At 43.8% G+C, this 72,089-nt stretch overlaps 1 protein-coding gene and 1 long non-coding RNA gene across 2 annotated transcripts; both read right to left on the reverse strand.

Moving 5' to 3' along the window:
• Positions 1 to 13,319: 13,319 nt before the first annotated feature.
• On the reverse strand, positions 13,320 to 15,087 carry LOC143775032 (uncharacterized). The gene is made up of 2 exons (XR_013215579.1): positions 14,900 to 15,087; positions 13,320 to 14,866 (listed from the first exon to the last, which is right to left on the reverse strand). It is a non-coding gene; the product is annotated as an uncharacterized LOC143775032 (long non-coding RNA).
• A 2,950-nt stretch (positions 15,088 to 18,037) lies between these two features.
• VAMP8 (vesicle associated membrane protein 8) lies at positions 18,038 to 45,367 on the reverse strand. The gene is made up of 3 exons (XM_077262855.1): positions 45,212 to 45,367; positions 22,348 to 22,512; positions 18,038 to 20,255 (listed from the first exon to the last, which is right to left on the reverse strand). The coding sequence occupies exons 1-3, from the start codon at positions 45,224 to 45,226 to the stop codon at positions 20,112 to 20,114; spliced, it is 324 nt and encodes a 107-aa protein (XP_077118970.1). The 5' UTR covers positions 45,227 to 45,367; the 3' UTR covers positions 18,038 to 20,111.
• Positions 45,368 to 72,089: the final 26,722 nt, after the last annotated feature.

Below are 72,089 nucleotides of genomic sequence, written 5' to 3' on the forward strand. Positions count from 1 at the left end.
GGGTTCTTGAATTTCCAGTGTGGATTTTGACAGGGTTTTTGTTGACCATATAAGTTACCTTTCTTTATTCTGCTATCAGTAAGCGGGCCTCTCTGTGCTAAACCTGGTTCATTTCTGTGTTTGTCATTTCCTCTTACCTCACCGTTATTATTTGTGGGGGGCTTCTATCCAGCTTTGGGGTCCCCTTCTCTGGAGGCAAGAAAGGTCTTTTATTTTCCTCTACTAGGGGTAGCTAGATTCTCCGGCTGGAGCGTGTCATCTAGAACCAACGTAGGAATGATCCCCGGCTACTTCTAGTGTTGGCGTTAGGAGTAGATATATGGTCAACCCAGTTACCACTGCCCTATGAGCTGGATTTTTGTATTCTGCAGACTTCCACGTTCCTCTGAGACCCTCGCCATTGGGGTCATAACAGAGCCCCCTCCCTGTGCGATGCTTCCCTATACCGCCGGCACATCGCGATCATGTTTGATCGCGGTGTGCCGGGGGTTAATGTGCCGGGGGCGGTCCGTGACCGCTCCTGGCACATAGTGCCGGATGTCAGCTGCGATAGGTAGCTGACACCCGGCCGCGATCGGCCGCGCTCCCCCCGTGAGCGCGGCCGATCGCGTATGACGTACTATCCCGTCACCGGGAATTAAGTCCCAGGTCACCTTGACGGGATAGTATGTCATACGGGATTAAGGGGTTAAAGCTATGTGCACACAGTGCGTTTTTGATACATTTTAGCAGCGTTTTTTCTGCACGGAAATGGGCCAAAAACGCTATGGAATTCTTATGAAAGCTAATTCAATGACAATCCTGAAGTGTTGTGCACATGATCAGTAAAATTTATTTGCAGTGTATTTTTTTTTAGCAGCATGTCAATTATTTGTGCATTTCTGCAGCGTTTTTCACCCATTGATTTCAATTGAGTCAAATCCGCAGCAAAAACGCAGGTATAAAAATGTTTGCGGATTTGCTGAGTTTCTGTTTCCATTTTACCAGCTTCCTATGGTGTTTCCCATGCTGTCATCTGTGTGACAGCATGGGAAACACTAGCACGGTGGTTCTTATCGGTGGTAACGCTACCGCTGGTAAGACCACCGGTATTCTGTCCCCGGGGCCTGTGGCTGCAAATATGGCTCTGTGAGATGCTGAATCTCTTCACCTTACTTACAATTGGCGACGGTCGCAGATAGCTTAACTCAGCTGCAGGCACCCATGTTATGAAGAATCCAGAAGAGACTTTGATTTCTTTAAGAATTCTTGTTGAATGCATACAAACAGCAGCAGGTAAAAAAGAGTTTCTTCAGACAAGCTGAAAGCACATGTGCCTCTAATGAAGCCAAGATGGAGACTGAGACATAGGGAGAAGAAGAAGGAAGTGACACGACACCCAGCTGAGGGAGACAGAAGGGACAAACTTCATGGAAAGGAAAGAAATCAGCTATGCAAAACACAGGAACACATAGCAACAATAAACAATATGAGAGACTGCAATACAGCATGTAAAATGTACAGGACAGTCTGGAAATAACAGTCAGTCATGCTGTTAGATATCAGCGTGACCCTGCAGCTGTGACTGTGACCCACAGCTATGACCCGCAGTAAAAAGCTTACCACAGGTAAGAAGGCGTGGGCTGATGAGACTACTGCTCCCAATGGGCTACGTCTGCTGTCCCTGATAACAGTGACAGCAAGTGCCGCTGATGGGAGACGTAGTCTCATCTGCCGGCGCCTATGCTCACAGTTAAAAAAATAAAAGAAATAATTACATACACACTCAAATAAAAATAAAAACCCATTATACTCACCTAACACCAAATCCCCGATGCCTTTGTCTCCTAGAAAAAATATAAAATAATAAACCAATATATACTCACCTGTACACCATAGTACATGTAATCCCAAGTGTCCCACAGTGATCTCATCAGGAGATGTGACTATACCTGGCCCCGGTGATATACTGACAGGAGGTAATCGCTCCCGCATTGTATCACTGAGCTGCCGTGAGGGAGTTCACCACTGGTGTTCGTCAGCTGATCAGCTCCGGTACTGTTACTTATGGCTCAGCTGCGTGAGAACTTTCTTATGCAGCAGTGGTGCCGTAAGGGAGATCACCTGATGAACTCCAGTGAACTCTCTCAAATGAGCACAGTGCTATACACTGCAGTAGCGTTTCCCTCCTGTCAGTGTATCGCCGACTGCCTTTGAGAGCGGTCACATCAGTGAATACTCTCAAAGTAATCAGGATCATCATGGGACATTAAGGATTATCTTCGTGGTAGACAGGTGAGGAATATTGTGGTTTATTATTTTATTTTTGTTGCAGATGTTGGTTTTGGTGGATTAGGCATTCGGTGAGTATGGTTTAACTAGATGGGTATTTCCTGAAGGAACTACAGTTAGTGCTTTGGAATGGTCCGATTTGGTGGGCGGTGGGTGGTACTTTTGCACACACGGGGGTGGGGGTGCACTTACTTTTGCATACACGGGGGCGGGGGTGCACTTACTTTTGCACACACGGGGCTCACTTACTTTTGCACACCCGGGGCGCACTTACTTTTACACACCCGGGGCGCACTTACTTTTACACACCCGGGGCGCACTTACTTTTGCACACCCGGGGCGCACTTACTTTTGCACACCTGGGGCGCACTTACTTTTACACACCCGGGGCGCACTTACTTTTACACACCCGGGGCGCACTTACTTTTGCACACCCGGGGCGCACTTACTTTTGCACACCTGGGGCGCACTTACTTTTGCACACCCGGGGCGCACTTGCTTTTGCACACCCGGGGCCCACTTACCTTTGCACACCCGGGGCCGGGGGTGCACTTACTTTTTCACACCCGGGGCCGGGGGCGCACTTACTTTTGCACACCCGGGACCGGGGATGCACTTACTTTTCACACACGGGAGCGGGGGTGCACTTACATTTCACACACGGGACCGGGGCTGCACTTATTTTTCACACACGGGACCGGGGTGCACTTACTTTTCACCCACGGGACCGGGGGTGCACTTACTTTTCACCCACGGGACCGGGGGTGCACTTACTTTTCACCCACGGGACCGGGGGTGCACTTTTCACCCACGGGACCGGGGATGCACTTACTTTTCACCCACGGGGCCGGGGTGCACTTACTTTTCACACACGGGACCGGGGGTGCACTTACTTTTCACACACGGGATCGGGGGTGCACTTACTTTTCACACACGGGGCCGGGGGCACACTTACTTTTGCACACATGAGGCGCACTTACTTTTGCACACACGGGGCCGGGGGCGCACTTGCTTTTGCACACCCGGTGCCGGGGGTGCACTTACTTTTCACACCCGGGGCCAGGGGCGCACTTACTTTTCACACACAGGACGAGAGGGTGTCATAGTCACTTTATTCTGATGTTTGACTTTGATAAATGATCATGTCCTAAAATGGACACCGTACATTTGCATAGCTGCCATCTTTGGAAGGTCAAGTTGGGGGTAATGGAAAGTTCGCCATTATTTCCTATGGGAAATTTTTTTAAAATTTTTTCTCGTGGACGCTGGCTTTGAAATGACGCCTCACTGGAGTCTGTGCGTGCAGCGGTTCGGGCCGCATTAATTGCGGGAAAAAGCCTAATAATAATAAGAATAAGAAGAAGTTTACCACGTTCGGATTACAATATAGTGCTTTGTTCCAAAGCACTATAATTAAGATTCATTAAAGGAGTCTGTGTCATTATTTTTTTTAAAAATAAGGACTTTATTCTGGGTGTCTGTGTTTTTATACAATATCACTATGGGGTTACTAATGGAAAGGTGTCTTATAGATGCCTATCCATTACTAATCTGTGGGATTGATGTCACATGATAATACAAAGATGACATCAACCCTACAAATATGAACCCAACATGCCACCGCTACATGGCAAGTGGGAACATGCGCCTTTTCTGGGGGGGCTGAGAGCTAATGTTTTTAGTCTGGGAAGGGCAAATTTCGATGGCCCATTCCTAAGCTATTAATATCAGCCCACAGCTGTCTGCCTAGCCTTTGCTGGTTAGATGTTATAGGGGGATTGTATTTCAATTTTTTCTAGGGTCCCCCTGTAATCTAACCAGTAAAGGCTAAGCAAACAGCTGTAAGCTGATATTAATAGCCTGTGAATCTTTAAGGCTATTGGCTCCTTCCCAGAATATTAACACCAGCTCTCAGCGTTCTGCTTTCCCTGCTGGTTATTAAAATTACGCTGGAGCCCACACAATTTTTTTTTTTTTAAATTGACAGTTTCTGTCTGGTTACAGCCTATGCATGTTCATTCTGTTAACGCTCCTACATTGGCTGGTGACAATGTGTGTGTGTGTGTGTGTGTGTGTGTGTGTGTGTTTGTGTGCATTTGTGTCTACTTAGTGGCTTAGTAATGAGGGTGTCGGGCTGACACCTTTTCATTACTAAGCCTAGAGCTAGGTGTCAATGACAGCTGCTGACACCAAGCCCTAATCCCATCACCCTGATGCCACACTGCATCAGGATGAAAAAGGTGGCATTAAACCAAGAAATTACATCCAAAACTTCAAAAAAAAAATCTTTATTTAGCTCAAAAAAAGCCTTTATTGCTGTACACAAATGAATGCAAAAATGCAAACAAAAATGCAGCAAAAATGCACCAAATATGTGGCAAAAAAGCGCGTTTTTTGCCATAGCATTTTTCATGCCAAGAGATGCAGAAACCTTGCAGAAATTTCTGAAAGCAAATACATGACGTGTGCACATAGCCTAAAGGAGTTTTCTTTGAGAAGTTAAAAATCTCTTCCCACCAGACTATGGCAATTGCTGCAAGTGACGTGAGAATTTAGTCCCCATTGGGGCATCTTCTGTTTGTAAATGTAAAATATTATCAAAGAAAAAAAATTACAAGAAAGTAAATTTTGAATACTTCTAAGAATAAGTTTTTGTACACCTTCATGGTATGAAATATATTTCTGATAAAGTTTCCATTGAGAAAAAGTTTGCGGCACTAGACCTCACTATAGATCACATTGAGAAGAGTGCATACCCCTGTTGAAGAGCTTCAGCAGCTAAGCAAATGGTTCACGGTGCTCGGCATTAAAATTAAACAGATTTCAGAGTATATAAAAGAACATACGCGACACTCACCATTGAGTAAATTGTGCTAGTCCTTTATTCCAACATGTGGGATCTGGACATAAGAAATGACGTGCAGGTTACAGAGGCATGCAGGGAGAGGCAGAGTGGACAATGGCCGTTTCGCGTACCAGCGCTTCAACAGGTCCAGGACGTCCATCTACGTCTATTGTCCTCAAGGTTACCCATTTCTTGGTACTTCTTCAAAAGAGCCTGAACATCTTGGTACCCCAGTCTGCTTTGAAAACTTTTCGTGGGAGAGACTTTGCTGATGCAGTATAACCTTGTATCTTGCTACTGTGCTCAGTATTGCCATGGTGTATGACCTGTGACATGACCCTGTTGTCCACAACCTCACCATTGTAACACAGTTTGGCTGTTTCTAACCCACTTGTAAGCCTCCTACACAGCTGTTTCTGTTTTAGTTATTGACTATGTTTCAACCTACATTTGAAAATGATGATCATTACCATCTGTTTGACTATATTTCTACAAAACCGCTGACTTTGTACAATTGTACCTAGAAGAATTGATGCGGTTTTGATGTTTGGAAGGCGAAAGGCGGTCATATCAAATACTAATCTGATTTACATTTATTTTTTCTTCATTCACTTTGCATTTTGTTAACTGATAAAAAATAAATTATTAACACTTCTATTTGAACACGATCTTACTTTTCAGCATTTTTACACACCTGCCTAAAACTTTTGCACCGTACTGTAAATGCCAACTCTGATGCTAAACAGATGTCACATTTTAATGCCTGGAAATACCAACCCAGAGAATAGCCTTCCTGGTGAAAAGTCAGCAATTCTGCTTAGACTTCACTCCCACATAGAGCGGCAATGAAAACACCATAGGAAGATAATGGACATAGAAGCAGGAATACTGGAGAATTCTACTTTACAGCATTCTACAGAAAGAATTAACTCGTTATGCTTTATTTCTCCTGATTTTAAGTGGCCATGATGTTTTTTCTCCATTCACATCCAAACTGAAACTCTGCAGGCTTCCTGATACCGTGGCTCCTGATACCGTGGCTCCTGATACCGTGGCTCCTGATACCGTGGCTCCTGATACTGTGGCTCCTGATACCGTGGCACAAAGTTTGTTGGCTCAGGCAGAATTCACACATCCGAGTGTAACAGATGGCACATGGGTGCAACATGTCAGGGCCAGGGCTTGACGTAACTAGGTCAGCCAGGGTGCCATCAGGGCAGTAATGCCCTAACTGGTGTATGGGTCCCGATGAGCAGAGGGGTCCCCATCAGGCCACGTCTCTCCTGCTCATCGGGCCCCAGCAGCAGGCTTTTGCCGGTGCAGAAACTGAACCTGCGTCCAAGACGCAGGTTCAGTTAAACTCTATTGCCATGCGGGCCCGCACAATAATAGTTAAAAGCCACCAACCTATCGGAGGCTGGTAGCTGACATCAGCATGCATGTGGCTGGCGTATGATGTCATAGTCATTCGCTGTCGAGTCCGCACTTGAAATGCCTGGGGGGAACATTGCCGCTGGAGCACTGCCAGGTAAGGAGAAAGTTTTTGTTTTTATTTTTATTGAAAGCGGCAAGCTGGCGGCAGAATGGAGGCATGGGGCAGGATGGAGACACAAGGTCAGGATGGAGATAAATGGGGCAGGATTGGGACAGGTGGGGCATTAATATGGGGCAGGATGGAGACAGATGGGGCAGGGTCATGGGGCATTATGGAGACATATGGGGCAGTGTCATGGTGCAGGATGGAGACCCATAGGGAAGGATCATGGTGCAGGATGGAGACCCATAGGGAAGGATCATGGTGCAGGATGGAGACACATGGTGCAGGATCATGGGGCAAGATAAATACGATGGAGACAGATGGTGCAGGATCGTGGGACAGATGAGGCAGGATCATGGGACAGATGGGGCAGGATCATGGGACAGATGGGGCAGGATGGGGAAATCATATGGGGGCAGAATGGATACTTGTGAGGGCAGGATGGAAGAACATATGGCTGGAGCCAGGAATGAGATACACAGGACCAGGATGGGGGATATTATTACCATAGGTGCTAATTAAGGGATATTATTACTGCAGTGATGTATTTATTTTATTTTTTGAGGATACAGTTTTAAATGGGGGCGGTCCTGTTACTGTGCAGAGTGACACTGTCACCTTTTTGTCTTCATCTGGTGTAGTGTAAAAGTTAAAAAAAAAAAAGTAATGTGTTTTGCAAGTGGAGCTATACATAACTGTCCAGCCCTGGCTGGAAGAAGTGACGGCAGTCTGTGCTGACTGAAGATGAAGGATTTTACCTAGAGACGTCACTGGTGAGTCAGTGTGTTACCTGTACACTGACGCTATACACTGTATACTATATACAGAGGTCCTGTGTACAATGTCACCAGTGATCACTGTATTATCTGTACACTAACACTATATACAGAGCTCCTGTGTATAATGGCATCGGTGATCACTGTATTACCTTTACACTGACACTATATACAGAGCTTCTGTGTATATTGTCACTGGTGATCCCTGTATTACCTGTACACAGACACTGCATAATAAGTACAGATCTCTTGTGTATAATGGCACTTATAGTGATAGTTTGTGTTTTTTTTTTATTAATGATCAGTATTGTAGTATTCAGTTACTATGTGGTGGTAATATGTTGTCCGGCCATGGTGTGACGGTATTTTTTCCTTGTATGTGCTATTATTTGGTTACTATGTGGTGGTAATATGTGGTCTGGTGATGGTGTGGTGGTATTTGTTCCTTGTATGTAGTATTATTCAGTTACTGTGGTGGTAATATGTGGTCTGGACATGGTGTGGTGGTATTTGTTCCTTGTATGTGGTATTATAGGTCACTATGTGGCGGTAATATGGTGTCTGGTCATGGTGTGGTGGTATTTGTCACTTGTATGTGATATTATTGGTCATTTTAAAAATTGAAAAATAAATAAAATTATACCTAAATTGTATTGCATATTTTAACAAATGTTTAATAGGTTAGAGTAGAGTAGGGCCCAGCCAAAAGAGTCGACCTTGTCGTGGTGACAGATAAAAAAAGTATTTTGGCCAAAACAAGAGCTGCTGGCTATATGTGTGATCTGGTGATGGGAACTGTAAATGTGTGATTGGTGAGAAGTGGAGTTTTTCCAAGAGAGAGCGGTGGGACTGTGGACAGTTTGAGGGGTGGAGTTTCAAGGGGGCCCTGAAATTTTTGCCAGTATGGGGCCCCAAAATTCCTAGTGGCAGCCCTGAGGGCAGCCAATCACTGGCCTCAGCACAGGTTACATGCCTACCATGCTACCATCACCACCGAGGCCAGAGATTGGCTGCAGCGGTCACATAGTAATATTTGAAATGTCATCACTGATGGACATCTAAAAAGGAGCAGAAGTACTGGAGCAGGGTATTCAAACAGGACCTGTCACCAGATCAAAAATGATCAGTTTTTGCATCTAATGGCTCAAAGGGAAATAATGTAGAGCCCCCTAAAGACACACCCCAGAGGATCATAAGCCACACCCACTTGTTAAAGACCATAAAAATTAGCAATAATAAAAACAGTATACCTACCAGAAATATGAACCCTCCCCAGTGTAAAACATCACTAGCCAAATGGCAGAAAGGGATATACTGTAGAAAAATGTCATGAAAAGAAATCACCGCAAATAAAATCACACGGAAACTAAACCAATGGAACTCTTTAATGCCATATTAAAAATAATTCCAGTAAAAGGTCATGAAATCAGTAGCTTCATATTCATTTAAAAAATGTATTCAGAACTGAAAAGGGCAAAATCTAATAGTATCACCTCGTGCCTCGTTTGTGTGGTATTCAGCATTAATGGTGTTCTGCAGCACTCTGCAGCACTGGCCCTCCTCTATTCCAGCTGTCTGAGCTGACCTTTAACATTGCAAGTCTGCCTTCTGGTGTTTGATGTAAGCATTGCAAGTTTTAATTTATGTATTTATTTAACATGGTGTTTTTTGTTTGTTTGTTTTAAATTGTGCACAATTTTACATTTGGTTTTTATTTTTTTTATTTATTTTTTTATAGCTATACATACAAAACTCTCATTATATTTGATCAGGTTTTCATTATTTGTTTCTTAAATAGCCCCAGATAAAGACAACTTCTTATCAGAAACCTCTGGGAGAGAGGAACAGTCACCAGATCAAAAATCACCCGTTTTTGGTCATATTTTATTCTGCTGCTCCCCTGCGTATTTCGGTTCTTTTCTCCCCCGCCTCCCCCCCAGGCTGCCATTAGGATCCAAAGATATAGGCCTCATTATTTAGTGCTAATTTTTATGGTCACTGCTAAGGGGGCGGTGCTCACAGGGTAATAATGCAGAGCAGCCTAAAGACACGCCCACTTGGTAAAGAGTGCACCAATTGGAACTATATAAAAAAAAGCCAAAATCTCTGGCAGATGTATTTAAAACAAATATATATATATATATATATATATATATATATATATATATATATATATATATATATATATATATATATACATATACACACACACACTCAGGGGAGCAGTGGAAATAAAATAAAAGCAAAAACTGCCCAATTTCACCTAATAACAGGAACTATTTATGTCTCCGTATAAACTACAGGAGTTTTATCCATAAAAAAAGAAATTTTTTTGTATGCATAAATAAAATCATACAGTAATTGTCTAATTGTTGAGAATTATTATTATATACTTCTTGCCTGGATATTAGGATCCATGTGCAGTTGGATGGATGACGGTTTGGGTAAATTCTTGTATACTCCACATACAATAATGCTGGACCCTCGGTTCTTACCGGCCTGTGTTGTGATATTGCTCCGTCATTCCTCCTGGAAATGGAGGAGTCCGTGTCATCTGGGCACCACCTCTGCCGATGGGGAGTCTGGCACTGGCCAGTTGGTAACGAGTGGTGCAGACCGTGTACAGACACAGCATAGTGACAGGGGGAATAGTGAGAGCTCCCTGTGTTTATACACTGCCAGGAGGAACAACTGAGGATCAGTACAAGGGTTTACCAGAACAAAGATGTCAGCGGAACTGACCGGTTCCTTTAAAAAGATCCTCAGTTCAGGGACGATTTATTGTTTTGCTGAAGACCCGAGTTTGGCTCGGCTGTTTGTCTCAGACTTTACACCATGTTCCAAATTATTATGCAAGTTATGTTTTTCTCGGATTTTCCTAAATGGTCGGTGCAAATGACAGTCAGTCTAATAAAAGTCATCACCCGTTAGATTATACATTTTATTGAAGAAACCTCCCAATGATCTATCTATATAATCGTCTAAGGGGTACTTCCGTCTGTTTGTCTGTAACGGAAATCCTGCGTCGTTGATTGGTCCCGGCCGGCCTCGACCAATCAGCGACAGGCTTAGTCCGGTCGCGAATTGGCCCCTCCCTACTCTCCTCCAGTCAGTGCCAGTGTGTCGCCCCATCCCAGACCAACTTTTTACTATTGATGCTGCCTATGCAGCATCAATAGTAAAAAGATATGTTAAAAATAATAAAAAAATAAAAAATTGTGCTATTCTCACCTTCCGCTGTCCACCAATGCGCGCGATGCTGCCGCCAGATTCCGTTCCCAGTGATGCATTGCGAAATTACCTCGCGAGGCCACTAAGTCATCTGGGTAATTTCGCAATGCATCACTGGGAACGGAAGCTGGCGGCAGCATCACGCGCATCGGGACAGCTTCGCTGGATGCCGGAGGGTGAGTATATAACTATTTATTTTAATTTTTTTTTTTTTTTTTTTTAACAGGGATATGGTGCCCACACTGCTAAATACTACGTGGTCTGTGTGATATATTGCGTGGGCTGTTACATACTGCGTAGGCTGTGCTATATATACTGCGTGGGCTGTGTTATATACTGCGTGGGCTGTGTTGTATAACGGGGGCCTGTGTTATATACTGCGTGGGCCGTGCTATATACTGCGTGGGCAGTGCTATATACTACGTGGGCAGTGCTATATACTGCGTGGGCAGTGTTATATACTACGTGGCTGCTATATACTACGTGGCTGTGCTATATACTACGTGGCTGTCTGTGTTATGTAGGCTGTTATATACTGCGTGGGCCGTGCTATATACTGCGTGGGCAGTGCTATATACTACGTGGGCAGTGCTATATACTGCGTGGGCAGTGCTATATACTGCGTGGGCAGTGTTATATACTACGTGGCTGCTATATACTATGTGGCTGTGCTATATACTACGTGGCTGTCTGTGTTATGTAGGCTGTTATATACTGCGTGGGCCGTGCTATATACTGCGTGGGCAGCGCTATATACTGCGTGGGCAGTGTTATATACTGCGTGGGCTGTGTTATATACTACGTGGCCTGTGTTATATACTACGTGGGCTGTGCTATATATTACGTGGGCTGTGTTATATACTACGTGGCTGCTATATACTATGTGGCTGTGCTATATATTACGTGGGCTGTGTTATATACTACGTGGCTGCTATATACTATGTGGCTGTGCTATATACTATGTGGGCTGTGCTATATATTACGTGGGCTGTGTTATATACTATGTGGCTGCTATATACTAAGTGGCTGCTATATACTACGTGGCTGTGCTAAGCGCGATGTACATACATATTCTAGAATACCCGATGCGTTACAATTGGGCCACCATCTAGTAACAGTATAATCTCCAAAATGAATAAAAACTCAAAATGCACTGTTCCAAATTATTATGCACAGTAGAATATCTAAACATTTGATATGTTTTAAAGAACTGAAAATGCTCATTTGTTGAATTTGCAGCATTAGTTCAAATCCCACCAAGGACAACATCTGCAAAGAGTTTGTATGTTCTCTCCGTGTTTGCGCGGGTTTCCTCCGGGTACTCCGGTTTCCTCCCACATTCCAAATACATACTGATAGGGAGTTTAGATTGTGAGCCCCAACGGGGACAGCGATGATAATGTGTGCAAACTGTAAAGCGCTGCGGAATATGTTAGCGCTATATAAAAATAAATATTATTATTATTATTAGGAGGTCACATTCACTGAGCAAAAAAGCTATTTAACTCCAAAACATCCTAACAGGCCAAGTTACATGTTAACATAGGACACTTCTTTGATATCACCTTCACAATTCTTGCATCCATTGAACTTGTGAGTTTTTGGAGAGTTTCTGCTTGTATTTCTTTGCATGAAGTCAGAATCACCTCCCAGAGCTGCTGTTTTGATGTGAACTGCCTCCCACCCTCATAGATCTTTTGCTTGATGATACTCCAAAGGTTCTCTATAGGGTTGAGGTCAGGGGAAGATGGTGGCCACACCATGAGGTTATCTTCTTTTATGCCCATAGCAGCCCATGACTCAGAGGTATTCTTTGCAGCATGAGATGGTTCATTGTCATACATGAAGATGATTTTGCTCCTGAAGGCACGTTTCTGCTTTTTAAACCATGGAAGAAAGTTGTCAGTCAGAAACTCTATATACTTTGCAGAGGTCATTTTCACACCTTCAGGAACCTTAAAGGGCCCTACCAGCTGTTTCCCCATGATTCTGGCCCAAAACATGAGTCCTCCACCTCCTTGCTGACGTCACAGCCTTGTTGAGACATGGTGGCCATCCACCAACCATCCACTACTCCATCCAGGGTTGCTTGACACTCATCAGTAAACAAGACTGTTTGGAAATTAGTCTTCATGTATGTCTGGGCCCACTGCAACCATTTCTGCTTGTGAACACTGTTTAGGGGTGGCCGAATAGTAGGTTTATGCACCACAGCAAGCCTTTGAAGGATCCTACACCTTGAGGTTCGAGTGACTCCAGAGGCACCAGCAGCTTCAAATAACTGTGTGCTGCTTTGTAATGGCTTTTTGGCAGCTGCTCTCTTAATCCAATTTGTCTGGCAAAAACTTCCTCATTATGCCTTTATCTGCATGAACTCTGTCTGTGCTCTGTTTCAGTCACAAATCTCTTAACAGTACGATGATCACGCTTAAGTTTTTGGAAAACATCTAATGTTTTCATACCTTGTCCAAGGCATTGCACTATTTAACGCTTTTCAGCAGCAGAGAGATCCTTTTTATTTCCCATATTACTGGAAAATTGTGGCCTGCTTAACAATGTGGAACAACATTTTTAAGTAGTTTTCCTTTAATTAGAATTACCAGGAAAACTAATTATCACGTGTTTAAGATTGATTTCAGCGATCCATTGAGCCCTGAGACACAATACCATCCTTGAGTTTATTTGAAAAACAAAACAATTAAATCTTTATGACACTTAAATCCAATTTGCATAATAATTTGGAACATGGTGTAGAAGAGACGAGTAGCTTGGCAGCCATCGCACCCAACATCTGTTCTAAAAGACTTTGGAAAAGTAACCGAACAACAGACTCATGCTGCCGCAACCCCTCATCTGTGCTCCAGATAACAATGATGGAATTCAAAATGCTCTACAAGGAATCAGAGAAAAAGCAGAGGAGAGTGATGGCCGGGACATGATGACTAGTCCAGAAGGCCGCCACTTTCTCTCAGTTGCCCTAGATTCATAGATAGACAGGCCGGCACATGTACACAGACGCACACAGAGACCTGTGTATGTGTGCGCATATCTGCCTGCCTGTATGCGTTTGGCGCCCCAGGGACCTGGTCGTCACAGTAATGTCGCTTTCCTCGCAGGGAGAGTGATGCTACGTTTGGAGGCAAGAAAGGATAACTGTAACCAGGTACCACAAACATGCAACACATTCACACTCCAGGCCACCAAGGGGAGCTTTTGATCCTATTTACTAGGCGACTCCCCGTATATATATATATAACTGGTAGTCTGTAGGGAAAGCTAGGAGAAAGTTCCAGACATCAATCTGAGCAGGACAGAGGGTTTACGGAGCTGTGCATGCCACAGAGCTGCAGCTCCCGGAAAGAGACATTTAGAAAGCAGAATACATTGCAGTGAGCGTGCAGGAGAGGAAACACAGGAGAGGATACCAGAGGGGGATCAGCCCCGAGCAGGCTGCCTCCTTCTGAGGCGCAGAACACCGGTAGCCAGAACACCGAGGTTGTGAGGACCTCCACGCCTTACATCAGAGACCGGCAGGACAGCTAATTGCACGTTTCCTGTCCGACCCAACACCCAGGAGGCACAGTGACACTCCGCAGAGCTGGGTCATCTAAGAGACCCTATAAACAGGCTCAAGTCACCAGTCATACGGGTATTGTCCTATCCTAACCGGGGGACAGAGAGAGAGATATAACATCTGTGAGGACCGTATGTGAAGCTTAGCAGTAAGGGACTAAAGCGCAAAGGAAGGCTTTTACTTTCCACCTGGATAAGGGGACTCTGGACTTGCCTCCAAACCGGCCAGACTCTACCTGCCCTGTGATCTGGTGCCCTGGACTGTGGCTGCTGAAGTCTTCAGTAAACGAGGTAAAGAGACTGCAAACCTGTGTCCTCGTTCCTTACTACACCTCTCACCATTCTACCACCTACATATCTGGGAAGCCCTGAGGATATACTTCACCTGTGGGAAGGTATACCATCTAGCTGCCATAACATCACCCGAGGACCCCTTAAAGCAGCGTCGGTCACCCTGACCGAATACCACAGGTAGCGTCACGAACATAAACTTTATCCCTTTAATGACCTTCCCCTTTTACATGGGCGCCCAGGGCCATGGACCGGGTTGCAGCCACCGTGACATCCCACTGTGAAAGCCGGTCCCGGTACCGAGTACCCCACGGCCCTGGCGGGCGACTCAGGTGCGCATACCTGCCTGCCTACCCCATGTATGTGTGCGCATACCTGCCTGCCTGTTTGGTGTATGTGTGCCGGCCTGTTTACCTTTGTGTATGTGTGCGTGTATATAGAGACCTGTCAGTGTAGTTGTTCCCATAAGCAAGCACCTCTCCCTCGGTATTTCTATATACACCTTCTACACCCATAGATATAGCTGAGGACAAGTTTAAAAAAAACAAAAGAGTCACTTAACACTTGTAAAGCGCCATGGAATAAATGGCGCTATAACAATAAATAATAATAATAATAATAACCCCTTCGTGGGATTTTTCATTTTTCCGTGTTCGTTTTTCACTCCCCTCCTTCCCAGAGCCATAACTTTTTTATTTTTCCGTCAATTTGGCCATGTGAGGGCTTATTTTTTGCGGGATGAGTTGTACTTTTGAACGACATCATTGGTTTTACCATGTCGTGTACTAGAAAATGGGAAAAAAATTCCAAGTGCGGTGAAATTGCAAAAAAAGTGCAATCCCACACTTGTTTTTTGTTTGGCTTTTTTGCTAGATTCTGACCTGCCATTATGATTCTCCAGGTCATTACGAGTTCATAGACACCTAACATGACTAGGTTATTTTTTACCTAAGTGATGAAAAAAATTCCAAACTTTGCTAAAAAAAAATAAAAAAAAAATTGCGCCATTTTCCGATACTCGTAGCGTCTCCATTTTCATGATCTGGGGTCGGGTGAGGGCTTATTTTTTGCGTGCCGAGCTGGCATTTTTAATGATAGCATTTCGGTGCAGATACGTTCTTTTGATCGCCCGTTATTGCATTTTAATGCAATGTCGCGGCGACCAAAAAAACGTAATTCTGGCGTTTCGATTTTTTTTCTCGTTACGCCATTTAGCGATCAGGTTAATGCTTTTTTTTTATTGATAGATCGGGCGATTCTGAACGTGGCGATACCAAATATGTGTAGATTTGATTTTTTTTATTGATTTATTATTTATTTTGATTGGGGCGAAAGGGGGGTGATTTAAACTTTTATATTTTTTTATTTTTTTCACATTTTTTTAACTTTTTTTTTTTTACTTTTGCCATGCTTCAATAGCCTCTATGGGAGGCTAGAAGTAGGCACAGCGCGATCGCCTCTGCTACATAGCAGCGATCTGCTGTTCGCTGCTATGTAGCAGAAAATCAGGTGTGCTGTGAGCGCCGACCACAGGGTGGCGCTCACAGCTACCGGCGATCAGTAATCATAGAGGTCTCAAGGACCTCTATGGTTACAATGGAGAAGCATCGCCGACCTCCGATCATGTGACGGGGGTCGGCGATGCCGGTAGTTAAATGCCGCTGTCTGCGTTTGACAGCGGCATTTAACTAGTTAATAGCGGTGGGTGAATCGCGATTTCACCCGCCGCTATTGCGGGCACATGTCAGCTGTTCAAAACATGTCCTGGCTTTGATGCGGGCTCACCGCGGAGCCCTGCATCAAAGCAGGGGAGCTGACATCTGACGTACTATCCCGTCCGATGTCAGTAAGGGGTTAAAGTGAATCTCTGAAAGGGATCTACAGATAACCTGTTATAGGGCAGGAGGAGCTGAACAGATTTAGATTAGTGATGAGCGAGCGTGCTAACATAAGGTGTTATCTGAGCATGCTCATGTACTAATGGAGCATTTTCAACGTGCTCAAAAATATATTAGCGAGTCTCCGCGGCTGCTCGACAGCCACAATACATGCAGCTGCGGGGACCTGAACATATTTTCCCTGCAAGCTCGGGTGTCAGAGTATCTGGGCATGCTCATATATTATATTAGAGTCTCTGTGGCTGCAGGATTTGCGGCTGTGAGGGTATGTGCACACACTGCGGATTTTGCTGCGGATCCACAGCGGTTTCCCATGCATTTACAGTACCATGGGGGGGGATGTGGAAACCACAAAAATACGACAACAGAGAAAACATTGAATTATAAAACAAGCATGTTTGATTTCCTGCACAGCAACAGTCCCTCTGGGTGTTCACTGTTTCCGCCATTGTGTTTCATGTCATGGTCTGACTTTTTTAATATTATGTAATTCTAATTAATAAAGATTGCTTGGTTTATAATTCAATGTTTTCTCTGTTGTCGTATTTTTGTGGTTTCCACATCCCCCCTTTGTATTATGCAGTTACGACTGAGTTGATGATTACTCCGGCTAACGTGTAAACAGATTTACTATTCACGTGATGTTGCCATTTAATACCATCAGTCAAATTTACAGTACCATGTAAACCTATGGGAAATGCAATCCCCAGTGCAAAAAACCACGCGGAAACACAGCGCTTTATTTTCCGCAGCATGTCAGTTCTTTGTGCAGATTCCGCTGCGGGTTTACACCTGCTCCAATAGAAAACTGCAGGTGAAACCACAATAGAAACCGCGATAAATCCGCAGGAAAAACTGCAGCGGTTTTGCCCTGCGGATTTATCAAATCTACTGCGGAAAATTCCGCAATGGAATCCGCAGCGTGTGCACATGGCCTTAGGGAATCCCCACGTGTTCAGGCTAACAGCCACAAATCATGCAGCCGCAGGGACTGGAACATAATATACGAGCACGTTCGCTCATCACTAACCAGTGGCTGGCAGCCTTCCCTGTATAAGTGTGCTGTCAATCACTAATTAGGACCGCCCACTGGACTCCTAAGCCCAGAAGGAATGTTAATGAATAAATTCTAAGCTTTGACGAATCTTTTCCCCACAAAACTATATGTCAATCTTTTCAAGCAGTGTAGGAGACCAAGAAAGAAGGAAGGGAGACCCTGACCTTTTGGGATCAAATTAATTTACAAGCAAAAAACTCATCTGGGGTAAATAGGAGGACTTTACAAGTGTGTTAGTTATTGCATCGGCCATCAGATGAGCCCGAGATGATTGAAGCAGTGACCGTAATAATATCTTGTAGATTGGCACCCAGGTTGGTTGTGTGCTACATTCAGTGTCCGGCACAGCTGTGGAGAAGTGGCAGAACACAAAGACAGATAAAAAGAACCTGGAAAAATGCAATTTAAAGACACACACATGGCATGGGTGCCCATTCATTAGAACATAAACGTGATCTCCAGCGATCCCTCACACTGAACAAGCAGTCCTTGTATATTAACAACAACAAAAAAATGCTTTATAGTACGATCAGACCAGCAAGAAAAGATAAGGAGTCATTTGTCTTATCTGCCATTAAAATACACTTTACTAAATTACATTATTTTCATATCAGTAGTACATTTATTCGGTATATACAAGCACACACCTTCCTCATCTCTATTAGACTGGGATTTTCCTGTCCCCCAATTATCAAACAGATCAATTTATATAAATTATGTTTTTTTTCTTTTATTACGAAATTCTGTGCTTATAGAATCCTTAATATTTTATTATAGACGTTGACTATTAGGATTTCTGATACACAGTTCCAAATCTCCTGCCTAGACAGAGACTTCAAAAAAAAAAAAAAAAAGAGGACATGTTAATTCCGCACAGCCACCACCAGAGGGCAGAAAGGAGATCAATGTATAAACAATGTGCAGTGTGCTCCCTCTAGTGGCCACTGTAATGAAACTATATGATAAATATATATAAAGGATTTTGGAGCATTCCATTATAGGAATGCAATGGACAGTGACAAACCGTACCCGAATGTGCTCTGTTATTGTACCGGTTACAGATTGCAATGAAGAAAGTCATCTTGTAAAGTCCGCACATATGTATGTATACACATTTATCATCTATACATTAGTGTATAGTCGCTGGGGTCCGGCCATTGGGATCGCCTGTGCTCTGAGGTCCTCAGTGAATCTACCACCACCACTACATTCACTGTCTATGGGACTGATGGAGATCGCTGAGCGGTTCACGGACATCCCAGTCCTATGGACAGTGAATGATCTGTGGTCACACATGCGCACTACCAATACATACAGGAGACCCCATACTCATGATCAATGGGGGTCTCAGTGGTCACCCCCTCACAACCCAGAGATCATATATTAGTCACTTTGGTGATAAAGATTATGGGCACAACCGCTAATATACGTATATTATATATTTTATTTGTTCCCTCCTAAATTCCTACTTCTCTGGAGTCCCGTTATCCTGGACGCCATCTTGGCGTGTTTGGGGCTCCATAACGACTTGCCCCATACCCTGCATATAGAAATACTAGGAAAAGATGAACTATCATCAGCTCATCGGTGTGGAAAATGCCTGAGATTCAGGTGCAGTGCTCCAGAGCAATGGAGACCATAGAAGAAGAGGGAGTTATCCAGCAACCGAAAAAAAATATGCTTAAAAAATAGGGAAGGTGGCTTAAAAAGTCATAGTGACGCCGAGTCTGATGATGCGTTTTGAGATGCCTTAGCTCTTAGTCCTGACTTTTCATCCAGGACAACTTGAAATGTGTAGACTCGGTGTCACTATGACTTTTTAAGCAAATATTTTTGCGGCTGCTGGACAATTCCCTCTTCATAAATAAATATTCCCTCTATTGGACGAGATCCTGCAGGATACAGGCGCGACGAAACCCAGGCGCGACATCACACGCCTCTAGTGCTTCACTTTATGGCCCAAAAAAAGAATACCCTCATTGTAAAGGGGCCCCGAACACAATAGATAGTTGGAGGATGAACCATTGTTAGGCTGATCCTTCGTCAGACAGCTAGCTCTTATGGCGCCATCTGAGCGAGCGCTCCTGTGTTCTCTACGAGAGCACCACCTGCCAGATTTCTGTGGCAGCGGCTTATCTCGTCTCGAAAAAAAAGAAAAGGATCAGCGATCTGAAGACTGACATGCAGGATCTATCTCCCCCAACATCATCTGTCGGGGGGGAGAGTTTTGAGGCCCTCATACACACTTTTGACCAAGCCTGGTGATATCGGAGGGCTCGGCTAACACTAGGGGGCTTTCAGTAGGTCCAGGCCGCACCAACATGGAACATTATAAGAACACAGAAGTATATGATGAGGTTATCTAATCACTCTAAGCTCAGAACATGGAGACCGATGCACGTACATTCGGCCATACAAGAATAGAGCTCAGATCCCAAGTACACATATATGGAAATCGCTAAACATGGGGGATATCAAATACAGCATCCATTCATACAGGCATGTCATCTTCCCTCAGATATTGGGGGGCTGAAATCATCACAGTCACATGATCGGTTTTCTGCATCAGGCATTGGGGTTCATTCAGGATCAGCGCACGAGATGAAGAAGAGCGTGTGGTAATAGGAGGCGTCTATGTGGGGATGACGCCGGTGGCCAGGAGGATGATGAGCAGGAGGATGATTCCAACGATCACGCAGATTATAGCGATCATCTTTGCATTTTTCCACCAGTATTTCCTGGCGACTTTCTGCGATGTGGTCTTGAAGTGTTCAGACTGGGGGAAGACAATGATGGGGTTAATGGACGATGAAGTAGATCATCAGAAAGTTCTCAAGAGGAGAAAAAAAAAAAAAAAAGTTATACATCTGCACATAATGGTCCATGATATATAGTATACACACAGATCAAAAGGTATAAGCCCACTTGGCCCTTCATAGTAATGTGATGGTGCTGCAACCACCAGCGGTCACAGACCTGTGCACCCGTTACAGGGGGGTATGTACCCTATAAAGGTAGGCAATCACGGTGTGATCAGGAGGAGGACCAACCTCTGGGACCCCTGCCCATCCGAACAATGTAGGGGCCAGCGCAGCAGATTACAGCAAACAGGATGCAGGAAGACCACTTATTGTTTGCAGGGGTCAGACCCCCACTAATCAGAAAGTATCCTGGCGATGTACCAGCTTATAAGATAGGAATAACCCTTAAAAATGTTGTCCCTCAAAAATGGACAATTCAAAATATATATTAATTTCTACTTACATTCATGTATTTAGGGCTAAAAAATTTTTTTCTTCAATTAGGTTCAATTAACCCTATTTTCCCCCCACTTCTTCCCAGAGCCATAACTTTTTTTTTTTTTTACGCATTTTTTCATCCCCTTAGCCATATGAGGGCTTGTTTTATGCGGGATGAGTTGTACTTTTGAATGACACCATCCATTTTTTATCACGTGATGCACTAGAAAGCGGGAAAAAGGGGGATAAAAAAAAATTCCAAGTGCGTTTAGATTGCAAAAAAAAAAAAAAAAAGCCAATTCCTCAACTGTTTTTTTTTTTTTTTTTTTTAGATTTACCAGGTTCACTATATAGTAAAACTGACTGGCCAATATGATTCTCCAGGTCAGTATGGTTATTCAGATACCAAACATGTACAGTTTTTTTCTTTTTTAAGTTGTGAAAAAAAAATTAAATTAGAAAAAAAACAAAAAAAAAAAAAAAAACCTTTAGTTTTGTCACCATTTTCCAGGACTCGTAATATTTTCATTTTTCGGATCTGGGGCTATGTGAGGGTTTATTTTTTGTGCTCGGCGGTGATGTTTTTAGTGACACCATTTTGGGGTAGATACAATGTATTGATCGCCTCTTATTGAGTTTTATTGCAATGTTGCAGAAGACGAAAAAAAAAAAAAAAAACTAATTCAGGGGGTTTGATTTTTTTTTTTTTTACCAACCAGATTATTTTATATACATTTAGATCGGACTTTCATGAATGCAGCAATACCAGATGTGTATTTATTTTTTTGTTTTATTTTTAATGGGGCAAAAGGGGGGGGGGATGATTTAAGCTTGTGTTTATTTGCTTATTTTTTAACTTTTTTTTTTTTTTAAATTTTCATTGTATTTAATTTCATTGAAGCTGCGATTCCGATCGTTTGTGCTTGACATAGAGAAGAATCACGATCTCTTCTGAAAGCCATCGTTCAGCTGGCATTCATAGGAGTATCTCAATGACAGGCATACAGGTCATCAGCAGGCCCCTGGCTGTCATGGCAGCTTATTGGCGTAGTCTGTGGTCATAAATCAGCTTAGAGGAGATCAGTAAAGAAAAGGATAAAAAAACAAAACAAATACAAACTCACTGATTGATTCCCAGTGAACTCATTCTGCAGCCAGCAATAGACAATGCAACACAGACTATAAAAGGCAAATGGTGCATCATTTGGGAAGTTTTCCAATTGCAAAAATGATCTTTATCCCCAAAATACACTTCAGCCACCAACAGAAATCTGAAGTATACTACATAAAAAGCCCACCTGTTTTACTAAATCTGCAAAAATGGCAAAATTTAGAATGGGGTGGATTTGTTTTTGGCATAAGGAGGACAAGACTACTGGTGAATTTTCCAGTACTGAACTGATGTGTAGGCCATAAAGCTTGTCGAACACAGCTTGTCTTCTGGGTTTCAGCCAGAGGCTGCCAACGTCATACAGAGTTATTACATCTGCGCTGATGACTTGCTGATCGGACATCGGTCCAGTATGAAGAAAATCCATAAAGACCCCCAACAGTTATGAGCCTCCTGCAGGTAAATCCGTGGTGCATAATGTCCAGGTGACACTTACAGATTAGGAGAAACATACTCACACTGGCCTCCAGGTCCTCCGTCTTGTTCCTCAAGTGGTCCAGGTTCTCTCCTCGAGCTAGGATTCTCTCTACATTTTGGGACATGATATTCTTCACTCCCTCCACCTCACTCTGCAGGTCCCGCACACGATCTGGGCCCCCTTGGGCCGAAGGCCCTGCTGTCTCCTGATAATACAAAAAAAATGTTATCATGAAAACGAAGAGTCAACCCTTTATATCTACTGGTGTAACTGGAAACTCTTGGGTCCCAATGGAAAAATCTATACCATACCACCTATCATTTGTAACACTAAGGTCCTATCCATGAAGCAGAATGACTTTTGGCTTCCCATTTTTACATCTTCGTCCCGCATAGCTACACTCTTGGTCATGTTTCTGAGAAAACTATGACAAGTCTTGAAGTTACCATTACATATCACTCACAGACCAATAACCAGCTTTTCTAGACAATTTATAGGCAAATCTGCTTTATTATGCAATAATGAAGACCCCCAAGAAATAAATAGACATGAACTTCCTGCAAACAACTATAACAATAATGCATCACGTTAATAAAATGCATTTGAAGAGAATTTATCACCTGCATTTTTCAATGCAGACCCTACATTTAGGGGTTGTCCAGGCTTATGATACTGATAACTTAAGATAGGTCATGAATATCAGATGGGTCGGGTCCGACCTTAGGACAAGTCATCAATATAAGATGGGTGAGGTCCAACCTTAGGATAGGTTAATATCAGATGGGTCAGGTCCAACCTTCGGCTAGGTCATCAATATCAGATGTCTTATCAGATGGGTCAGGTCCAACCTTCGGCTAGGTCATCAATATCAGATGTCTTATCAGATGGCTCGGGTCTGCCCTTAGGATAGGTCATCAATGTCAGATGGGTGAGGGCTGACCTTAGCATAGGTCATCAATATCAGATGGCTCGGGTCTGACCTTAGGATAGGTCATCAATATCAGATGGCTCGGGTCTGACCTTAGGATAGGTCATCAATATCAGATGGGTCGGGTCTGACCTTAGGATAGGTCATCAATATCAGATGGGTCGGGTCTGACCTTAGGATAGGTCACCAATATCAGATGGGTCGGGTCTGACCTTAGGATAGGTCATCAATATCAGATGTGTGAGGTCCAACCTTAGGATAGGTTAATATCAGATGGGTCGGGTATGACCTTAGGATAGGTCATAAATATAAGATCGGGGAGGTCTAACCTTGGAATAGGTTACCAACATAAGAACGGTGGGGGTCTGAACCTTTGGATGGAACACCCTGGCAATCAATTATCAACTTTGTATTCTGGTGCCATCTAGATGTAAACCATGAACGGAGCCATAATACTACAGCTCTGTACACTGTAGCAGCCATTTTGGGTCACCTAAGCTCAGATCCTATTCTTTTCAATAGATTCTGAGTTGCAGTTGTCAGCAATGGCCACTACAAAGGGCACAGAGCCCTGCTGTTCCTGCTCCATTCGCTGTTTACATCTGTCCACTGACGGAGCCGAAATCAGCTTTACAGTGAGGATGCCATGCGCTGGACAACGAGCAATCTAATATTGATGACCTACCCAAAGATTCAGACCTCAACCGATTGGATGCTGATGACGTATCCAAAGATTCAGGGACCCAACAATCTGTTATTAAATGACCTACCAAACATTCAGACCTCCACCAGTCTGATAGTAATGGCCTATGGAATGGTCATCAGTATCATATTCTTGGATGACCCTTTAAAAGTAACTCTGGACAAAAGACTGAAAATACAGCTCTATGCAATACCAAGGCACCACAACAGATCCCAAAACATTTTGCTTGCCCTAGTGCAGTCACTGTGGAGATCCCATACCATCCTCTACTAGACCCCAGCAGATAGACTCTGAAATGGTGGAATTCAGGAACATTTCCAACTTTCTCTAAATAAGTTTCAATTTATTGCTGTGCCATCATCAGATTTAGTTATAGACCTTTAAATTGTGCACTTATGGTCAGTCCTACCTGGGGAAGTAGGCCACGGCATAAACGAAAAGCTTTGCTACTTGACAGCCACTGTGAGTGCCGCAATGCCGGCCATATTAGCATGTGAATTCATGGGTTGGCACATCGGTACTATCTTGTCTCCAAAACAGGCAAGATGAGGGCATGCTGTGATTCACCCTTGTACACTCTCAGTCAGTGTGCCGGCTATGTGCGGACCGTGGTGCACACGGACAGCAAAGTCACCGAATATAGATTTGTTGTATTCCCCCTAATCCCCGCCTCTGAGGAGCACACACTCTGAAGAGAGAGAAGAGTAAATGCCCACCTCTGGCAAATACCCTGCTCCCATAAAGGGTTCATATCGGCACGTCTCACATCCACATCGGGAGATAAGTGGAGCCAAATAAGTCACTCGATAGTGATCGATACCCGACAAGGACGTACGTTTCCTTGCAGGCATTGGTAAATGTGGCGCCATCAACCCCTTTCACCTCCCAGCGCAGAAGTGAGCGCTGCCAATAATAACCCTTTAAGGATCTGGACTGTTTTTCCATCTCAACATTGATCGAGTGATCCTACCTACAACAGAGACGTAAATAAATCTGGCATTACGTTCACCGCCCCTTTAACAGTATGGCTGTGGGAATCCAGCATTCGCTTTGATAAGCCAATATACATAAAATGAATTCCACGAACGCAGCAACGAATGGGACGTTAGAGATCACAGAATACATGTGAGGCTGAGGTCGGACAGAAAAATGAGGAAGGAGAAAAAAAAACTGGAAATGGTCGTTAAGAGTGTGGAAACTGAGGGGACAAATGGCGTAACGTCATTATCGGCAGGATGTTAATTGTGGTAATGCAGAAAGCAGGCGGCAGATACACACAAGGTCATCGCAGGGAGCGGGGGAAAGTGAAAAAAAAAAATAAAAAATATGGGTTGCACCACTGGTGCTTGTGAAAAAGAAAGATGGCTTCATCAGTTTGTGTGTGGATTACCTCAAACTGAACAACATCACACAGAAGCTGCACTTAACAGAGGTCCACAAATTGGGTCTGTGTGCGGACACACGCAAAATACAATCTTCTGAAGGAGTCCTAAGGGTGCGCCTCTTAGCCGTACCCTTAGTAGTGTCCGCTATATCGATTTATGCTTTGGCGGCGTTTTAATGTCATATATTAAATAATGGCGCATACCAAGTGGAAGCCGCCTGAAGAATAACCAGACACTTCACAGTTCTCTGAGCCCGAAGCCATTAAAAGACGTTAAACAGCGAACATGTGAAGAGCATGTGGTTTTCACATTGTTGTGCAGATGCTCATTATACTAAGTGCCACAGAGAAAACATGGACTCCGTACCCACCACCGCCAGAGTTTAGGAATGCAAACATCTGAGGTAACAGATGCAGACAATGACATCTCAGGTTTGGGGTTTTTAACCTTGAATAAGAGAGATCCATTACCTTCAATGAGGTTCGGGTTCCAGTGGAAGTTCGGGTACCGGAAACAAACTTTCTAAAAATTTGGGGTCATGTACCAGAATCCGAACTCCCAACGGTCCGCCCATGGGCACGATCACTAGTAAACGTGCCTCCAGGTAGTTCTACATAATCGCAAGCTCTGTAAAACGCTGTCTCTACCACAGATTGGCAGCTTTCTGCCTATGCACAGTGGCACACACCACCCCGAGCCTTTACATATGGCTACAATTAGTATAGGGGCTTCTGTATAAGGAGGAACGCGTTTAGGGACAGGGGGCGACACGGATGTCGTATAGCGGCACTTCTGATCACAAGAAGGGGAGGGCAGGAGACCGAGCTTGGAAGCCCAACAGCAATATAGAGAAGTCTTTCTTTAGTTTCCAAGTAATTACACAGAAGAATCTCCATTCTTCCAGAGATTTTCTGCCCTTTACACAGAGTTCTTTATACCACACAGAAGTTTTTCATTTACCGGCCAAGATCTGGTGTCCCAGGCATGCCAGCAATGAAGCGAACACGACCCCAGACTGATCGGTTCTGTAAATCCGAATGTTTGGAATTTTGTGTCATTTCATGAAAAAAAAAAAGTGGCTCCCAAACAGAACATTACAGGATGTGGACGACACTTCTCACTGGGCGCATTAAAGACAACCAGGACTTTCTGGCAGTCTGATGGACTCCAATGTGACCCACCACTGTGATCAAAAAAAGTTTAGCGGCTTTGTCCGAATTCGGCCTCAAAGTGGAGTAAAGTCGATAGTCGTAGCTGAATGGTCGCAACAGTTTAGGAAGCTGTATTACCTCCCCCTAGATTCTCTCCCATCTCATTAAATTTGATGGACTTGTGTCTTTTTTCAACTGTACTATGGAGAAATAAAAATGGCGCCCCCTATGCTCAAAACAAAGAGATACTACTTGTCGAGGTTAGTTGACCAACAGTTTCAAAATTGCCAGGACTTTTTTTGTTGTTGTTGAAAAAAAAAATGTGGTTATGTCCTAGGCCGAAAGATACGAGGTTTATACCCATCACTAAAAGTGGGTGGTCTCTACCTAGTTTGAGTCATTACCAGGACAAAACCTAAGAAGTCCCTACTTTACCAACAGAGATGCTTATATAAATGGAGGAGCTTGGCGTTTAGGAACCCAACTGTTGGCACCAAGACCTGGCCTCAACTCCATTTAATCTCCTTTGGAATAAATTGGAATTTAGATTGCAAGCAGAAAACCTTCCCAGAAGCACAGAGGCTGTTGTAGCCCCACAATATTTCACAAATCCGTATTACTAGACATGCTTTTTAAACATGATGTTCCGGTGCCTGCATACATTTGGCCACAACTGGTGTTCTGAGTGTTCTCGCATCTCCATTACTAAACAGAAAACGTCCCCAACACTAAGAAGACACCAAAATGCTACAATCACCATTACACCACCCTGTAGGGATTAAGGGTAATCTGTCAGTAGGATCAACCCTCCTAAACCATCTATATGGCCTTGCATTTCATAGAAAGTTGAGTAAAATTATACTTTCATATCTACGATCCAATGCTTGTTCCAGAGAAATCAGTGTTGTTCTTAATATGTAAATGAGCTGTAAAGATCTGTGGGCCGGACATAGATCTCCATAAGAATCTGTTTCCGGAGCTTATTATAAAGGAAGCGGGAGTTCTCAATTATTTAGTGACTAAGTTTGCTCTCCTGATCTACAATACAGGTCTCACCATTTCATTTAAAATCTCTGGAGGCAGATTCTAAGGGAGATCTATGTCCGGCCCATAGATCTTAACAGCTCATTTACATATTAAAAAAGTGGAATTGTAGGGAATATAATAATGGATTGCAAAGATCACAGTATAATTTTTTTCAGCTTCCCATGACCTGCGTGTCCATATAGACTGCGTAGGAGGGTTCATCCTACTGACAGATTCCCTTTAATTCATTAATGTCTAGTAACAAGAATATCAGCCGTCATAACACTGCCATTACCCTGCTAGTTTCTACTCAAGACTAGGTCTGAGGGGGTCTATAAATAAAATAAGTGGTCCTTGTAATGCTGTGGGAATTAGTAATGCAGCAGGTAGCCTCGGTGTTAAGCCCACACTGCCTATAGATATGTATAGTTGACTAGTAGGACTCTGACTACAAAGACAGTCTGTAGTCAGTGTGGGCTGGGCAGTTACACTCTATTGTATATGAACTTGTATCCTAGAAAGCACTAGCGAAGGTTATAAGCATGGCATGCTGAAGCTTGTAGTTCCAGAATGTCTGAAGATTCAGGTTCTTATCCCATTACCAGAGATGTAGTATGAAGCTCCTGGACCTCGGTGTAAAATACACCAAGACTAACCTGCCCTCGACATCTGTAAGTGCCTTTCGTGTGAATTTCTAACTACTGCCCTGCCTCACTGTAGCTTCCTTACGGTTTTTCACAATAGAAATATATAAAGCTGGCAGTGTCATCGGCTACCTGTGCACAGACACTGCCAGTATCGGTTATGCAGGCAGAACTAGTTTTATGACTTGTTGTGTCATCCAGTGTTGCAAAGTCATGGAAGCAGTACAGTGGCCACCGGAAATGCTGAACCCGTCTTCATATCAGTACGCAGAGCAGCTGTCGTCTGTGGGGCTACTAGAGGCGGCCTAGTCGCTCCTTACTGTGCGTGGACCATGGGAAGTTTAGGATCTAGTTCCCCAAGGGGCTTTCTTCAGAAGTTTTTGGAGCAGCAACAATCTCTACTTCAAAATCTTCAGAAAAGAAAAAAAGTGCCCATTCAGCCAAAGCTCAGAAGGTTTTTCACTGCATATATGTTTGCAGAAAAACCATGGCGTAGTATTTCTGCGCAGTATTACTGTTGGATCTGCTCTGCAATAAATACATTCTGTGGGAACATTGCTTTAACCCATTTAGCATCCATATTATAGACGTAAATCATTTGCGACCATGAACCAGAGCAACCAGCTTCCTAGATCCATGTGATTCTGTTGGTTCAGGTCACAATATCCACATTCGGGAGGGACTCATGACTCTGGTATGGATGTCTGGGCCCGTCATAGATAGCGAGCTGTTCAGAGAACTTTCCATACACAGAGTCAGCTATAAAGAGGACATCAGTGCTCTGAATTACTGGAGGGCCGTGGTTATCTATACACCACGTGAGAAGCAATGACATGACGGCACATGCCACACCGAGCCTCACCAGATTTGGATGTGGCAACATACTGTATGCAGGGGGGGACTTAAGGGCAAGATACTTTCTGGGGGGGGTGAAGGGCACCATGGTGGCCTCGCATTAGGGGTTCCCAGGATATTATACTGCATGAAAGAGCATTGGGTGGATGTTTTAAATGCATGGAGGGAAATCTTACTGTATGGGCACCATCAGTGGCGCGACTACAGTCTCATGGATCTGGTGCAAGATTTGGACCAGGCCCCCACTCTATGCTGAATAAAAAAAAATTCATACAGTACATATTATAACTAGTGATGAGCGAATATACTCGTTAATCGAGATTTCTCGAGCACGCTCGGGGGTCCTCCGAGTATTTTTTAGTGCTCGGAGATTTAGTTTTCTTGCCGCAGCTGAATGATTTACATCTGATAGCCAGCATAAGTACATGTGGGGGTTCCCTAGCAACCAGGCAACCCCCACATGTACTTATGCTGGCTATCAGATGTATAGTATGTATGTTGTCCATCCTGGTATATATGTCACCCATTCTGCTATATGTCCCTTATCCTGGTATATATCCCCCATTCTGCTGCTGCTCTTTAATGTATGGAAGAAAATAAACCATTGCACTCACCAGAGGCGTACAGAGAAAACATGGGGCTTCATAGAAGCGGTATAATGCACTCCCATAGTCCTCCATATAGTATAATGCATCCCATAGGCCTCCATACAGTATAATGCATCCCATAGGCCTCCATATAATGTACTACACAGCCCATAGTCATCCATGTGGTATAATGCACCCCATAGTCATTCATAAAGTATAATGTGCCCCATAGTCATCCATGTACTAGTATGACCACTGATTTGAAAAAAAAATTAAAAAAAAATAATACTATTTCTTCGCTCCAGCGAGTGTCCTCTTCTGAAGCTGGCAGCTGACTTCGGCGTGCGACAGGTGCGTGTGACGTCACTACCATTCGCCCCGTCACATGCACGCCGAGGTTAGCTGCTGGCTTCTGATTGGCCGGTAGCACGTTTTGTGGCACACAGACCCGTAATACACTTTAACTGGATGTGTGCCCGTTGAAAACCCGGGAAAACCCGGGAAAACCCTGTGCAGACATGACTGGAAAGGGGCCAGTGTCGGGGTTGGAGAGGGGGGAAATTATATATATTTTAAATATGGGAAATACAATAATCTCAATTAGTAGTATATAGTACCAGTGGCACTGGATTTTTTTCCCCAAAAACTACAGTAAATATGAATCTGCTGAACTCCTCCTGCCCTATAAAGATGGTGGCAGATCAGAAACCATCTTCAATGAGTCAAGTTCCCCTTAATTCCTTAGATCATCTATAATCAGTGTGGCCAGCGTAGGAGAAGAGCTGTCAGACTTGTCTTTAGTCTACTCAGAGCAGAGCCACCATCTCAGCATGGTAATTACTACAAGACAGCAGTAGAACTTGTTCTGCCCCATAAATGATACCAGCAAACTCCAGAGAACATTTCGGGGGTTTTCAGCAAGAGTCACCGCCAACACCGACATCATTAAACATTATGACACTCTTCAATCTATGATCAGATCAACCAATCATCATTCCAGACCGGATGACCGTACAAAACCAGCACACGAGCAGGAATGTGATGGTAAGGAATGCAAGGGTTGTACAGGAAATTAAAATTATGATTTCTTCCCGAGGACAGTGCCCCTCCTGTTCACAGGTCGTGGCTTGTATTGCAGGTCAGCCCTATTCAATTCAATGGAGCTGAAGTGTAATACCGGACAGATCCTGTCGACAGGTATGGCGCTATTTCATGAAGGAAGTGGTCATGTTTTTCTAATCCTCTAGCAATAAATCAGGATCAAACAATCCTATAAACCCCGATGTGTAAAGCCGGCCGTGCACTTTAGACATCAGTCCTGCCAATGCTTACTTGCCCAGAAGATGTTCATCCTTTCATCCCGACTCCCTAATATTTGGGCTTCGTGACTTCTCAATGTAGAGAGGAGTCAGCAATTTCCAGTCACCTCTGTTGTCAGCTTATCCCTTGGGAGATCAAAGGACAGGGCACGGTGCAATCCAGCAACTGGATCCTTCTTTCCCCAAATATCTGACATGTGGGGTTTAGTAGGAGGTGATGGGGAGCGCGTCAGGACACCAGTATACTCCTTAAATGGTCGACCAGTCCTGTTGAATTTCGACAGGTTTGTCCAACATTCTTCTTCTATACACAGGCACTCTATGCGCTGGTGACTTTAGGCTCCTGATTTATATTTCGGAGTCATTTTTTTAGATTGCAAAATTATTATTTTTTTCTAATAGGGTAAGTTCCCGCTAAGGTCATATTTGCACAAGCTAAGATAAATTTAGTTTTTTTAATACATTTTTAGAAAAAGCTGTGAAGTAAAAATGAAGTGCCGTGCCTCTTTGGGTTTCGGATCAGAATTTTCCACGTCTAAGAGAACTGGATTCTGAACATCTATGGTGTCCAAACACCATCCACACCAAGCAACAGTATGGAGGCGCCCATAGAAATGCATTACCCCAATACACGGGATCCACATCACATAAACCCTTCTGGCAATTGTGCTCGTGAAATCAGGGGCACAGCCTTTGTAGAATTACTGTTTATTCGGGGGGGTCCCAGCTCATTGCTCCCACAAATGCCATCTTCTAAAATAAGTGTCTTAAAGGGAATCTATCAACAGATTTTTGCTATGTAATCGGAGGACAGCATGAGGTAGGTGCTGAGACACTGATTTCAGCGATGTCTCATTTATTAGGCTGTGTGCTGCTGTTTCAATGCAATGAGTGATTTACAAGCAGATTATCACTGCCGGGACCAGGGCTCAGGTGAGCCCTGGTCCAACCACGCCCCAACACTGATAAGCAGCTTACTGTGGATAACAAATGTACATAGAAAGCTGTGGTGTGGGCGGGGGCAGCTTTCTGAGCTCTGCTACACGTTATATATGAAAACTCTGATTGTATCACAACTGTTGCACCCAGTAAACTGAGTGATACATCGCTGGAATCAGGGTCTCTTCCTACGTTATGCTGCTCTCAGATGAGGCAGCAAAAACCTGGTGACAGATTCCCTTTAAAAGTGCACATACCACTGATACAAAGCCGTCATTGTGACCGAGCAGAGGGTTCTACATCTGCTAAATCCTTCTTTTGTATAGACCTCAAGGAGGAATATTCAGTTGCAGTAAAATAATCTCATCCTGGAGGCGTAATTACATCCGGGCCAAGGAAAGTTAGACAAAAAAACAAAAAACAAAACAAAACTGCGCAACAAAAGATGGAGGAAACTTTTGATTACGTACAAATAACGCACAAAAGGCCTTGATTCATTTAAAAAGGCAGATAAAACTATGAATTCAGCACTTTTGACGTTGTGTGTGCCTCGCCAGAAATGGTTACTCCAGTCAAGAACTGGAATTACATTTTTTCTGCCACTTTTGAAGAATTTGATGGGTAGGTGTAACTACGCCCCATGCCGGCTCCTCCCCTCGTGTACCCATTTTGGGGGAGGAGGCTGAAAGCTGGAAAAAGCCAAAAGTCACTACATTTTTCGCAACTTTGTGTGGTACACTTTGCCTTGTTTCAAAACATTTTCTGGTGTAAACGCCTAAATGAATCGGGCCCTAAATGCTTGTATCTCCCACACAGGGTGCCCCACGCAAAATGTTCACATTACTCTATTTTGGGGCGAACGGCACATAACTGTGCGTATCAGCCACAAGTGCTCTCTTGGTGCCCATGGCTCCATCATGCCAGGCACAGACCTACCAAGATGGCAGGGTAGAGCACCACATGCTGTAGATTAAGCCTTTAATCGAATATATAACCATAAGGTGATCTAGCAACGTGTTCAGGTACGTCATTAGTACCCAATCCCGTGTTTTTACATAGTTATGTAATTAGTGCATGTAGCTGAGCTGTAAATGTCGGAGTATGAGTGTGCCGAGATGATGACACGTTGGTCACGATGCCGTCTGTGTCGGGTGACTGTGCCGTGAATATTCATGTCTGCAGACACCGCACTCCTCCTGCACATGGCCGTATTATGGCTCCAGGTTCCTCCCGAAGAAGTGCTGTATATAGGGTCTCACTACCTCCATATACAGTATAAGCCTTCCGTCATACATGGGTGCACTGCATATTATGTGGGTATGGTAGCATTGCATTTGTAGGAGCAGATCTGCGAAATAAGTCATTCATGGAGCACCAGATAGCGACCAACAGCTCCACTGTGGAAGCAGCTCAATAGTGGAGCCATGACTGCGGAAGCGGCTCAATAGTGGAGCCATGACTGCGGAAGCGGCTCAATAGTGGAGCCAGGACTGCGGAAGCGGCTCAATAGTGGAGCCAGGACTGCGGAAGCGGCTCAATAGTGGAGCCAGGACTGCGGAAGCGGCTCAATAGTGGAGCCAGGACTGCGGAAGCGGCTCAATAGTGGAGCCAGGACTGCGGAAGCGGCTCAATAGTGGAGCCAGGACTGCGGAAGCGGCTCAATAGTGGAGCCAGGACTGCGGAAGCGGCTCAATAGTGGAGCCAGGACTGCGGAAGCGGCTCAATAGTGGAGCCAGGACTGCGGAAGCGGCTCAATAGTGGAGCCAGGACTGCGGAAGCGGCTCAATAGTGGAGCCATGACTGCGGAAGCGGCTCAACAGTGGAGCCATTACAATTGACTACATGGGTTTTGTTGGTAAAACGGTTGTTTTTAGGGACAGTAATGTGTCCTTTTAACAATCAATGTAGGGAACATTTACAGTTTCGGACACCCCGCGGCCCCGTCTGGCCTAACCAGGACATTTGGATGCGGCACTGTCCCACTTCTGTGTTGGTGAGCGGACATGTTTACATGTCTCCTTCTTCCTACTACAATGTCTGCCGGTAGATCCTGCTCTACTAGTCGGCCACCGCTGATGTAATTGCTCCGCATGTCTGAACACATTTTTTGCATTCAGATAATAACAACGTGGTCATATTTCCTGGAAAAAAAATTGCAGAATTAAATATTATTTTATGACCATTTCACAACGATCCGGAACACGGTGGTTACAGTAAATTTGCCGAAATCGCAAACAATCAAGACACCAATGGGCATTTACCGATGTGTAATAACTGTATGGCTCAGATCACGGCTGCACAAACCATAAAGGCCAGTTCTGGTTGGTCCCAAACCCCCTTTGTTATTGGGTGGCAAGAACATATGCAGGACTTTTACTAATGTATGGATTAAAGAAAAAAAAAAAACAGTTGACCTTTTTCACATAAATAGCGCCACTCTTATTTTCTGGCCGTGTCGGGTATTGCAGCTCATCCTCATCCCAGCGGCAACAGCAGACAATACAAACACATTAGACTCATTTTTCATCTCCAGCCAAGATTTGTTTTGTTATTGGATTATTGTATCAGCGTTAGGTCAATCAGCCAAAACGTCTGTGTACTCAGAAAATGATCCCGGTGTTATTCGCACCATGCTGGAATTTGCACTGAAACCTTACCCCACATTTCACGTCACTGCGATGGAGGCAAGTACTGTATACCTGCCGGCCCATCGGCAATAACTGCAAGTAACTTGTACTTACAGGGTCTAAAACCACTACAAAAAGAAAAATTGGTCATGGGTAAAATGGGTCCATGTGCTCTCCGTGGTACATATGGAGAGCACACAGACCTATTGCACACTGGCCCTTATATGCAAAAGGACGTTAATAACCCCCACACTGTCAGGCTGGGGTCACTCGTGTGTATATTCTGGGGCGCGATCACATTTTCTCAGTGAGAAGATGGACAAAAAAAAAAAAAAGTCTCCATCTTCTCCATTCTGTCAGTCCATGAAAATCAGACTGCACTCAGATGTCATTCGAGTGCAGTCCGCTTTTTTTTCCCCAAACTCAATGACTTGCATGGCCGGGTGCGATCCAATAATCAGATCCAACTTGGGCAAGCTGCGATATTTTCCTAAAACCATCTTGGTCCAAGGAAAAAAGAAAAAAAAGAAAAAATTAACAGACGTGCACGGCCCCATAGAATAGCATTGGTCGGAGTGCGATACAATGTTCTGTCGGATCACACTCGGCCATGTGTACGAGCTATTAAAACTATATATTAAAGTAGGGGGTAATGTGCCTTACATAGGATATATATGGCTGGATCACATTTTCAACTTTGGAGTGGGAAGTGGCAGGAAAACTATATACAGTTCTGACACCAGTGGTCTTTATAGAAAAGTATTTTTTTTTTTAACAACAAGCTCTTGATTTCTTGCTTTTATTGGCTCCAATGTTGACAAAAATGGAACAAAAACTGAAACCAGTATATAAAAGAGGCGTAAAGCAGGGACGGCCTTCGCCTCTAGCAACCAATTTATTTTATTTTTTTTCCTCAGGGCAATTTAAAAAATGAAATAAAATGCAGAATCCGCCAAGGGCAACGGCTCCACCCTTTGTCTGCACTAGCCCTCATATACGTAGGCAGTGGTGTGTCACTGGTACAAATATAGCATGTAAATGTTTGGGGGTTTTTTGCACATTTTGTCTACACCCAACTTTGCAATTTACCTCCCATTAAAAATACTCTATGTTCTCAAGAACAGAGAGATGTCATCTTATTGTTTATTGCTGGTAACTTAAGGTACCGGCCACCCTGCAGCCTCAGAGCGGCCACTTACGTGGGCATGGAGCACGTGCCTCTTGCAGGCTCTATGCTTCAAAGCCTGCTTGTTGTGCTCTAGTTCTGTGCAATACATTTATACATGAGGAATAACATTATTTCCACCCAATATACGACAAGTATTCTGCATTTTACACCTCCTTTGCAGTTTTCTCACTTTTTTCAGTTATCTGAAATAGCTGATAGCGACTAGCATCTATGATGACTCCTATACACAGAGACATGAGGAATTCCTTCTCGACTGTGTCTACATAGCACACACAGTCTACATAGCACAGCAGCAGTGTGGAGGACATTACTGAGCAGTGTGGCTGTGAGTCCAGCACCCAGGTATGATAAAACACTTACCAGACAGCAGCAGCCCCGACTGTGTCACCAACTCCCTCCCAGTCACTTTTCTACCTCCTCACCCTTCAAGAGAGATACATAAGAGCTGTAATCTGATTCCTTAGTGAGCTAGCTATTCTTCAGATGGAATGGAGAGTTCAGGAAGCAGAAGGGAGGAAATAAAGAAGCATAAACCTCAGATACATGCAAATTTTATCGAGAATGTTTAAAAGGTAAATTTGACACTCGTCTAGGGGCAACTATCGCACCAACATGTGGGTTATAGCTTTAAAACCATGCCCGTGTCAAAGCAGTCTGCTGGAGGAAGTAAAAGAAGTTAGAAATTACCAGACATTAGTTCTGGACTCCAAACCTGCCGCATCAGGCGCATGGCATTGCACAATAAAACAAAGGGTACTGTCCTCGGCTCTACCTGCATCTATGCAGAAACAAAGACTGCAGTGTTGAAACTCTCCTAAAACGGGTTCTCAGGCGAAACCTCTAGTCACAGGTAGGCGATAGCTTGTTGATCTGTGAGGGTCCAACTGCTGGAACCTGCACCGATCGGCAAAGCGGGAAACTTTAATCCCTGTTAGAATGGAGCGGCAGTGCGCATGCTCAACCCCCCACTCCATTCATTGTCTATGGGAGGTTGGTCGGACAGGCGGGCCCTCGACGGCTTCTCCCCGCCCGCTGTCAGAGACTGACAGGTCTCCTCCTGCGTGTGCCATAGGAGGAGGCTTGTCACTCCATAAGAGGAGGCTTGTCAGTCATGGGAGAAGCTGCCAGGGACCTGCCTGTTGGACTATTATTGTAGGCTGTCAACGGCAACTTAGGCATAGGCCCACGCCTGCATCACGGTAATTTACAGACCGCGGCGGCACAATATCTGCCATCACGCCCATGACGGGTATGCAGCATTCCTACACAACAAAAAACATCACCCGGCTTCCCTGAGAACTGAGTCATCAATACTCTCTACAGACTCCTCGCCATCGAGATAACGCCCAGCTCTCAGTCTTAAGACGGTTAAACATTTATCTGTTTTATCAGAGCGTCTCCCTCCAGAGGAGACATGACAGGGCAAGGGTTGGCAGGACGGAAGTGTACATGGGTGGTAAATGTGTATGTTCTCCCAGCCACTTATTGTATATCTGGAACATTTTATGGCTGAGGACTACGCACTTGCGTGCATTGCAAAAGGTGAATCCGCAGCAGGAATCAACATATTGAAAATGTTCTCACCAGCAGGGCATTTACACTGGCCAGTAATGGATCCTATAGACTATATTCACGGTGTCTGGCTCCCGTTTTCAGTCCGTTTTCAAGCCCGTTTCGGTCGATCCCCGACTTTGCGCGATAATCGGACGATTTGAGTCAACTCGTCTTTTGACAAAGTCGGGTTTCGCAAAACCCGACTCGATCCTAAAAAAGTTAAAGCCGCTCAACCCTACCTGCAACTACTTAGAGAGAGGAAAGGCTCGTTGTTGGGTATCGGTTTAGGTCATCTCTAGTGAGCAGAACCGCATCGGATCCCTCTCGTCCTGGACTACATGCTAATAGCACTTATGGTAAACTGACACCAGGTTTGACGTGTACTGCCAGCTTTTAGAAAGAAAATCTCTAGATCCATGTGCCAAAGGCTTTAAGGGAAAGAAATGTCAAAGCCCCAATAATACGCAAAATGTTGTCCTATAAGGGAGTCTATGGCAGATGGATGAAACCGTAAAAGCATACAGTGGCGTACTCCTATCCAAATGTCACGCTTTTGCCTCCATTCATTGACAGCAAGAAGAGATTTTAACAATGGATAGAACGTTGAAGCACAAAGATTAGAAAAGTACAGAACTTCTCAATATGCTGTGGTTGGGCGGTCTCATATCAGATGGGTGCAACTTCCTGCAAACGCTGAGATTAGAAAACAACGGGTGCCACCTCGTGGGGGCAAATGAAGGACATCTGTTTCCCCTAATACTGCCCTATAATATAAATACAATGCTGCCGAGACGTCCTTGGACATAAGGGCATGTGTGCATACTTTACATACACACGCACATAACCTTATGTCCAAGGATGTCTCGGCGGCATTTTCTGCTACAGTACACAACATACTGTATATCATGCCATACATCGAGGCTGTGCATTCTCCAAATAGTACATCCTCCCATAGTTATAGGATAGGGGATTGCTTACTGATCGCTGGTGGTCCCACCTGTCCTAATAACAGAGCTCCGGATCCCAGGAACCAGGCGCCATTTTGAATAGGACAGAGGTGAGTATGCTTCACCTCAGCTTTCACCGGCAATCCCATATATAACAAATGAAGCTGAGAACAGCGCTCCGCTAATTCCTGAAATCCCATACACAAAGAATGGATAGCAGGTGGAGAATGCACTCTGCCGCTCGATTCAAGATGGGTCTCCTCAGCGCCTACTTCCTGGAATCCAGAGACCCCATCTTGGGATCACCGGTGTCTTTGTGGTCAGGATATAGGAGATTATTCCTAAAATGGTAAATTATCTGCATGGCTCCTGTGCTAGTGTACTGTAGAAGACGTCCACAGAGACGTCCCTGGGCCTGAGGCCTCGTACACATTCATGCTTCTGCCATGTCCTCCTGAACAGGCATGACACAAAGGAATGATCGGACAAAACCATCACACACACCGGACGTGATGAGGAGTCCTAGGAATGACGACTACTTTATGGACTTGGCACATATTTTGCATCCTAGTGAAGCGCATACACAGCAATGCTGGATATAAAGTCACTTTATAATGAGCAGCAATTATATTTTCAAGATGGGATTCTGCAGAACCCTGTCCTCGGGATACAGAGCCCTAGAGATCAGCGACTTACAACTTACTATCATGAAAATAACTATTAATGGTGTCTGAGGTATTTTTTTCTACTCAGTAATACGAAAGACAAAAAAATAAATAAAAGTATTGTATGTAATATATGTTCGGTTTTACAATAGGAAACTTCCGGAAGATTTTGTTATTTTTTGTTTTTAACACACGCACGCACGCCTGTTGGGTTTTTATATATACACTATAATATTCCTATAGGTGTGTATAGGACGAGGGCGCCCGATTTATGTGCTATGTGACGTAGACATCTTGGCCACACCATTCAGCAAACAGGTTCTTCAGTAATAATTACTTTACTTACAGGAGAACACAAAGAACATAAGCCAGAAGCAGATAAGGGGATGACGCTCTGCAAACACACGGAGATTTCTGTTATACAAGACTTAAATAGGGATTTTTTTTTCTATTATTCACACATCACGGGATAATCATTGCCATTGCTTATTTTTCAAAAGGAAAAATGTAAGATCTATCCCTTATAAAGCGGGCTGATGGATTTTTAAGTCTCCTCTGATCAGGCCATGTATAGAAATTTCATAACCAAATTTTCCCTGTAGCCTAAAAATACAAAGCTCTTAGGCCAGCTGCACGTGACTATGTTATAGGCGCAGATTTGTGACCATCAGCCTAATAACCCGAACTAACAGTATTAAAGGTCCCTAATTAGATCAGGTCATGGTTGGGGCAGAGATTTTCACCCATATTATGAGGACAAAAAAAGAACCTGTATTTATGTTATTCAATGGGTCTGTTCAGTTGACTTTATAAAAAAAAAAAAAAAAAAAAAAAAGGCACAGTATGAACTAGTCTTTTATAGATTTTGGAAGAAAGTTATCTATCAAAGTCTATGAGTGCACACAAAATATAAAAAAATAGAAAGGAAACGGATCAATCATATAACACTAGATTTTGTACGGATACACTGCCATTAGTAAAGGAGTTGTCCAGAACTTTTTATCCATAGCTTATCTTTAAAATAGGTCCTCAATGTCAGATTAATGGGAATACGACACCCAGTATCCCTACCGGTCAGGTGCTCTCGGTGACGGTAGTTGGAAATAATCATTTGTGAAGTGTAACTATACAGCTCCATCAACTGTGTAGCAGTCGCAGCGGGGTACTGCAGATCTACTCCGATTCGTTCGAATATGGACAGATGTGTAGTACATGGCCCCAGTGCCTGGCAGAAGAACATTGGGCCCCCCCAGAGGACTCGATTCTGAGGGCCCACCTTTCATCTATACATAACCAATGCAATACAATTAAAGTGTTTTTTGGGACCTAGACTCATGTTTATCAGGCACTGTATCAAGAGCCATAAGATACACAATGTTAGGATTTGGCTCTTATTGCTGATTCGATCGGTTATCACATGATTTTTCAGATACTGTTGACATCCAGATTATGGTGCCAGGTTCTCCCTTACTTAGGAGCCCCAAAACAGCTGAAAGGTTTGCACTAGAAAACCCTCCTGAAGGAGAAGTTAAGGCCCGCCGGAGGATCCTCCAGCTCTCTGGTGGGCCAGTCCACTACGAAGTTGACGAAGCTGTGTAGGTCTATTCCGGAACTGATCACTTCCAGACACCTCCACCACCAAGAGCAGCTGATCGGTAGCAGTGCTAGGTGTCGTACTCCAACTACTCTGATATTGATGACCTATCCTAGGTACAGGATATGAGTAAAAAGTCCTATACAACAATAAATGGAATATCATCCCTTTATTCTGGATGAAAATTGGATTATTTTTTTTATTTGCTTAGGCAAGGATCCAACATTGCGTGTTTGTCATAGATTATACAGTACCAGCAAAGTGAAGGAGTTTGGGTGCTAACCGAGTGTTTTCCACGTGCTCGAAAAATATGTTCAAGTCCCCGCGGCTGCATGTTTCAGGGCTGTTCAACAGGAACTTAAACATATTTTTCGAGCACGCGGAAGACACTCGGTCAGCACAGATAACGCATAATAAGAAATTAAAACTTGCGTGGATTGGTTGCTACCGGCAAAGCCAGTTTCATAAATCTCACCCTATGATATCGTACATCGGTGTAGCTTAGGATAATCACCCAGTGGGGTCAATGCCGGGCCACGTGGCAACATCTCATGGTAGCAATGATGCTGTTGTGGCAACTTGTAGGTCACATTGACCTATACTGGTCCCTGCTCTGGAGATAAATGTGGGCCCTAAACCTATCTCGAGACATGTCTCACACCACAGTCAGTGGACTGATCCCCGTGCTTGCATGGCTCTCCATTGACGTCTATAGCAAGTTTGTTTGGCCATTTTTTTTTTTAATCCCATAGAAGTGGATGAAGATAGCCCTATATGGACAGCCAACCTCACCATTCCTGGTGGTGGGAATAGGTGCAGGACCCACGACTATCACTTCAGGGGATAATGTTAAGACCATAAATAGTTTAAACCTCATGTTGAGAAACAAATTTCTTAGACAGAAAAATCCATTGTCAACCATATAGTAAATCTGGGCAGGCATGTGTAAGAGGAAGGACCTGGTAGGTGATAGTCTACTGGGGAACAAAAGACAGATTGCCAGCTCCCACCAGTGCCATCACCCTGCTGTCCTAGCCTCCTGAATGCCAAATCTACCCATCTATGCAGAGATATATGAACGCCCATCTAACACTGCATACTTTCTGTTCTGGAATCTGGGAAAGCTGGGTGTTAGCAGTGATGTAGGCCTTATAACTTGTCGACCAACATTTGTTGAAAAATATCCAAGAGCGGCGTAAAAAAAAATATATTGTGCCACATAATTAGTGTTGTATATACAGATGGTTGTTTTTTAATGTTTTAATGATTTTTTAAATGAAAAATAGTCAAAAAATTTTTTTCTTCAGTGTGTTAAACCCACTTTTGGGCTGTTTTTACAATCCTTGTGGCATCTACTTTTCTCATGTGAAAAAAAACAAAACAAAAAACTCTGCTTCTCCTATCCAAGCTCCTGTCGGTCTCCAGCAAAAATTGACCTGCCGGCATGCTCCAGTGTTTCATGAAGCATGGTGGAGGTCACTTTTCGATGCATCACTATGGGAGCCTTAATCTGGCTCTCATAGACTTGCATTGAGCTCTTGTGACATAAGTTCTGACTTCCGGCCAGTCAGAAGTTACGGGAACAAGATAGGTGCCGCGGGACTGAAGCGGCGTCTTTAAAAATGTGAAACCACCGGAAGAGGAGTATAAGAACGGGGGCCGGGGGCTTAAATTTAATAGCGCCACTCCAGCACTGAAAAAAGAAATGCTGAAGTGGTGCCTTAAGTAAAATGGGCACATCCATTTTTTTTAAAATACACAGCATAAAAAAAATTCACAAAAACTCATCGTGGAAACGTAGCCTTAATGACATTCATGTGCTATTTGTTTTTTTCCAAAGGGCCACAACGCTTTACTGACATTATCATCGCTGTCCCCGATGGGGCTCACAAGCTAAATTCCCTAGCAGTATGTCTTTGGAGTGTGGGAGGAAACCCGAGAACCCAGAGGAAACCCACACAAACACAGGGAGAACAAACAAACTCCTTGCAAATGTTGTCCTTGGTGGGATTTGAACCCAGGACCCCAGCACTGCAAGCCAACAGTGCTAACCACTGAGCCACCGTGCCGCCCAAAAAAGTAGCATATATATCTTTTCGCAAGAAAAAAAAAAAGAGGGACATTAATTGTTATGGGTTCATGATCTATCAGTAAAAATAACAGATAACACATGTACCCAAAAACGGATGTGTCACAGAGCCCTAATGTGTAAACCAGCTGTGGATGACAACCTTTAGGGTATGTGCACACCATGTCTTTTTTTAGGCAGTTTCCGCCTGGAACCCAGAATCACTAACAAAAATGAACACAATACACAGCGATGTCAGAACAAATTGCTGTGCACATGTTTTGCCGTTTGTAATTTCTTTTAACAGCTTCAGGCTTCAAAAGCCGTGAAGAAGAAGCGACTGATCGATTCTTTCACTTGGATGCCGTTACTATGTTATATATGGAACTCGGTAGAAAGACGCTAACGGCGGAGCTGCCGTAGAAGACGTCACAAAAGGGTTCAGGGAAAACGTCATCGGCATTTTTCTGCTTCAAAAAGGGTGTGGGTATGCCATCGTCTAAGGCTATGTTCACACGCTGCGGTTTTTGCTGCGGATCCGCAGCGGATTTGGCACTGCGGATCCGCAGCTTTTTTCCATGTAGGTTACAGTACAATGTAACCCAATGGAAAACAAAACCTGCTGTGCCGACGATCCTTTTTTCCCCAGGCAAATCCGCAGCGGTTTTGCCTGCAGAAAAAAGAAGTACCTGTCAATTCTTTCTGCGGATTCTGCTGCGGGTTTCCAGCAGCCCCAATAGGAAACTGCAGTTGGAAACCCGCAGTGGAATCCGCAGAAGAAAAAGGATCAAAAACCGCAGCGAAAAATCAGTGCGGATTTGAGCTGCGGTTTTTCAAAACAGGACCTGAAAAAAAAAGGACGGAAAAAAGGATCGTGTGAACGTAGCCTGAAGGACGGTGTGCACATACTCTTAAGGAGGATTTACGATAATTCACTCAGAGGGGTCATTTGAGATATATGTGCATATGGAGTTTTTTTTTTTTTTCTTTTCTGCTAAAAAATTATCCTTAAAAAAAAAAAATTGCTTCAAATACCTTGCCATTCTTTTATATTGAAAATCCACTTTGACCATCATGGACGCCAGAGTATATAGAACCTTTGAACTAACTTTTCCCATCTAGATGTATAACTGGGCAGATCATCTTTACGGACTATAGGAAAGATTGGTATCACCCCCGTGGGAGGCAAAAACCCAACTTTCCCAGGAATACCTACAATAGCATGCTTAAAGGGAACCTGTCACCTGAATTTGGCGGGCCCTTTTTTCGGTCCGATGGGAGGCGTTTTCGGCTCTTTTATTCACCCCTTCCTTTCCCGCTGGCCGCAATATTGTCTTGAAGTTGATTCGCTTTCCTCTGTAGAACACTAGTGCGCATTGCCTTGCGCATGCGCAGTATGCTTTGCCCAACTGCGGGCAAAGCCGAAAAGCATTACTGCGCATGTGCCAGCGCACTATGTCCCGGAACACAGCGAAATACTTCCGGGACATAGTGCACCAGCGCATGCGCACTAATGCTTTTCGGCTTTGCCCGCAGTTGGGCAAAGCATACTGCGCGTGCGCAAGGCAAGATTGCCTTGTGCACGCGTGTTCTACGGAGGAAACCGAATCAACTTCAAGAAAATATTGCGGCCAGCGGGAAAGGAAGGGGTGAATAAAAGACCCAAAAACACAGCCAATCGGACAGAAAAAAGGGCCCGCCAAATTCAGGTGACAAGTTCCCTTTAATAACCAGGCACAAGGGCGAGGAAGTTCTATGAAAACAAAGTAGAAGGTCCAATGTCTCATTTCTGGCCATGAAGGGGTGGCGGGACACTGCTTGCCTGGTGTGTCACCATCAAATAACCTGACGTCATTGCACGCACGCACCTAATCTGTGTCCTGGAAAGTCTACTGTGTTTTAGCTGCTGCAGAATGGCGAGTTAACTCCATCACTACCAGACATTTAAAGGCCTTTTATATAGAGAGACAAAGACGAGACATAATGGCGGTGACATAAGACTCTCTATAGAGCGGTCTTCTGTGGAGGAATCTGGACTCTCAATGACATATGATGGGCCGAGCAGGAAGTCATCCCATATACAGGAGCAGGTGCACAGCAGCTGTGCGCCTAACGACAGCCTGCTCCTAGCAATATACACAATGCCCGGAGTAAACAGGCAAAGTCCAAAAGTTCCTGCTGTCAAATATCCTCCATTACAGATCCCGATCTGCTACATGAGCAAGCACCATGACCAAACAACGATACGTCTCAGATCTCAAGCTCCGTCCTTGTGTAGAAGGGTGTCAGCATACCAAGGCTTGCAATAAGATGGCTTGTCGACTTGGCTTTCAATCTTCAGTGGAACTAAGTGTCTCAGCATTTTGGATCACAATAACTGCGCAGTTCCACTAACCTATCCTTCTTGGTTTTTCGCATATTAAGGTATGTTCACATTAAGTTTTTTTTTTTAAGTGGATCCGCTTCAAAATCCACAAAAAAAAAACCCAAATGTAAACATCCCCTTGAGTAGGACCCTAGACCTGGTGCTTCAATTGTCTTCCTAACCTCAATGTTCTGAAATCCGTAATCCTAATAGTAGGTTATCCGAACTTGTGTCATCAGTTTTTCGCAGTTCTATCTGTAGACCACCTGTCCCACCATGGTAGACCCTACATTCCAGCACCCACCATCTCAATCCTTCCAAGGGTCTACCTCCCCAGTAGTTTGTGTCCAGCACTCACCGGCCTCCTGTCCATGTCTGTTCTTCTGTCCTCTCGTTCCCCCGAGTGTCTCAGTGACTTAGCACCAGCAGTCTCTTCCTGTTGTGTGTGACTTATGAAACTAGACCTTCCTGTTCTGCACTTGTCTTCTCTCCACCCTTCTTCATGGGAGGGAGTGGTGTGAGGAGTTCCCTTTCCTTCAGGTAGATCTCCTAGCCCATCTCACCTGGTGTCCATGTTATTACAGGAATGTAGTCAGGCAATGTTAGACATCTCAGCACCAAAGAGAAAATCCCCAAACTCATCGGTTCATATTAGTCCTTCCATGCTGCGTGCAGAGAAAACATCTGCGTTTATAAAGGTTATTTCACGGTTGTTGTTTTTTGTTTGTTTTTTTGCTGTTTGCTACATACAATACTCTTTCTGTTTAGGCATTTTCTGGCCTTTTGTGCATTTTTTGGGTCTTTAAGCATATTTTCCAAAATACAGCATGCTCTAGTTATAGTATTTTTTTCTTCTTTTCTTTTTTCTTTTTTTCCCACAGGCTTTTTGTTATAGAAAATAACTGATAAAAAAATGTTAAAATGTAAAAAAAAAAAAAATGCATGAAATTCATGGAAAATTTTAAAAGAAAAAACACAACAACAATTTCCACAAACAAATTTAGTGCAACAAAATCCAAACGTATTTATTGCAGATTTCATTCTGCTTTTTTTTTTTTTTCTTTTTACAAATTTACATTAATTTTTACTACTTTTGCACAATAAGGAAAACGTTTTTGGACGGCTGTGCTCACACCCAGCTTTAAACAGCAGCAGTCCAAGTGTCACTGAGATCTTTCCACTTTTTTGCTGAACAATCACTTAATCTTGCATGGAAACAGCTGCTGTCTCCTTGCAAGATATATGGCCCCCCGTTAATTATTTGCGTTTTTAAGCCTATTTTCTTGTTAATCTTGTGATATTGGTTGCCATTTTTTTCACCAAATTCTTCAAAATTGTACAAGTGGTTAATTATTTAACACTGCGGCCAATTTCCGTTTTTTCCTCCCCCTTCTTCCCAGAGCCATAACTTTATTAATCTTTCCGTCCACATAACTGTATGAGGGCTTGTTTTTTGCGGGATGAGTTGTACTTTTGAATGACACAGATCATTTTATTATGTGATGCACTGGAAAGTTATAAAAAAATTTCTAGTGCTTTGAAATGGCAAAAAAAGTGCAATTCCAGAGATTTTTTTGGCTTTTAATTTACTAAGTATGGCAGTATGATTCCCTGGGTAGAACGAGTACACGGATATCAATAAATGGGAAAAAAATGTGTAAATATGTAAAAAAACATTTTTTACAAGACCCGTTTCATATTTCGGGATCTGGGGTCGGGTGAGGACTTTTTTTTGCACCCTGAGCTGACCTTTTTAGGCTGTGTGCACACGCTGCGGATTTTACTGCAGACCCGCAGCGGTTTTCAATGCGTTGTACAGTACCATGTAAACCTATGGAAAACAAAATCCGCAGTGCACATGCTGCGGAAAAAAATGAGCGGAAACGCAGCGTTGTTTATTCCGCAGCATGTCAATTCTTTGTGCGGTTTACCTGCGGATTTACAAAAACAGGTGCGGAAAAATCCGCAGAGATCCAACCTACGTGTGCACACACCCTAAGGCCAGTCTCACACGTCCAGATAATTCCGGTACCGGAAAAATCGGTACCGGAATTATCCGTGTCCGTGTGCCCGTGCGTTTCTGTGGCACATCAGTGTGGCACACGTGAGGCACACGTGTGCCGCCCGTGTGCCAACTGGGTACCACACGCACCGTGCAGGAGACAGCGCTACAGTAAGCGCTGTCCCCCCCACGTGGTGCTGAAGCCGCCATTCATATCTTCTCTGCAGCTGCGTTTTCTGTAGAGAAGATATGAATAATCCTTTTTTTTTTTTGTTTCTCGTGTTTAACATAAAGATCCCTCTCCCCACCCCCTGTGCGCCCGCCCGCTGTTATTAAAATACTCACCCGGCTCCCTCGCTGGCGCTGCTTCCTGTCCTGGCCGCACCTTCTACTGTATGAGCGGTCACGTGGGGCCGCTGATTACAGTCATGAATATGCGGCTCCACCTCCCATAGGGGTGGAGCCACATATTCATTTCTGTAATGGGCGGCCCCACGTGACCGCATACAGGAGAAGCTGCGGCCAGGACAGGACACTGCGAGGGAGGCGGGTGAGTATTTTAATAACAGCGGGCGGGCGCACAGGGGGTGGGAGGGGGGTGGGGACATGGATCTTTATGTTAAACACGAGAAACAAAAAAAAAAAAAGGATTATTCATATCTTCTCTACAGCAAACGCTGCTGCAGAGAAGATATGAATGGTGGCTTCAGCACCACGTGGGGGGGACAGCGCTTACTGTAGCGCTGTCTCCTGCACGGCACACGGACTGCAAACGGACAACGTCCGTGTGCAGTACGTGTTTTACACGGACCCATTGACTTTAATGGGTCCGTGTAATCCGTGCGCTCCCACGAACACTTACATGTCTCCGTGTTTGGCACACGGAGACACGGTCCGCAAAAAATCAATGACATCTGAACAGATGCATTGATTTCAATGTGTCTACGTGTGTCAGTGTCTCCGGTACGTGAGGAAACTGTCACCTCACGTACCGGAGCCACTGACGTGTGAAACCGGCCTAACTAATACCACATTGGGGTAGATACAATGTTTTATCGCCTCTTATTGCAATGTTGTAGTGGCAACAGGTTTTCTGGAGTTTTTTTTTCTTCTTAATATACCGTTTACCGATCGGATTAATTTATTTTATTTTTTTATTAGATTAGAATTTTATGAACACAGCGATACCAAATATGTGTCGTTTTTATTTTTTTAATTGCTTTATTTTTAATGGGGGGGGGGGTCATTTGAACTTTTATATGTTTTTTTCATATTCTACAATTTTTTTCCCCACTTCTTACTGTATTTCTTAGTCTCCTTAGGGGACTTGAAACTGTGATCACCAAACACTTGTATTATATACAGCAGAGCTTCTATGTATAGAAAAAATCACAATCTCCAATGAATGCCAGAAACATGCTGGATTTCACAGGAACAGGGGTCTTCAGCAGACCCTCAGCTGTCATGGCAGGCCATCGGCGGCCTGCGATCACATCCCGGGTATGTCGATAGGCGCTTAGTATGACATGCATGTGTGAGGCTGCTGTCACAATAGCAGTATTTGGTCAGTAGTTTACATCAGTATTTGTAAGCCAAAACCAGGAGTGGAACAATTTGAGGCAGGTGATGGCTGAATAATTCAGCCATCATATGTCGGGAAAAATGTGGGTTCGGCTTGTGAGCCTGCATCAAATTCAGGGACCCGATATATGACGCAACTGTACGTCATATGTCGGGAAAGGGTTAATGAATTTTGCAGGAAGTAAAAAAATGTTTTATATTTTTTGCTTTTAACCTTTTTTTGCAATTTGTTAGCGCAACAAGTCGCACATTTTGTCAAATGATGCAAAAATTGGGCAGAAAATAACGGGCGTATCTAAAGTCACGTCAGGAGAGGACTGGAATGGAGAACATTTGCTGCAAATTTTGCAACTTTTTTTAAATCTTAAACTTTAGAATCTGATGAGAACATCGGGTAAAAATGAAACCCACGTTTACAGTGTCGAATTAAGGAAAAAAAAAAACACTTGAACACATAAAATAAGCTTTAAAAAAGGTGCAAATCAAGATAAGTATTAGACGCAAAGGGAAAAACAGGCGAAAAAGCAACAAAAATTCGCAGAAGTGCAAAGCCCCATAGAATACCACTAGGCCGAGTGCAATACGATTTTTTATCAGATTGCATTCATCCAATTTATTCACTTGTGGGAGGGAGCCCATATCTTGACTTTCACAGGAGGATGGTAATGATAGTCAAGGGGGTCTTCAGCAGACCCTCGGCTGTCATGGCAATCCATTGGCACGCCGCAATCATATCACAGGCAAGCCACTGGGCGCGTGGAATGACGCGACTCCCTGCCAGTGTGTGCTAAATGCTGCTGTCAGTATACATCAGCCATCATCTGCAGGGAAATATGGGGGCTCGCCATGCAAGCTCGCATCAAAGGCAGGGCCACGACACATGACAAAGAGGGGTGAAGAAATGCTCCCTGTTGCAATATTATACACCGTCCTGCTGCTTATCTGCATTTCCTCTGTCTTCACATGACACCTATCAGCACTCACCATATTGTCACATCCTAAGGTTCTGATTCATTAAAGGGATCCGGTCATCTGATTTGTGCTGCCCGAGCCGCAGGAAGCATGGCCCGGCTACATGATTGCAGCCAGGCGCTGGGAGGAGCCGGCCAGGGGTGGCACAGGACTAGTCTCCTCTCTCCCTAGAGTCCCCAGCTGGATCTTTTAACTATATTTTCTCTGAAACCCTTTCTGTTGTAATCTATGCCTCATTGTGGCATAAATTATGTTGAATATGTCAGCCGCGCTTCTCCACGTCCCATCCTGCTCAAGTTCTGGCTACTTTTCTTAAAGTTGGCGGAGCTGGCTGTAAAAAACGCAACGTTGAGCACAAATTTTCAAGCAGTTGTAGTCTAGAGTTATGTTAGGTTATGAGCACACAACATCTTTTATATTTGGGTGAACCTTTCTAAGAGAAGGATGCATCGGGACATATCTTCATTTTTTTTCTCTTGAAGTGTCTTTTTTGTATACTTTTGGTTAGTTGCTGAGGGCTTGCTTCATCATTTTTTTTACTTTCTGTGGTTTTTTTTCAGCGTTTTTCCATCCTTTTCATATTCTCCATTCAATTGTGAAGAAACCACTAGAGGTTTCTGAAATGAAAATGCTGAAAAAGATGCCTGGGTGTCTTCTGGGCATTTTGCATTTGTCACAACTCTATTGTTGGGTATCCTGGAACCAGAGGCTCCTTCCCTGTCCCTAACGCTAGGGGCGCCCTAGATTGCCCGTTCTCCGGATTACTTCTGATGGTGAAGACGCTGGGGTCATGTTCCTTGCCTTAGCTCTCACTCTGTACCCTTTTCTGTAGAGAAAAGGGGAGAAGTAGTGTACCGTAATACACCAACCAGACTAACAAAGTAATACGAACAGGGATAACAGAAAATACCAGTCATACAAATATACACGCATATACAACAGAGCTAAACACCGAGGAGTGGAGGATAGGGTAAAACAAAGTGGGACAAGGAGGGGAATTAGCACACACTCAAAACCTCGCAACAGTCTCAGGTAAATCCACCAAACGCCTTCTCAAACAACAACTACAAACCACCATCTCCTAACCATGCAGCATGAAGCTAGCTCTGGCAATGTGTGCTTGGCAGGTCCCAGATAATATAGGAGATGGGAGTGGCTAATAGTGAACAGCTGAGAGCCTTAATGCAGGAAAGCTTCCAAAAGCTTTCAACTGAGCAGATTAACCCCAGCACTGCTAAAAGAAACCTAAACCATTTAATATGAAAGTGAAGTGCTTCTAATCAGTGCAGGAGTTGGAAAAATCAGATGCTGTGGTCTTCCCGGCTTCTCTCTGTCGTGGTAAACCCGTGACAGTCTTGGAAAGTGCAGAAAGTCTTCATAGTGGAACATGCATGAAGAATGGTGAGGTCACTTCCTTTAGCCGCGATTAAAACACGCTCAAATGCCTGAACATTATGAGCAGCGAGTCGATTTTACATAAGAATGTATATGCTCATTTCTTTTTCAAGGATCCTCCGGTGCCGGGATCAAGAACCAGCGGTCAAGTGTCTGCAAGTATGCGATTTGCATATTTCTAACCATATTCCGACTTAACTTGTTCGGCCTTCCTCAATAACCTTGCATTGAGAGAGGCCTCCCCCATCTAGTTGGCATGTGACCACATATATGTAAATTTCATATTTGCTGTCAAACATCTTCAGCTCAAGTCCCGGCACTGGAGAATCTTAACAGTGCGCATTGTGCAACTCTGTGAGGGTTCACAAGTTTGCAGTTACCTATAGTGACTGCAGACTTGAAGTCAAAGACTGGACAACCCCTTTAACTGACATTGACTTTTAGTAATGGATCAGTGAAAAATGGATGAAGCGTGAAATTAAAACAACGGATGTTTCTCATTCCTTATTCATATTTAATAGATCTCCATAGACTTTAATGGCGGTGTCTGATCAGAAAAACAGATGAGCATAGGACATGCTCTGAGTGCATGGACCAATGAAACTCTATGGATCCGTGTGCTGTCCATTTAAAAAACGGACAGAACACAGATGTGTACTGCAGATATGTGAATGTAGCCTAAATGGTGGTGCTAGGGCAGAAAGTTGTACCACTACTGAAATAAAAAAAAATGCAACAAAACATGCACGCTGGGGAACTTGGTTTGTAATCAGGGGCGGATTATAAGAGGGTCAATCTGGGCGGTAGCCCAGGGCCCAGTGGTGTGGGGGGGGCCCTGGGCTACCGCACAGATTGCCCACCGCCATCAGGGCATTACTGCCCGTGCCCTGACTGGCGTATCATTTATGAGCACGGTGGGCAGAGAGAGGGGGCCCGCATCGGGCCCTGTCTCATCTGCTCACCGGGCCCATACCGGCGCTGCGGCGGTTTCCTATTGACGTGCGGGTGCTTACAGCCAATGAAAACCCAAAAGTCATTATCTCAGTAAATTAGAATACTTAAAAAATGATTTTAACATCCGAAATGTTGGCCTACTGAAATGTATGTTCAGTAAATGCACTCAATATTTGGTCTGGGCTCCTTTTGCATCAATTACTGCATCAATGCGGCGTGGCATGGAGGTGATCAGCCTGTGGCACTGCTGAGGTGTTATGGAAGCCCAGGTTGCTTTGATAGCAGCCTTCAGCTCGTCTGCATTGTTGGGTCTGGTGTCTCTCATCTTCCTCTTGACAATACCTCATAGATTCTCTATGGGGTTAAGATCAGGCGAGTTTGCTGCCAATCAAGCACAGTGATGCTGTTGTTTTTAAACCAGGTATTGGTACGTTTGGCAGTGTGGACAGGTGCCAAGTCCTGCTGGAGAATGAAATTTCCATCTCCAAAAAGCTTGTCAGCAGAGGGAAGCATGAAGTGCTCTAAAATTTCCTGGTAGACGGCTGCACTGACTTTGATCTTGATAAAGCACAGTGGACCTACACCAGCAGATGTCATGTCCCCCAAACCATCACTGATTGTGGAAACTTCACACTAGACCTCAAGCAGCTTGGATTGTGGCCTCTCCACTATTCCTCCAAACTCTGGGACCTTGGTTTCCAAATTAAATGCAAAATTTACTTTCATCTGAAAACAACACCTTGGACCACTGAGCAACAGTCCAGTTCTTTTTTTCTCCTTAGCCCAGATAATGTCTATTAGTCATGAGTGGTTTGGCACAAGGAATGTGACACTTGTAGTCCATGTCCTGGATACATCTGTGTGGCTCTTGAAGCAATGACTCCAGCAGCAGTCCACTCCTTGTGAATCTCCCCCAAATTTTTCAATGGTCTTTTCTTATCAATATTGTCAAGGCTGCGGTTATCCCGGTTGCTTGTGCACCTTTTTCTACCACACTTTTTCCTTCCACCCAACTTTCCATTAATATGCTTGGATACAGCTCTCTGTGAACAGCCAGCTTCTTTAGCAATGACCTTTTGTGGCTTACCCTCCTTGTGGAGTGTGTCAATGACTGCCTTCTGGACATCTGTCAGGTCAGCAGTCTTCCCCATGATTGTGGAGCCTACTGAAACAGACTAAAGGAGCTTTTTAAACGCTTAGGAAACCTTTGCAGGTGTTTTTGTTAATTACCGTATTCTAATTTACTGAGATAATGGCTTTTGGGTTTTCATTGGCTGTAAGCCATAATCACCAACATTAACAGAAATAAACACTTGAAATAGATCACTCTGTTTGTAATGACTCTATAAAATATATGAGTTTCACTTTTTTTTTTTTAATCAGATATTTTTTATTAAAGTTTTCAGAACATAACAGAATTTTCTCCAAAATACCCCACAATCTTTTCCCCATTCCCAACCGCCCCCCCCCCTACCCAACCCTGGTCCAATGATAAAATATATCACAAGAAAAATACAGAGATAGATAAGGCACATATCCGAAGGCACCAGTCATGGAGTACAACTAAATCACTTTCAGGGTGATATAAACTTACAGACGGTAAGCCCGGAATATTCAACCATCCTGCCCAAATTTTGTCAAACACTGCCGGTCTACCCCGATTAAGATAAATTCTCTCTGCATAGTATGAGGTTTAGATTATTTACATATTCTTTCCTCGTGGGAGCTGTATCTGAGATCCAGTGTTGTGCTATTAATTTTCTAGCAGTAAAAAGCATTCTGGCAACAGCTATTTGTGAATAATCATCTCCTCCCGCCTCCTCAACATATCCACACACAGACAATAGGGTCTCTGGGAATATCCTGCTCTGTGGCAATATATATTAAGTTGAGAACCATAATCCAGAATATTTGTAAACAGGGACACGTCCAGAACATACAGTATGTAGGATATCTGCATTATCGAGTGTACACTTGGGACATTTTGAATTTGGCCTTAGACCTAAATCAAACAGCCACTTAGAGTCCTATAAACCCTATAAAGGATATATAGTTGAGACAGATGGTTAGGCTCACTGAGGGACAACTTAGGGATCATTTGTATTATTGACTCCCATTGATCTACCGAAATCCCCCCCACTTGATGTTCCCATTTCACTAATGCAGTCATCGGGTGACCTAATAGCACCCTCGAAAGGAGCTCCCCGTACACGAATGAAATTAGTCCCCTTGTAGATGCCTGTAAACCGAGCCTATTAACCCCTTCACCCCCAAGGGTGGTTTGCACGTTAATGACCGGCCCAATTTTTACAATTCTGACCACTGTCCCTTTATGAGGTTATAACTCTGGAACGCTTCAACGGATCTTGGCGATTCTGACATTGTTTTCTCGTGACATATTGTACTTCATGATAGTGGTAAAATTTCTTCGATATAACTTGCGTTTATTTGTGAAAAAAATGAATATTTGGCGAAAATTTTGAAAATTTCGCAATTTTCCAACTTTGAATTTTTATGCCCTTAAATCACAGACATATGTCATGCAAAATACTTAATAAGTAACATTTCCCACATGTCTACTTTACATCAGCACAATTTTGGAACCAAATTTTTTTTTTGTGACGGAGTTATAAGGGTTAAAAGTTGACCAGCAATTTCTCATTTTTACAACACCATTTTTTTTTAGGGACCACATCTCATTTGAAGTCATTTTGAGGGGTCTATATGATAGAAAATACCCAAGTGTGACACCATTCTAAAAACTGCACCCCTCAAGGTGCTCAAACCCACATTCAAGAAGTTTATTAACCCTTCAGGTGTTTCACAGGAATTTTTGGAATGTTTAAATAAAAATGAACATTTAACTTTTTTTCACACAAAATTTATTTCAGCTCCAATTTGTTTTATTTTACCAAGGGTAACAGGAGAAAATAGACCCCAAAAGTTGTTGTACAATTTGTCCTGAGTACGCTGATACCCCATATGTGGGGGTAAACCACTGTTTGGGCGCATGGCAGAGCTCGGAAGGAAAGGAGCGCCATTTGACTTTTCAATGCAAAATTGACTGGAATTGAGATGGGACGCGATGTTGCATTTGGAGAGCCCCTGATGTGCCTAAACATTGAAACCCCCCACAAGTGACACCATTTTGGAAAGTAGACCCCCTAAGGAACTTATCTAGATGTGTGGTGAGCACTTTGACCCAACAAGTGCTTCACAGAAGTTTATAATGCAAAGCCGTAAAAATAAAAAATCATATTTTTTCACAAAAATGATCTTTTCGCCCCCAATTTTTTATTTTCCCAAGGGTAAGAGAAGAAATTGGACCCCAAAAATTGTTGTGCAATTTGTCCTGAGTACGCTGATACACCATATGTGGGTGTAAACCATTGTTTGGGCGCAGGGCAGAGCTCGGAAGGGAAGGAGCGCCATTTGACTTTTCAATGCAAAATTGACTGGAATTGAGATGGGACGCCATGTTGCGTTTGGAGAGCCCCTAATGTGCCTAAACATTGAAACCCCCCACAAGTGACACCATTTTGGAAAGTAGACCCCCTAAGGAACTTATCTAGATGTGTGTTGAGCACTTTGACAAAACAAGTGCTTCACAGAAGTTTATAATGCAGAGCCGTAAAAATAAAAAATCATATTTTTTCACAAAAATGATCTTTTCGCCCCCATTTTTTTATTTCCCCAAGGGTAAGAGAAGAAATTAGACCACAAAAGTTGTTGTGCAATTTGTCCTGAGTACGACGATACCCCATATGTGGGGGTAAACCACTGTTTGGGCACATAGCAGAGCTCGGAAGGCAAGGAGCGCTATTTTACTTTTCAATGCAAAATTGACTGGAATTAAGATGGGATGCCATGTTGCGTTTGGAGAGCCCCTGATGTGCCTAAACATTAAAAACCCCCACAAGTGACACCATTTTGGAAAGTAGACCCCCTAAGGAACTTATCTAGATGTGTTTTGAGAGCTTTGAACCCCCAAGTGTTTCACTACAGTTTATAACGCAGAGCCGTGAAAATAAAAATTCTTTTTTTTTTTACAAAAATGATTTTTTAGCCCCCAGTTTTGTATTTTCACAAGGGTATCAGGATAAAATGGACCCCAAAAGTTGTTGTCAAATTTGTCCTGAGTACGCTGATACCCCATATGTGGGGGGGAACCACTGTTTGGGCGCATGACAGAGCTCGGAAGGGAAGGAGCGCCATTTGGAATGCAGACTTAAATGGATTGGTCTGCAGGCGTCACGTTGCATTTGCAGAGCCCCTGATGTACCCAAACAGTACAAACCCCCCAAAATTTTACCCCATATTGGAAACTAGACCCCCCAAGGAACTTATCTAGATGTGTTGTGAGAACTTTGAACCCCCAAGTGTTTCACTACAGTTTATAACGCAGAGCCGTGAAAATAAAAAATATTTTTTTTCCCCACAAAACTTATTTTTTAGCCCCCAGTTTTGTATTTTCTCAAGGGTAGCAGGAGAAATTGGACCCCAAAAGATGATGTCCAATTTGTCCTGAGTACGCCGATACCCCATATGTTGGGGTAAACCCCTGTTTGGGCACACGGGAGAGCTCTGAAGGGAAGGAGCACTGTTTTACTTTTTCAACGCAGAATTGGCTGGAATTGAGATCGGATGCCATGTCCCGTTTGGAGAGCCCCTGATGTGCCTAAACAGTGGAAACCCCCCAATTATAACTGATACCCTAATCCAAACACACCCCTTACCCTAATCCCAACAGTAACCCTAACCACACCTCTAACCCAGACACACCCAACCCTATTCCCAACCGTAAATGTAATCCAAACCCTAACCCTATCTTTAACCCCAACCCTAACTGTAGCCTTAACCCTAGCCCTAACCCTAGCCCTAACCCTAGCAATAACACTAGCCCTAACACTAGCCCTAACACTAGCCCTAACACTAGCCCTAACACTAGCCCTAACCCTAGCCCTAACCCTAGCAATAACCCTAGCCCTAATCCTAACCCTAGCCCTAACCCTAGCCCTAACCCTAGCCCTAGCCCTAACCCTAGCCCTAACCCTAACCTTAGCCCTAACCCTAGCCCTAACCCTAATGGGAAAATGGAAATAAGTACATTTTTTTTATTTTTTTATTTTTACCTAACTAAGGGGGTGATGACGGGGGGGGTTGATTTACTTTTATAGCGGGTTATTTAGCGGATTTTTATGATTGGCAGCTGTCACACACTGAAAGACGCTTTTTATTGCAAAAAATATTTTTTGCGTTACCACATTTTGAGAGCTATAATTTTTCCATATTTGAGTCCACAGAGTCATGTGAGATCTTGTTTTTTGCGGGACGAGTTGACGTTTTTATTGGTAACATTTTCGGGCATGTGACATTTTTTGATCGCTTTTTATTCCGATTTTTGTGAGGCAGAATGATCAAAAACCAGCTATTCATGAATTTCTTTTGGGGGAGGCGTTTATACCGTTCCGCGTTTGGTAAAATTGATAAAGCAGTTTTATTCGTCGGGTCAGTACGATTACAGCGATATCTCATTTATATCATTTTTTTTATGTTTTGGCGCTTTTATATGATAAAAACTATTTTATAGAAAAAATAATTATTTTGGTATCGCTTTATTCTCAGGACTATAACTTTTTTATTTTTTTGCTGATGATGCTGTATGGCGGCTTGTTTTTTGCGGGACAAGATGATGTTTTCAGCGGTACCATGGTTATTTATATCTGTCCTTTGGATCGCGTGTTATTCCACTTTTTGTTAGGCGGTATGATAATAAAGCGTTGTTTTTTGCCTCTTTTTTTTTTTCTTACGGTGTTTACTGAAGGGGTTAACTAGTGGGGCAGTTTTATAGGTTGGGTCGTTACGGACGCGGCGATACTAAATATGTGTACTTTTATTGTTTTTTTATTTTATTTAGCTAAAGAAATGTATTTATGGGAATAATATATATATATATATTTCTTTATTTAGGATTTTTTTTTTTTTTTTTTTTTACACACATGTGGAGATTTTTTTTTAAATTTTTTTACTTTGTCCCAGGGGGGGACATTACAGATCAGTGATCTGACAGTGTGCACAGCACTCTGTCAGATCGGCGATCTGCTGTGCAGGGCTGCAGGCTTACTAGTGCCTGCTCTGAGCAGGCACTCGGTAAGTCACCTTCCCTCCCTGCAGGACCCGGATGCCGCGGCCATCTTGGATCTGGGACCTGCGGCGAGGAAGGAGGCAGGAGACCCTCGGAGCAATGCGATCACATCGCGTTGCTCCGGGGGTCTCAGGGCAGCACGCAGGGAGCCCCCTCCCTGCGCGATGCTTCCCTATACCGCCGGCACACCGCGATCATGTTTGATCGCGGTGTGCCGGGGGTTAATGTGCCGGGGGTGGTCCGTGACTGCTCCTGGCACATAGTGCTGGATGTCAGCTGCGATATGCAGCTGACACCCGGCCGCGATCGGCCGCGCTCCCCCCATGAGCGCGGCCGATCGCGTATGACATACTATCCCGTCGGTGGTCATACGGGCCCACCCCACCTCGACGGGATAGTACGTCAGATGTCAGAAAGGGGTTAATAACAGTATCATGATGTATAATAATAGGGTGTATATGAGTCTGCATTATATAAGCGTGTCTTACTTGTAAATACTGATAAAATATAGAATGCTGAAGTGAGAACTCCTTTCGTAAGTCCTCAAATGATTTAAAGACACCCCCATCTATCAGCTGTGAGAGCCACCAGATACCCACTCGTCGCCATTGCGCAAACCCCTTCAATGTCCTCAACTGCGGCAGGTATGGATTATCCCATATAGGGGTATACCTCGTGAACCCAGTAATTCCTCTTAAACTTTTAATTTTACCCCACACTTTGACCATAAGCATTACCGTCGGAAATTTAGACACCCACGGTTTAAATGTATTCGCCTCTAACTTAGACAATAGGGGACCCCGACCCCCGAGAAACTGAAGAATCCCTCGACCTCCCCCTATTTCCACAGATGTGTCCTCCATTCTACTTGCCAGATGTTGACACTGGGAAGATAAAAAATATAGCAAAGGGTTAGGCAATGCCAACACTCCCTCCTCCTTACTCCTTTGTAAGTGCTCTAACTTAATTCAACCATATAAGTTCCCTAAACAGTGCATTAATTTTAAAGAACCTATTTTGGGGAAGCCAAATTGGGGAGTTATGAAGAACATATAAAAGCTGAGGTATAATCACCCTTTTCAACAGGTTCACTCTCCCAACTATTGACAAATGTAACTTAGTCCAGGCCTTAATCTTCTGTTTAATCCTAGCCACAAGCGGGGAAAGATTTAAGCGTTCATAATCTAATATGTTGTTTGATACATTTATACCCAGGTATTTAAAACATGACACTACTGGCACCTGTGGAGCTCTAACCACAGTTGGGTCTAACGGTAAAATAGTAGACTTTTCCCAGTTTATGTCCAAACCCGATATAGCCCCAAACGCAGCAAGAAGTGACATTACTCCATTGAGCGATTCGTCAGAGTCAGCCAAAAACAGGAGAATGTCATCGGCGTAGAGAGCCACTTTCTCCTGTAATGTCCCGTATCTAAACCCCTCAATTTCTGGGCTAAGTCTTATCCTCGAAGCCAAAGGCTCCACCGCCAGGGCGAAAAGCAGCGGAGACAGAGGACAACCCTGCCTCGTACCCCTATACAGATTGAAGGGCTCAGATAACAGTCCATTCACTCGTATTCATGCTGACGGTTCTGAGTACAAAAGCTTAATCCAACCAATAAAGCCTGGACCAAAACCCATGCACTGAAACGTAGCAAACAGGTATTTCCATTCCACGCTGTCAAACGCCTTAGCGGCATCAAGGGACAGAACTGCCCTCCTCCCCACATTGTCCGCCCCCACTTGCATATTGAAATAGTCTTCTAACTTTTAGGGCTGTTGACTTACGAGGCATGAATCCCGTCTGATCCGAGTGTATTAGAGATTCCATGACTTTTGAAAGACGAATGGCCAACACCTTTGCTAATAGCTTAACATCTACTGTCAGAAGGGAAATTGGTCTATACGAGGCCGGGAGGGTAGGATCCTTATCTTTTTTTGGTAAGACAGTAATAATAGCTTCCCGCATAGAAGGCGGAACGACCCCAAGCCCGAGGCTGTCGTTAATTGTAGTCAATAATATTGGGAGTAGAACCGACTTATATTTTTTATAGACCTCCACTGGTATGCCAACCACCCCCGGTGATTTGTTATTAGATATAGTGTTCAGAGCCTCTTCAAGCTCATCTAAACCCAAAGGTTCATCTAACAAAGCTCTATCTGCATCAGAAAGTCGCGGGAGCCTGGCGGCTTCTAGAAAGTCCGCAAGCTCTTCCGTGGAAGCCCCAAAATGAGAGGAATACAAGTTAGTGTAAAAGGCCCTCAAAATCCTTAGAATTCCCGGTGAATCCGTGATAAGTGTCCCATCCCCACCACTGAGCCCAGGTATGAAAGAGGACCCTTTTTGTGCTGACGTTATAACCGAGAGTAGGTGCCCCACACTCTCTGCACTTTCAAAGAATTGGGTTGATTGGAACATACGTTTCTGCGCGGCCACCTCTAGAGTCATTTTGGTCACTTGTGACTGAGCATCCCTAAGTCTCCTCTTTGTGTTAGGGGTGACCTGCATTGAGAAAGCCCGCTCTGCAGCCTCCAACTCCTGAAGTACAAGTTTAGATTTTTGTCTTGATCTAGACTTAATCTTTGAAATCTCACGAATAAACATACCACGCAAGCATGCCTTCAGAGTCTCCCACACCACCAGACTAGAGGCTGAGTTCTCATTAAACCGAAGGAATTCCTGTAATTCTGAGGTGAACATATCAGTCTTATCCACTAGCTGCAACCAAAACGGATTTAAGCGCCACAGAGGCCTACCCCGTGACTCCACGTCATCCCCCTTGATCACAATGGACAGGGGTGAATGGTCCGACACTGTCCTCGGCAAATATTCAACATTTTTAATTTTCCCCAACATGAGACAATCCCCCAAGGCCAGATCGATACAAGATAAGGAAGTAAAAGTAGTGGAAAAACATGAATACTGATACACCTCGGGATTCCTGCATCTCCACAGATCAGTTAAAGCTAGTTCTCGCAGGAGCGCCCCAAATGGTGCGTGATTACCGCTATCCCAATGGGCATCTAAAATGTTATTGAAATCACCCACCACTAAATATGGAACCCCTGGATTTGATATATGATCCCACTACTATATGGTGGAGGAATATATAAAGATATGAGTATCGTTGTAACTGCAGACAAGGTACAACATAAAATAACAAACCGCCCCTCCTCATCCACCGAGTTTCACTTTTTGTATTGAAGAACTGAAATGAAGTAACTTTTTGATGATATTCTAATTTTGTAAGTAGCACCTGTATGAGTCCTGACCACTCTCCACCACTTACATTTGTTAGGGATTGTTGCTTGATTTCTTTTTCCGAATTATCTCGTCAAGCTATACTGACAACTTGCGCCAAAGTAATATGGCAAAGAGACTGTTTTGTTTTTAAGTCTTATACTTTCACATTTAGAACAAGTTCACAAGTAATGATTTGTTGTGGAAAAACTCTGCAGCAAATCTGCCAGAAATCCACAGCTGCAAATGTTCACCAAATATGTTAATTTTGTTGCGCTTTTTCCTTTTGCGCCAATTAATCTTTAAAAAAATCTCATTTAGTCCGGCGTCACACTAGCGAGTTTTACGGACGTATGAGAGGTGCAGAAAATACGGATTGCATACGGTACAATGATTCTCTATGTCCCAGCTCATATCTGCCGTATTTTACGGATCCGTATTATACGGTCTTGTACAGCCGTAGAAAATCGCAGCATGCTGCGTTTGTCACCGTATTGCGCAAAAAATACGCCAATGAAAGTCTATGGGGGCGAGAAAAATATGGATTACACACGGACCAGCAGTGTGACTTGCGAGAAATACGCAGCGGTGTTCTCTAGAAAAGCCGGTAATTCAATTGCCGGCTTTTTCTTTCTCCTTCACAAACCCGACAGGATATGAGACATGGTTTACATACAGTAAACCATCTCATATCCCTTTTTTTTTTGCATATTCCACACTACTAATGTTAGTAACGTGTATGTGCAGCCATGGAAAAATTCCCACGCTCGAGTTAATATGAGGACATCCAGCAGGGGGCGCATCACCACGACTCAAGGTAACTACAGGTCATTCCCCTGCACTCCATTCAATCACAACATTTTACAGACAGGAGCGGGTGCATTAGCAGAGCTCCTGGCTGTAAAATAATTTAACCCCTTCAGATGGATTTACATCGTGGGACTGACTGAACGACGGAAGGTATGGGATATTGTTGATTTTTTATTTTTCCTTTTTTACAGAACGAGGGTCTTCAGGTGGATTACCAGTAGAATAAAATATTACAACACCCTTTGTCTTTATTTCATTAAAGTAATTTGTAATAATGTGTGTGTGTGTTTTATTAACCATTTCGTACTATTAGATTAATAATGGATAGGTGACATAATTGACGCCTCTCCATTATTAATCTGGCTTAATGTCACCTTACAATAGCAAGGTGACATTAACCCTTCATTACCCCATATCCCACCGCTACACGGGAGTGGGAAGAGAGTGGCCAAGTGCCAGAATAGGCGCATCATCCAGATGTGCCTTTTCTGGGGTGGCTGGGGGCAGATGTTTGTAGCCAGGGGGGCCAATAACCATGGACCCTCTCTAGGCTATTAATATCTGCCCTCAGTCACTGGCTTTACCACTCTGGCGGAGAAAATTGCGCGGGAGCCCACGCCAATTTTTTCCGCGCGATTTAACCCTTTATTTTACAAGCTACAACGCCCAAATTTTGCACATACACACCACTAACATTAGTAGTGTGGAATATGCAAAAAAAAAAGGGATATGAGATGGTTTACTGTATGTAAACCATGTCTCATATCCTGTCGGGTTTGTGAAGGAGAAAGAAAAAGCCGGCAATTGAATTACCGACTTTTCACATATCTCGCGCTGAATTAAATATAAATACAGTATATATATATATATATATATATATGTGTGTGTGTCTCAATGACATATATATATATATATTTATATATACTGTATATGTTTTAACGAACATTTGAGCACATAAATCCATTAGATGTCGGTTTTGCAAGCCTGCGAGAAAATATCGCAGTACGGATGCCATATGGAGGATGCCATGCGCAAAAGACGCTGCCACACCCTGCCTACGGATGACATACAGATCACTATTTTGGGAACATTTCTGCGTATTACGGCCGTAAAAAACGGACCGTATTTTCATATTCGGAGTGTGACGCCGGCCTTATACTGACTTTACCAATCTGTGACAGTGAGGAGGGACCTCAGGGGTGGTTGTTGCCCCAAAATTCAATGGAGGTGCAAACTTTTGCCCTTACTGCCTATTCTTCAGGGGTGCAATGAGAACTTGCACAGTGGCCAGCGAACTAGATAATTAAAGCAGCCAGGGGAAGAATTGAAATAAAGGAGTTTGTCATTGGCTCTGCCATCTGCATAGGCAGCGACTGAGATAACAAAGCTCTCAGTATAATGAAGTGAGCCTTGTCATCCCGGTTACTGCCTATGCAGAGCGCCACAGCTGACGACAATCTTATTTCGACTGCTGAACTCAAAATAAGGGCTTGTGCAGACGTTCATGCAAATCGGTCCGAACACAGCCCGCAATGCATGGACCGGCCGCTGGTCTCCCTACTCAAGGGTCACAGCCTCATAGATATACATGAAGCTATCACACTTGGGTCGGGAGACCTACGGCAGTCCGTGCAGTGCGGCCCGTGCGTAGACTGGTTTACATGGACATCTGCGTGAATGATCCCTATAAGTAGTCACTGAGATGATAAAGGCAGCACTGTCACCTACCAGCTCCCGTCATTTTGTGATAGACTAAGATCTGCTCTATCTCCTGTAAAAAATAAAAAAAAAGAACAAAAAATTAGCAATAAAATAAACTTTACTTTTTTACATACTTTTTGGACTAGAGATAGGACTAAGGTTAGGGTAAGTGATAGGACCACGATTGGTATAGGACTAGGGTTAGTGCTACCGTTAGGGTTACGGTCAAAAAATAGTTGCATAAAAAAATCCACAAAAATATAATTGAAAAAAAGTATAAAAATATAACAATGTATAACTTTAATGTTAAAATTTTATATCTAATATTTTATGAATTATGGGATGCAAAATACTTGCCCCGGACGCTGGCAACCCACGCTATGCCACTGCCTGGCTATACAGACTATAGACATTGGCCTCTATTGAAATAACAACACATGTGACCACTGCAGCCTGTGATTGCCTGCAGTGTTCTGGATCATAGCTGGAGGCCATTGGACAGAGGCCGGCGGGGGACTAGGCCAGTGTCGCCATCGTTGTGCCACAGAATAAGTAAATAATATAATATATAATATAAATATAGTATTTTGCTGCAAATCTTCAGATATTCTGCCGCAAAATCTACGATGCTACAATTATATATGTATATATATTTTTTAAAGGCCAATGAAGTCCATAGGGAAAATCTGCAACAAACCCGCGCTCGTCCTGTGGTACAAGAATCCACACCGCAGGCCAATTTCCAAACATTTCTGCAGCTAGTCGGAAACTCCCATTTTCTTGGCCGCTACTGTATTCCACCGCTGAATTTCATTGCCGCAAAAACGATGGAACATTCCTCATTTCTGTCCTTGTGAATTAACCCTTTAAAGCAGTTCCAGGAATGGAAGAAGGGTCTGCTTTTTATTTTTATTATTATTTTTTTATATTTAGGCTCCATTCACACACCAGTCTCCGGATTTACATCAGTGTAGAAAGAACAGTCTTTTTTTCACGCGTCTTCTGTTTTGCCTCCGCTTTGCATCTGCTTTTTCTCATCCGTTTTCAAAAACTGAAGGGAGTAGACAAACATTTTTTTTTATCCATTGACTCTTAGCAATCAGTTAAAAACGGATGAAACATGGACGGAACGCTGAAATAAAAATTGTCTTTTGTTTTTCACCTACATTGACTTGAATGGACAACTATGAACCGCAAAACTGATGAAAATATGAGAGAGATCGGACACACGGATCCGTTTTTTAAAACTTATGTCATGTGTGTGGATTAATAAAGCTCTTTGTGTCCATGTGCGGTCTGAGATAAAAACGGACGATACACGGATATGTACATTGTGTGATGCACACAGTGCAAGTACGCATACGACCAACTCTGAATGACCAGAAAGAGGGACACACACTGACATTTGTATTTTACACTAAGCCTGTACTATAACTTCGCCCAGTTCTTTATAATATGCCTCTACAGAAATATTGTTCCTTATTAAGACCATTAGAGTCCTCTTCCATGCCCCTCCACAGTCCTCCCCATACAGTATCATCAACACACACACAGTGGCATGTAAAAGTTTTGGCACCCTTGGTCAAAATTACTGTTATTGTCAACACAAGCAAGTTTAAGATAAAATGATCCCTAAAAGGCCTAAAGTTAAAGATGACACATTTCCTTTGTAGTGAAGGCAAAAAATATATATATATATATATATACACGACAGTTCCAAAGTTTAGCGTCACTTAGAAATGTCCTTATTTTTTTAAAGAAAAGCACAGTTTTTCCAACGAAGCTAACATTAAGTGATTCAGAAATACACTCTATACATTGTTAATGTGGTAAATGACTATTCTGGCTACAAACGTCTGGTTTATAATGCAATATCTTCATAGGTGTATAGAGGCCCATTTCCAACAACCATCACTCCATTGTTCTTATGGTACTTTGCGTTTGCTGTGCTAGAAGGCTAATGGATGGTTAGAATACCATTGAAACCCCTTGTGCAAGTATGTTAGCACAGCTGAAAACAGTTTGGCTGATTAGAGAACCTATAAACCTGACCTTCCTTTGAGCTAGTTGACAATCTGGAGCATTACATTTGTTGGTTCCATTAAACTCTCAAAATGGCCAGAAAAAAAGAACTTTCATGTGAAACTCGACAGTCTATTCTTGTTCTTAGAAATGAAGGCTATTCCATGTGAGAAATTGACAAGAAACTGAAGATTTCCTACAACAGTGTGTACTACTCCCTTCAGAGGAGAGCACAAACAGGCTCTAACCAGAGTAGGAAGAGAAGTGGGAGGCCCCGCTGCACAACTGAGCAACAAGACAAGTACATTAGAGTCTGTAGTTTGAGAAGTCGACTGTTATGACCCCAATGGCGAGGGTCTCAGAGGAACGTGGAAGTCTGCAGAATACAAAAATCCAGCTCATAGGGCAGTGGTAGCTGGGTTGACCATATATCTACTCCTAACGCCAACACTAGAAGTAGCCGGGGATCATTCCTACGTTGATTCTAGATGACACGCTCCAGCCGGAGAATCTAGCTACCCCTAGTAGAGGAAAACAAAAGACCTTTCTTGCCTCCAGAGAAGGGGACCCCAAAGCTGGATAGAAGCCCCCCACAAATAATAACGGTGAGGTAAGAGGAAATGACAAACACAGAAATGAACCAGGTTTAGCACAGAGAGGCCCGCTAACTGATAGCAGAATAAAGAAAGGTAACTTATATGGTCAACAAAAACCCTATCAAAATCCACACTGGAAATTCAAGAACCCCCGAACCGTCTAACGGTCCGGGGGGAGAACACCAGCCCCCTAGAGCTTCCAGCAAAGGTCAGGATATATATTTGGAACAAGCTGGACAAAAATACAAAACCAAAACAAAATAGCAAAAAGCAAAAAGCGGACTTAGCTGATATAACTGGAACCAGGATCAGTAGACAAGAGCACAGCAGACTAGCTCTGATAACTACGTTGCCAGGCATTGAACTGAAGGTCCAGGGAGCTTAAATAGCAACACCCTTAACTAACGACCCAGGTGCGGATAAAAGGAATGACAGAAAAACCAGAGTCAAAAAACTAGTAACCACTAGAGGGAGCAAAAAGTAAATTCACAACAGTACCCCCCCCTTAGTGAGGGGTCACCGAACCCTCACCACGACCACCAGGGCGATCAGGATGAGCGGCATGAAAGGCACGAACTAAATCGGCCGCATGAACATCAGAGGCGACCACCCAGGAATTATCCTCCTGACCATAGCCCTTCCACTTGACCAGGTACTGAAGCCTCCGCCTGGAGAGGCGAGAATCCAAGATCTTCTCCACCACGTACTCCAACTCGCCCTCAACCAACACCGGAGCAGGAGGCTCAGCAGAAGGAACTATAGGCACAATGTACCGCCGCAACAAGGACCTATGAAATACATTGTGAATAGCAAACGACACAGGAAGATCCAGACGAAAAGATACAGGATTAAGGATTTCCAATATCTTGTAAGGCCCAATAAAACGAGGTTTAAATTTGGGAGAGGAGACCTTCATAGGAACAAAGCGGGAAGAAAGCCATACCAAATCCCCAACGCGTAGTCGGGGACCCACACCGCGGCGGCGGTTGGCAAAGCGCTGAGCCCTCTCCTGTGACAACTTCAAGTTGTCCACCACATGATTCCAGATCCGCTGCAACCTATCCACCACAGAATCCACCCCAGGACAGTCAGAAGGCTCCACATGACCCGAAGAAAAGCGAGGATGGAAACCAGAGTTGCAGAAAAAAGGCGAAACCAAGGTGGCGGAACTAGCCCGATTATTAAGGGCAAACTCAGCCAACGGCAAGAATGTCACCCAATCGTCCTGATCAGCAGAGACAAAACACCTCAAATAAGCCTCCAAAGTCTGATTGGTTCGCTCCGTCTGTCCATTAGTCTGAGGATGGAAAGCAGACGAAAACGACAAATCAATGCCCATCCTACTACAAAAGGATCGCCAGAATCTGGAAACGAACTGGGATCCTCTGTCTGACACAATATTCTCAGGGATGCCATGCAAACGAACCACGTTCTGGAAAAACACAGGAACCAGATCGGAAGAGGAAGGCAGCTTAGGCAAAGGAACCAAATGGACCATCTTTGAGAAGCGATCACATATCACCCAGATAACGGACATGCCCTGGGATAGCGGAAGATCAGAAATGAAATCCATGGAGATATGTGTCCAAGGTCTCTTCGGGACAGGCAAGGGCAAGAGCAAACCGCTGGCACGAGAACAGCAAGGCTTAGCTCGAGCACAAGTCCCACAGGACTGCACAAATGACCGCACATCCCTTGACAAGGAAGGCCACCAAAAGGACCTGGCCACCAGATCTCTGGTGCCAAAAATTCCCGGGTGACCTGCCAACACCGAGGAATGAACCTCGGAAATGACTCTACTGGTCCACTTATCCGGGACAAACAGTCTGTCAGGTGGACAAGACTCAGGCCTATCAGCCTGAAATCTCTGCAACACACGTCGCAGATCCGGAGAAATAGCTGACAAGATAACTCCATCTTTAAGAATACCAACAGGATCAGCGACTCCAGGAGCATCAGGCACAAAGCTCCTAGAAAGAGCATCGGCCTTCACATTCTTTGAACCTGGTAAATACGAGACAACAAAATCAAAGCGGGAGAAAAACAATGACCAGCGGGCCTGTCTCGGATTAAGGCGTTTAGCAGACTCGAGATACATCAGATTTTTGTGATCAGTCAAGACCACCACACGATGCTTAGCACCCTCGAGCCAATGACGCCACTCCTCAAATGCCCATTTCATGGCCAACAACTCCCGATTGCCCACATCATAATTTCGCTCGGCAGGCGAAAACTTCCTAGAGAAAAAGGCACAAGGTTTCATAACAGAGCAACCAGGGCCTCTCTGCGACAAAACGGCCCCTGCTCCAATCTCTGAAGCATCCACCTCAACCTGAAAGGGAAGTGAGACATCGGCCTGGCAAACTGTTATGACCCCAATGGCGAGGGTCTCAGAGGAACGTGGAAGTCTGCAGAATACAAAAATCCAGCTCATAGGGCAGTGGTAGCTGGGTTGACCATATATCTACTCCTAACGCCAACACTAGAAGTAGCCGGGGATCATTCCTACGTTGATTCTAGATGACACGCTCCAGCCGGAGAATCTAGCTACCCCTAGTAGAGGAAAACAAAAGACCTTTCTTGCCTCCAGAGAAGGGGACCCCAAAGCTGGATAGAAGCCCCCCACAAATAATAACGGTGAGGTAAGAGGAAATGACAAACACAGAAATGAACCAGGTTTAGCACAGAGAGGCCCGCTAACTGATAGCAGAATAAAGAAAGGTAACTTATATGGTCAACAAAAACCCTATCAAAATCCACACTGGAAATTCAAGAACCCCCGAACCGTCTAACGGTCCGGGGGGAGAACACCAGCCCCCTAGAGCTTCCAGCAAAGGTCAGGATATATATTTGGAACAAGCTGGACAAAAATACAAAACCAAAACAAAATAGCAAAAAGCAAAAAGCGGACTTAGCTGATATAACTGGAACCAGGATCAGTAGACAAGAGCACAGCAGACTAGCTCTGATAACTACGTTGCCAGGCATTGAACTGAAGGTCCAGGGAGCTTAAATAGCAACACCCTTAACTAACGACCCAGGTGCGGATAAAAGGAATGACAGAAAAACCAGAGTCAAAAAACTAGTAACCACTAGAGGGAGCAAAAAGTAAATTCACAACAGTCGACGCCTCACCGGTCCTCAACTGGCAGCTTCATTAAATAGTACACGCAAAACGCCAGTGTCAACGTCTACAGTGAAGAGCCGACTCCGGGATGCTGGCCTTCAGGGCAGAGTGGCAAAGAAAAAGCCATAACTGAGACTGGCTAATAAAAGGAAAAGATTAATATGGGCAAAAGAATACAGACATTGGACAGAGGAAGTGTCACAGGTTCCTTCTCCAGTATCACACAATCAACAGAGCGAGAGATGAGTGAAAAGATCCAAGAACCTTTATTTAGGCAAAAATACAAAAGGTCCATATATACGATCCACCACACTGAGGATACAATAGTCCAGAACACGAATGCAGTTCAGTAACAGGATAAAAGTCCAACAATCCAGCAGACAGAGGATAGCATAGTCCATATACTCTTCTTTCTCTCTGATATGCTCTTCACATCATGGTTCCACACAGGATCTGATCTCTGTCTCACCTCCCTCATATTTACAAGTCTCCCTCCTCATTCACAGGTCAGGAGGGGGAAGGTCTCAGGGGCTCATTGTTTCAACAAGCTAGGTCAACATGTCATTAGCATATTAGCAAACAACATTATTCACTGACCCTGTGGAGAGATAACAATACAGAACTGTGGGGAGAATATCACATGGCAAATAACAACTCATCCTACAGAGAACACCATGAAAATAAGTAAAATATAAATATACACAAAAATGATACCCACATAGCATATCACACCATCACAGGAAGATTGGAAAAAAAGTGTTATGGACAGACGAGTCCAGGTTTGAGGTGTTTGGATCACACAGAATAACATTTGTGAGACGCAGAACAACTGCAAAGATGCTGGAAGAGTCCAAACTACAGAAAAATCTTTAAATGAGAAGGTGTGTCCAAACTTTTGGTCTGTACTGTATATACCGCTTACCGCTTTGAAGAAACAGGAATTCATCCAACCTGTGGTTACAGTTCGCACGGAAAACGGATTGGGATAAATCCACACATGTAAAGAAAAAACTTTTTGTTTCTCCAGCATGTGGTGTCGAAACATGTCGTCCATAAGGGATTGAATGTATGCAATATTGTTACTGAAGAAATCTGGAACTTTTTAATGGATAAATGAAAGGTATATTTTACTCTACCATTGGACTGATCGCTGGAGAAACAAAAAGTTTTTTCTTTATATAATTATATATATATATAGTATTTTGGGCACCCTTGGAGATGTATGTGCTCAGATAACTTTGACCGAGGTTTCAGACCTTAATTAGTCTCTTAGGGTGATGGCTTGTTCACTATCATCGTTAGGAAAGGCCAGGTGATGCAAATTTCCCAGATTTATAAAAACCCAGCCTCCTCTAAGGCTCCTTTCATACTAGCACCGGTACGGGTCCGTTGCTATGCGTCGGGCCGACGTACCGACACACGTTGTGAAAATGTGGCCCGACGTGGGCAGCGGATGCAGTTTTTCATCGCATCCGCTGCCTAGTCTAAAGTTCGGGGAGGAGGGGGCGGAGTTTCGGCCGCGCATGAACGACTGATCCAGTGCACGACGGACGCGACGTATGTCCATACATTGCGATCCGTCGGCAATACAAGTCAATGGGCAAAAAAACGCATCCTGCGAGCACATTTGCAGGATCCGTTTTTTGCCCAAAACGACGGATTGCGACGGAGGCCCCGCGACACTAGTGTGAAAGAGGACTAACCTTGAGCCAAAAAACAGCATCCATGGGTTCTTCTAAGCAGCTGCCTAGCACTCTGAAAATAAAAATGGTGGAGGCCCACAAAGCAGCAGAATCCATTGGATCTGGCCAGGCCCCTATTACACTTGGAGAACAAACATGGCTTTGCTCCCTGTCTTCTACTAGCTGTTCTACGTATCTCCCTACCCCTGGGTGCTAGAACGGATCGAAACCTGGGTCGAGATTCTCACCTGTCAAGGCTGCTACAGAGAGAATAACAAGAACTAAACATAGTGCAGGAACAATTGTCACATTTATACTGGGCAGATGCCGGCTGTGTTACACATCCAGTATCTGCCTCTAACAGTAGTGACCAGAGCGAGCTCCAGTTGCTGCTATTTTAGCATCTCGATGCCACTTTCAATCACTAACAGCACATATAAACAGCCTGCCATCTTACCCCTCAATGTGATCATGAGGATTACCACGATAATTATGTGACTGCTTAAAGCCTTCATGGCTGTCATCTTAGTCGTCATGTGAAGCGCAGCCTTGGTCTTAGGTTGCCAACCATCCGTAAAGTTACAGAGAGTACATAAAAACCAGGCGCTTCTCTCTGCCATCTATATTGTTCAGCAAAAAACAGCATCGTCTGTGATTTTCAAAAAATTCCCCAGAGATTGCACTTAGCATGTGCTAAAAAGGTTGAGGTGCTGCTACAATCAGGTCCTGGAAGGAGGAGGAAGATGGACGTCAAAGGATCCATCCAATCACTACAATCATTACTGAGAGCGCCAGATTCCAAAACAGAAGAAACGCCGGCCTTGCAGCCACGGGTGCGTATAGTTAACTGTGTAATTGTCTAATTGTGTAATTGTTCCATAACAGCACCATACTATACACACAGGCTATACACATACTATATTTTATTTATTTTACTCTCTTATGGAGCGCCATTCATTCCGCATTGCTTTACCGACGTCATCATCACGGTCCCCAGTGGGACTCACA

This window comes from Ranitomeya variabilis, chromosome 5 (genome assembly GCF_051348905.1).
Source record: "Ranitomeya variabilis isolate aRanVar5 chromosome 5, aRanVar5.hap1, whole genome shotgun sequence".
NCBI classification, from domain to species: Eukaryota; Metazoa; Chordata; class Amphibia; order Anura; family Dendrobatidae; genus Ranitomeya; species Ranitomeya variabilis.

What these genes read in the sequence shown, in the direction of transcription:
- VAMP8 (XM_077262855.1), bottom strand. An exon ending in CGGAGGACCTGGAGGCCAGT is followed by an intron (nt 20,256 to 22,347) that starts GTGAGTATGTTT and finishes GTCTTCCCCCAG; the next exon opens with TCTGAACACTTCAAGACCAC.